The 60,948-nt window shown below is 42.2% G+C and overlaps 1 protein-coding gene across 1 annotated transcript; it reads right to left on the reverse strand.

The window, feature by feature from the left end:
• Window positions 1-16,087: 16,087 nt before the first annotated feature.
• LOC134001360 (complement C3-like) lies at window positions 16,088-60,260 on the reverse strand. The gene is made up of 43 exons (XM_062440934.1): window positions 60,113-60,260; window positions 59,105-59,300; window positions 58,621-58,783; window positions 58,243-58,337; window positions 57,773-57,861; window positions 54,158-54,240; window positions 53,984-54,071; window positions 53,742-53,844; window positions 53,060-53,177; window positions 52,702-52,817; window positions 52,057-52,209; window positions 51,573-51,672; window positions 51,334-51,428; window positions 51,004-51,198; window positions 50,597-50,752; window positions 50,205-50,334; window positions 49,732-49,800; window positions 49,250-49,447; window positions 49,039-49,156; window positions 48,765-48,853; window positions 48,485-48,624; window positions 41,247-41,459; window positions 40,183-40,234; window positions 39,231-39,320; window positions 38,829-39,035; window positions 38,428-38,503; window positions 38,129-38,288; window positions 37,881-37,964; window positions 36,546-36,696; window positions 21,160-21,245; window positions 20,743-20,820; window positions 20,472-20,627; window positions 20,290-20,352; window positions 20,090-20,171; window positions 19,924-19,972; window positions 19,496-19,586; window positions 19,291-19,380; window positions 19,090-19,192; window positions 18,807-18,896; window positions 17,172-17,264; window positions 17,001-17,084; window positions 16,371-16,509; window positions 16,088-16,265 (listed from the first exon to the last, which is right to left on the reverse strand). Exons 1-43 carry the CDS (start codon window positions 60,187-60,189, stop codon window positions 16,121-16,123), a joined length of 4,953 nt encoding a protein of 1,650 aa, XP_062296918.1. The 5' UTR covers window positions 60,190-60,260; the 3' UTR covers window positions 16,088-16,120.
• Window positions 60,261-60,948: the final 688 nt, after the last annotated feature.

Consider the following 60,948-nt stretch of genomic DNA (forward strand, 5'->3'; position numbering starts at 1 on the left):
CCTCCAGGTCTTGGTTTGCCCGCTCCGTCTGGCCGTTGGACTGAGGATGGTACCCGGAAGAGAGGCTAGCTGACGCCCTCAGTGCCCCACAAAACGCCTTCCACACGTGGGAGGAGAACTGGGGACCCCGATCAGAAACGATATCCACCGGGATACCATGGAGGCAGAAGACGTGCAGCACAAGCAGGTTGGCGGTCTCCAGTACTGAAGGGAGTTTGGGTAGGGGAACAAAATGCACAGCCTTGGAGAACCGGTCTAGTATGGTCAGAATAACCGTGTTACCTTCGGAAAGGGGGAGGCCTGTAACAAAATCCACTGCGATGTGGGACCACGGTCGTCGGGGAACGGGTAGCGGGTTGAGCAACCCAGCAGGTGGTTGGTGTGAAGCCTTACTGTGGGCACAGACGGCGCAGGCAGCCACGAACTGGCGTGTGTCACGGGAGATGGAGAGCCACCAGAAACGCTGGCGGAGGAGCTCCAGGGTCCGAGCGGCTCCGGGGTGACACGCCAGACTGGAGGCATGCCCCCACTGCAGCACCTGCGACCTCAGGGGTTCTGGAACACAGACGGTTAGCGGGTCCGTTACCTGGGCCATGATCATCCCGGATAGCCTCCTTAACCAGCTGCTCAATCTCCCACTGGGCAGCTCTGACAAAGCAGGCGGGACGCAGGATGGTCTCCGGCAGGCTGCTGGACGGCTGGGGCTCCGTTTGACGGGAGAGGGCATCAGGCTTAATATTGCGGGAACCGGGTCTGTAAGACAAGGTGAAATCAAAGCGCCCCATGAAGAGGGCCCACCTGGCCTGCCGTGAATTGAGCCGCTTAGCTGTTTGCAGGTAAGCCAGGTTCTTGTGGTCAGTCCAGACAGTTAATAGGATTTCTGCCCCCTGCAGCCAATGCCTCCACTCCGCCAAGGCCAGCACCACTGCGAGTAGCTCACGGTTCCCAACATCATAATTTCGTTCTGCAGGTGACAGACGGTAAGAAAAAAAAAGCACAGGGATGCAACTTATTAGTAGAAAACTGAGATAACAGTGTCAACCCCCGTGTCGGAGGCATCAACCTCCACGACAAACTGTTTGGAGGGGTCAGGGTGAACGAGGAAAACAAGGTCTTCAGTTTGGAAAAAGCCTCATTGGCTTCCGGGGGCCAGGAAAATGGTCGGGAGGTTGATGTGAGCTGGATGAGAGGGGTTACTACCTTGCTGAAGTCCCGAATGAAGCGTCTGTAGAAGTTTGCGAATCCCAGGAACCGCTGGAGCTGCTTGCGGTTTTCTGGGACCGGCCACTCCACCACTGCCTGGACCTTGGCAGGATCAGAGCGGATCTGTCCCCTCTCAATAATGAAACCCAAAAAAGACAGATTGGATGTGGAAGTCACTTCTCAGCCTTCACGAACAGGCTGTTCTGAAGGAGCCTCTGGAGAACCAACCTGACGTGGTTTCGGTGCTCCTCCAGGTCCCGGGAGAAAACCAGGATATCATCCAGGTACACAAAGATGAACCTGTTGAGCATGTTCCGCAGCACATCGTTGACCAGCGCCTGAAACACAGCTGGAGCATTAGTCAAACCAAAAGGCATCACTGAGTATTCAAAATGCCCCAATGGAGTATTGAATGCCGTCTTCCATTCGTCCCCCTCCTGGATGCGGACCAGGTGGTAGGCATTCCGGAGGTCAAGCTTAGTGAACACCGTAGCCTGGTGCAGGGAGGGAAAAGCTGAGTCAAGCAATGGCAGGGGATATTTGTTCTTTACAGTTATGGTGTTTAATCCTCTGTAGTCAATACAGGGCCTCAAGGTTTTGTCCTTTTTATTGACAAAAAAGAACCCTGCACCCACCGGAGAGGACGAGGGGCAGATGAGTCCGGCAGCCAGCGACTCCTGGATGTATCTCTCCATGGCCTCTCTCTCCGGCCGGGAAAGGTTGTAGAGACGGCTGGACGGAAGAGGTGCCCCAGGCAGGAGGTCTATGTCGCAGTCATATGGACAGTGAGGTGGTATGCCCGCTGTTTACTGAATACCACAGCTAGGTCGTGGTAATCCTCTGGAACCTGTAGATATATGCTATAACTTGTCAAATGCTAAAATATCAGATAATGTGATTTAGTACTGTATTGTTTGTTTCAATGGTTAAATGTGGTACAATGTATAACAGTGAAAACATGATGTGTGTCATAAGGATAGGAATACACCCAGGACAGATGAAGATAAGCAGAATATATTGGCAGCTCAAGTACAGCGGTTGACATTACAATTAAAAGACGCTAAGAAAAAGTTAAACGATGCAAAGAAACACTGTTTCGTATGCGGCCAACCAGGGCACTGGAGAAGGGAGTGCACGCTGAGGGAAACCCAAGGGAGACAAACGCACGCAGACACCCGGTTTTCCCAACCAAGCATACCCCAACAAAGAGGGATAACTACATGCCTACGCTTCCCCCGCAGACCCCCTCCACGCAACCCTGCATTATGATAGAGAAAGTAACAAGCTTTAACAACATGCATTTTTATCAAGAGTTAGAAGGAACAAACTGGAGCATTTTCTCGAGCAGTATTCGTGTAAAAAAAAAAAAAAGGGTGTGGCTGCTGTGGTTGAACTTATAAAAATGGAATGGTATGAGCGTTCCTGATTAAAAGGTTAGCAGAGACCAAAACAGCAAGAAATCAGGAAACAGACTTAGACAAGCCATACTATGCTCAACTAATAGCTCTGGTTTAAGTTTTTTTTTTTCAAAACAGATTGGAGCTGTAACCCCCAGAGTCAATGTCCCATCAACCACAGACTGTCCAAGAAGGACTTGAGCACAGATAACACAAGGAGAAGCAAAATGGAGAATTATTAACACATTTTTCTTTTTAGCAGCCTGCGGACAATATTCTGGTAGAAGTGATACCTGTTCAAGGATGAAATGTGAAATGTTTAGTGGTCTCATGTTTTATGAGACCAAAATGGGGAGTTGTAGATATATGCTATAACTTGTCAAATGCTAAAATATCAGATAATGTGATTTAGTACTGTATTGTTTGTTTCAATGGTTAAATGTGGTACAATGTATAACAGTGAAAACATGATGTGTGTCATAAGGATAGGAATACACCCAAGACATGTGAAGAGCATGGGAACCAGTATCACACGGAGGTGTGATTGGAAGGGGGTGACTGTATTAACATAGTCCTGAGCCTCCATCTGTTGATCAGCTGGTAACAACAGGGTCAGAAAACATCTGGATTGTTTGTATGGGTAACTTTTAACCTTTTGTTGGGCAATGGGAACGAACCCTTGAAAGACCCCCCGCAGAATTTCTGGAAATTCTGTAGGGGTCAACACGGGAATCACACCTTACCCCACCTGTAAGGGATTTTCACAGGGAGGTCACAGATCCTGGAGTCAGAAGATGAAGGATGAAGCCAGACCTACGGCCCAGCAGGAGATGGCACAACTCACATTTCAATTTGCATTCTGTTTTTCTATTTAAGAAGGTCAGGGAAAGAGATAGGAGTCAGAAATTTACGAACGCTGACAGAGATGCTGTTGACGTCAGGGAGAGTAAATGGACCCGGAGCTCTGTATATGCTTTATACATTTACTGTTAAATAAATAGCGTGTTGAGACCGAATATTCTTCTCCTATTTTTTCATCAAAACGAACACGTGGACTGAGCTCACACATAGAGAAAGATTTAGCAAGTACAATAGCTCAGACCGCAACAAACCCCAGAGAGATCGGGAGGAACAGGAGGAGAGACCGCAGTAGGCCCTTGGGGAGCGAGAGCAGACAGAAGACAATAGGAATGGCAGGATACACTCCAGCTAGTAACAGTACCTTTGACCCAGTCGATGTGAGGGTTGTGGAGCTTGAGCCATGGGAGTCCAAGAACGAGGGGAGTGTGAGGGGAATAAATGACCAGTAGTTGAATTAGTTCCTGATTGTTACCAGAAATGACAAGGGAGATAGGGACTGTTTGGTGAGTTATGAGAGCTAACTGCCTGCCATCCAATGCGTTAACTCTCCGGGGTTCAGGTAGCGGGAGGACAGAGATGTCGTTCTGGTCCACCAGATGTGATGCGATGAAGCTTCTGTCGGCACCGAAGTCTACCAAAGGTTTCACCGGAATAGAAACCTGGTTCCATAAGAGGACTGCCTCCAACTTCGTTCTCGGGGGGGACAGAGAGCTGGTTATGGCCCACCTGAGTCACCCCTAGCTCAGGCGGGCCTAGGCTTTTGGGAGACTGGGGCAGTTTAGGCGGACATGGCCTGGCAGCCCGCAGTAAAGGCACAGCCTCTCCTGCATCCTCCTCAGACGTTCTGAAGGTGTCAGGCGGGTGCGTCCTAGCTGCATAGGCTCATCGAGAGCCTGTACGGGAGAATGGAAATCCCGGCCGGGGCCACAGTGGTGTAGCTGGAGGGACAAGCGGTCAGAGCAGGCGCAGGAATGGGAGGAAGGGAGACGAGTTCAGCGAGGGACGTCGTCTCGTCCCGGACCGCCAACTCATCCTTAAGGGATTCATTAAGGGACCGCAGAAAAACCCCTGCAGGGCCGGCTGATCCCACCTGCTCTCAGTAGCAAGCGTGAGGAATTCCACGGCATAGTCAGCTACCGACTTGGAGCCTTGGCGTGATGACAGGAGGCGGCTGGCGGCCTCCTTCCCTCGCACAGGATGGTCAAAAAGTCTCTTCATCTCCGCAGTGAAGGTCGGGAGGGAGGAGCAGATCTGGGGGTTGTGCTCCCACATGGCAGCTGCCCACTGTGCTGCTCGGCCGGTGAGGAGGCTGATTATAAATGCCACCTGGGCGCAGTCGGAGGCATACGTGAGGGGCTGCAGTTCAAACACCAGGGAGCACTGGAGCAAAAAACGGCTGCAGGTTCCCAGCTCCCCAGAGTAGCATTCAGGTGTCGGGAGATGGGGCTCCCTGGGTTGGAGAGGGGCAACTGGGACTGCGGCAGGAGGTGGCAGGGAAGCAGCGACAGGGGCCTGGGAGACATGAACAGATACCTGATCCAGCTGGTGGCCGAGGGAAGTGACGCTGGAGTTCAGAGACCTCAAAGCCCCCATAATGTCCTTGAGCGTCTGGGAGTGCTGGTGGATAAGCACATGCGTAGCGGAACTATCTGGAGATGAATGGGATGAAGAACTTTCTTAAATACTGCAGCAGCTTGTTGAGGTGATTGAGGCCAGGTGTGGAGGTCGATGATGATGAGATTGAGGGCAGGTGCGGAGAAGAACAGGCAAGGGAGGAACCAGGAGGCCACTGTCACTATCTGTCATGTTTTTGTTTACCTTTTTGCCTGCCCTCTGGTGGTTCCTTTGTGTACGGCCTGGCCATGTGGTTTTGTCTGGAGCTGCCCATGATTGCTTAATTGTTTGCCACCTGCCCCTGATTGTGCTGGCCTAATTGATTGGCCTACTTAAACTCTGCTCACTCCATGCTCTGTATCAGATTATCCTGTCCTTCTCTCTGTGAGTGCTGTTGGAGCCCTGAACTGTAAGATTGACCTCTTTGTTCACCTTGTTGGATTCTGCTTGTTTTTCTGCCCTGCCAAGCTTCTGTTTTTGCATTTTTGATTACTCCTCGTACAAGTGAAGATTTTGGTTGTGGACTTTTGAACTGCCCTACTGGCTGAAGATTTGTTGATTGACTTTGAAAAATAAAAACTCTGAACTGGAACTGCAATTGGGTCTCCCTGTCTGTACTGTAACAGTACAATCTGACCAAGATGGACCCAGCGGACCAGAACCAGCTGAGGAGTGCTCTGGAACAGCAAGGAATTGTGCTTGGAAGACATTCCACTCAATTGGACTCTGTAGCTGCAAGTGTCCGAGACCTGGCCGCCCAGATTCAGCCCCTGCAGCTAGCACGCTCAGTTTCTGCTTCAACACCTACGGCCGCCTGAGAGGTACTCTGGTGAGCCCGGCACCTGCCGTTCCTTCCTTACTCAGTGCTCACTCATCTTCCAACTTCAACCTGCCACCTTCCCTTCTGACCAAGCTAAAGTGGCCTATGTTCTCACTCAACTGTCTGGGCGAGCAAGAGAATGGGGAACAGCCCTATGGGAGGCAGAGTCACATGTCTGTGAGGACTTCCGTGAGTTCCGTAACGAGATGAGAAGAGTCTTCGACCGCTCTAAACATGGCCATGAGGCTGCACGGGAGCTGCTACACATGCGCCAGGGTCGCCGTTCTGTCTCAGAGTTCGCCATTGATTTCCAAACCCTGGCAACATCCACTTCCTGGAACGCAGGAGCCCTCTTTGACACCTTCTTGAATGGCCTATCAGATGAAATCAAGGACGAGTTGGTGTCACATGATCTCCCATCGACCTGCGAGGAGTTGATTAACCTGGCCATCAGAATTGACTCTAGGCTGCAACAGCGCCCGGGTAAAAGAGCCTTCTCCATTCGCTCCAGATTGGCCAGGGACATGGCTACCACTCTACCGACCACCAGCACTTCTGATCCAGAGCCGAGGAAAGTGGACCACACCCGTCTTACCCCAGCAGAGAGACAGAGGCGGATGACCACTAGATCCTGTCTGTACTGTGGCCAGGCAGGGCACTTCATCGCTTCTTGCCCAGTAAAATCCAGCGCTCGCCAGTAGCTAGAGGGGTACTGGTGAGTGTGACGCCCATAACACCCTCCTCTGTGCAACGTACTCTCCTCCCTGCCACCTTGAGCTTCGGCAGAGTCCAACAACAATTGGTGGCTCTGGTGGATTCGGGGGCTGAGGCGAACTTCATTGACACCTCCCTTTTGACCCAGCTGCAACTACCCACTACTGCTCTTCACAGACCCCTGGTGGCAAATGCATTGGATGGTCGTCGGCTGGCCAACATCACCCACACCAGTCAGCCAGTGAGTCTATGCCTTTCTGGTAATCATCATGAACAGTTGACCTTTTATGTTATTGACTCTCCTCAAGCCCCTATAGTTCTTGGCCACCCCTGGTTAGTGAAGCATAATCCACACATTGACTGGGTCAATAGACTTATTGTGGGCTGGAGCCCTCTCTGCCATTCCCTATGTCTCCTCCAGGCACAGACTCCATCTCCTGTCTCCACTCCAGCAGAGGAATTTCCGGACCTCTCAGCAGTCCCGTCTGAATATCTGGACCTCAAGGCAGTTTTCAGTAAGTCCAGAGCCTCTTCCCTACCTCCACATCGCCCCTATGATTGTGCAATTGATCTGCTCCCTGGCACATCCCCTCCTAGGGGGAGACTGTATTCCCTGTCTCGTCCTGAAACTGAGGCCATGAATAAATATGTGCAAGAATCTCTGGCAGCAGGCATCATCAGACCCTCCTCCTGCGGGTGCTGGTTTTTTTCTTCGTTGGGAAGAAGGATGGCTCACTTCGACCCTGTATTGACTACCGAGGCCTCAATGACATAACTGTCAAGAACAGGTACCCCCTTCCTTTAATGTCCTCTGCCTTTGAGTTACTGCAAGAAGCCACTGTGTTTACGAAACTTGATCTAAGAAATGCCTACCATCTAGTCCGCATTCGAGAGGGAGATGAGTGGAAGACGGCCTTTAATACCACCTCGGGTCACTATGAATATCTGGTAATGCCTTTTGGACTGACCAATGCCCCTGCTGTCTTCCAGTCGCTGGTGAATGATGTGCTAAGAGACATGATCAACCAGTTTGTTTTTGTCTTTTTGGATGACATCTTGATTTTTTCCAGGACTCTCTCTGAACACGCTTCACATGTCCGCAGAGTCCTCCAACGATTACTCGAGAACCAGCTCTTCGTAAAGGCTGAGAAATGTGAATTCCATCGCAACACCGTGGGCTTCCTGGGATACGTGGTCTCAGCTGGAACTCTCAAGATGGACTACCCCAAGATCAAGGCGGTGGTGGAGTGGCCAACACCATCATCTCGCCGTGAACTTCAGCGCTTTCTGGGGTTTGCCAACTTTTATCGGCGCTTCATACGAAGTTACAGCACCCTGGCAGCTCCCCTCACCGCCTTAACCTCATCCAAAATCAGATTCAACTGGTCCCCTGAAGCCGAGACTGCATTCCAGATCCTGAAACAACGTTTCACCTCAGCCCCAGTCCTAGTTCATCCAGACCCTGCTCGGCAGTTCATAGTGGAGGTTGACGCTTCTGACGTCGGTGTGGGAGCTGTACTGTCCCAACGATCTGCCAATGACAACAAGGTTCATCCCTGTGCCTTTTTCTCCCACCGCCTCACCCCCACAGAACAGAACTACAGCATCGGTGACCGGGAGCTGCTAGCCGTAAAGCTGGCCCTTGAGGAATGGAGGCATTGGCTGGAGGGGGCTAATGAACCCTTCCTCGTCTGGACAGACCACAGGAACCTTGAGTATCTCCGCTCGGCAAAGAGACTCAATCCTCGGCAGGCTCGCTGGTCACTGTTCTTCGCAAGGTTTGACTTCTCCCTCTCCTATCACCCTGGCCACAAGAATGTGAAACCTGATGCTCTGTCCCGACTATTCAGTACAGATGAAGACCCAAAGGAGGCCGACACCATCCTGCCCTCACATCGCATTATTTGGGCTCCGCAGCTGGAGATTGAATCTGTGGTCATCGCAGCTCAGGCTAATGAACCAGGCCCCAGCCAGTGTCCCGATAAACATCTCTTTGTTCCTACCTCTGTCCGCTCACAGGTTCTGCAGTGGGGCCACTCGTCACGCTTTTCCTGCCACCCTGGATCCAACCGCACCCTCAGCTTCATCGGCCGGCGCTTCTGGTGGCCCACCCTGAGAGAGGATACCAACGCCTTTGTCGCCTCCTGCCCCATCTGTGCCCAAAACAAGACCTCCACACGCCCACCTGCAGGACTGCTACGGCCCTGGTCCCACATTTCCATCGACTTCATCACAGGTTTGCCCCCGTCTGCTGGTAACACCACCATCCTCACTGTGGTTGATCGCTTTTCCAAAGCAGTACATTTCATTCCCCTTGCTGGCCTACCGTCTGCTAAAGACACAGCCAAAATCATGATACAACATGTATTTAAGTTGCACAGGCTACCCTCTGAGGTGGTTTCTGACAGGGGACCTCAGTTCTCCTCTAGGTTCTGGAGGGCCTTTTGCAAATGGTTGGGTGCTTCTGTCTGTTTGTCCTCTGGTTATCACCCTCAGACAAACGGCCAGACCGAGAGGGCCAATCAGCAATTGGAGACAGTGCTGTGCTGTGTGGCCTCCCAGAACCCTACCACCTGGAGTGAGCAGTTGCCTTGGGCGGAGTACGCCATCAATTCCCACATCTCCTCCTCCACTGGTCGGTCCCCATTTGAATGCTCCATGGGCTACCAACCACCACTCTTCCCACACCAGGAGGGAGAGGTGGGGGTCCCCTCCGCAGAGCTCTTCATCCGCCGCTGCCGGAGGTCATGGAGGCTCACCCGCTCTGCTCTACTCCGTGCATCCTCCAGAATGAAGAGGCAGGCTGACAAGCACCGTTCACAAGCACCCCATTACCGCCAAGGGCAGCGAGTTTGGCTGTCAACCCAAGACCTTCCCCTCAAGACAGAGTCCCGAAAGCTATCCCCTCGCTTTATTGGCCCCTTCCCTATCGACAAGGTCATCAGCCACTCTGCAGTCCGGCTGAAGCTCCCTTTCCCCCTCCGCCGCATCCATCCCAGCTTCCATGTGTCCAAGATTAAGCCTTTCATTACAAGCCCCATGCACCCTTCCCCGAAGCCCCCCCCACCTCCCAGGTTGGTTGATGGCGCTCAGACTTTCACTGTGCGCCGCCTGTTGGATGTCCGACGGAGGGGCCGGGGTCTCCAGTACCTCGTGGACTGGGAGGGCTCCGGCCCTGAGGAGAGGTGCTGGATCCCGGCCCGTGACATCTTGGACCCGTCCCTCATTGCTGACTTCAGGCGGCAGAGACTCACGGCACCTTAGTGACGCCATGGGGCGTCTTTTGGGGGGGAGTACTGTCACTATCTGTCATGTTTTTGTTTACCTTTTTGCCTGCCCTCTGGTGGTTCCTTTGTGTACGGCCTGGCCATGTGGTTTTGTCTGGAGCTACCCATGATTGCTTAATTGTTTGCCACCTGCCCCTGATTGTGCTGGCCTAATTGATTGGCCTACTTAAACTCTGCTCACTCCATGCTCTGTATCAGATTGTCCTGTCCTTCTCTCTGTGAGTGCTGTTGGAGCCCTGAACTGTAAGATTGACCTCTTTGTTCACCTTGTTGGATTCTGCTTGTTTTTCTGCCCTGCCAAGCTTCTGTTTTTGCATTTTTGATTACTCCTCGTACAAGTGAAGATTTTGGTTGTGGACTTTTGAACTGCCCTACTGGCTGAAGATTTGTTGATTGACTTTGAAAAATAAAAACTCTGAACTGGAACTGCAATTGGGTCTCCCTGTCTGTACTGTAACAGCCAGCCACACACACACACACACACAGACAAAACACAAAGGAGAGGGGACAAGACAGACAAGGAAACTCAGGTCACAGCTGGGGCTGTGGCATATAGTCCCTTTCTAATGGGTGGAGTTCTCTCCACACATCGATTAGTCCCATTTCCTGCACTGATGTATTAATAAACTTGGTTAGGAGATTTCTTGCTTCTTTTGGGGCTTGTTGTATCCATGTTATGGTTCATGACCACATTATAATTTCCTCCACATATCAAAATACCTACAGTTTCCATAGCAATAGTGTCAAACAGAGTTTTGAAAAAACATTTAGTACTTTCAGGGGGGGCGTATATATTGATCATTGTCACCATTGTGTTTTCTAGCTAGGGCCGGGACTCGATTAAAAAAATCAATCTAATTAATTAGAGGCTTTGTAATTAATTAATCGAAATTAATCACATTTAATCACATATAAATATTTGACCTGAGAACAGTGAGAAGTAATTTCTTTCACATGGATTTTTAGTATACCATTGAATAATGACTGAATACATAAGCTTACCCCTCCCTGAGCTACTACCTTATCGTGGTGGAGGGGTTTGAGTGTCCCAATGACCCCAGGAGCTCCGTTGTCGGGGGCTTTATGCCCCTGGTAGGGTCACCCAAGGCAAACAGGTCCGGGGGGAGGGACCAGACAAAGCGTAGCTCACAAAAACCCCTTATGATGAGTATTATAAATGGAACCTCGTTTCCCCTGCCCGGACGCGGGTCACCGGGGCCCCCCCTGGAGCCAGGCCTGGGGAGGGGGCTCGATGGCGAGCGCGCGAGGTTGAGAAGTTCCGACTAGATATAGTCGGCCTCACCTCGACGCATAGCAAGGGCTCTGGAACCAGTCTTCTCGAGAGGGGTTGGACTCTCGTCCACTCTGGAGTTGCCATTGGTGAAAGGCGCCGGGCAGGGGTGGCAATACTTATTGCCCCTCGGCTTGGCGCCTGTATGTTGGAGTTTACCCCAGTGGATGAAAGGGTAGCCTCCCTCCGCCTACGGGTGGGGGGACGGATCCTGACTGTTGTTTGTGCCTATGGCCCAAACAGCAGTTCAGAGCATCCACCCTTTCTGGACTCCTTGGAGGGGGTGCTGGAAAGTGCTCCCTCTGGGGATTCCATCATTCTGCTGGGGGACTTCAACGCTCACGTCGGCAGCGACAGTGAGACCTGGAAGGGTGTGATTGGGTTTTGCATTGAGGTGATACTTGAGGCTCGATGTGCTGCGGTGATATGCGAATTCCTTGTTGCATAGCTTGCACACAACCATGCTCTTATCGACACTTCCATCCACGGGGCCAACCAAAGCGGTCTCATCAGCTACTTTGTTCTTGTTCACTGTGGTTTGTTGGTGTCTGAACTACGCTAGTTGGTGCTCCAGTATAATCGGTCCGCCTGAAACTCATCCAGTGAGAAACGTTCCGCGGTGCAAAAATAAGTGTGATTAAAATGCGTACATTTTTTTAACGCGTCAATTATTGTGTAATTAATTAATCTTAATTAACGCGTTAAAGTCCCGGCCCTATTTCTAGCTTTCCTTTAATTAATACAAATCTCCCTTCATTGTCCCTGACTTCTTTAAGACATTCAAATTGAACTGCATTTGTGATAAGGATAGCCACTCCCCTCTTCTGGCTGGGTCTGTAGCTACTATAAAATGTACTCCTAAAACCAAAGCGTTTGAACTTTTCATGTTCTTGTTGGGGCAGGTATGTTTCCTGCAAAAATAATTCTTGAGCCTTTTCTTTTTTCAATTTAGCCAGGACCTTGCTCCTGTGAACTGGATTATTCATCCCATTTACATTTAGTGACACCAGTTTTATATTATGATATGGCATTTAAATGATCCAGTCCTGTGTTACATTCTTTAGCCTCCAGACAACTTAAAACAGCCCAGACCTGAACATCTGGACAATGTGTGCTAACTGAAAAAGACAAAGAAAAAACATTTAACTCCCAAGTTAGGATGATTCTTCGCCACCCTGATTCCCCGTTGGTAGGCAGAGGGGAGATCCTCCTCCAGGAGGGCCCCTCACTAGAGATGAAACCATTTCACACATCCTAGCAGTCCAACGTCAGCCGATAGCATGTATTTTGTATTCCAAATGAAGTCTTTTGCATTAGTCTGACTTATTTTGGCCCCATATACCAGCGTAAAAGAAAAAATATATATAAGTGAAATAATCAAATAATAAATAATAAAGAATGACATGCAGATTCTTTTTTCATTTCCGAGTCCCAGTGAATGCGCATCCTGTCCAGCGGAGTCTGGAAACAAATTCCTTTCTCTTTCAGGAGCCTCTTTATCCCCTTGTATGCCTTGCGCTTCTGAATAACTTTTGTGGCATAATCATGATCAAATGACAGGCGTCGCCCTTCAATCATTATTTTCTTTCCCCAGGCTTTTTTCAATACCGCTTCTTTAGTATTAAACTCCAGAAAATGTACCACTATAGACCTGGGTCGCTGGTTCCGCTCTGGTTTGTGAGCTAAAGCTCTGTGTGCACGGTGAATCTGCAGGCTAATGTCCGCTGTCAGTGCAAGTTCACTTTTCAGAAGTTGCTCCACAAAGTCAGGCAAGGAGTTGCCTTCTTTCCCTTGGGGTACGCCATGAATGCAAATGTTATTCCGCCTAGACCGTCCCTCCATATCTGTCAACTTTTCCTGCATTGTTTTCTGTCTTTCCATGGACTTAATGAGCGCCTCATTCATAGCCATGTTAGCCGACTCGGTCTCACTGATCCCTGCTTCTGCTTCATTCAGCCTGGTTTCATTGGCCTGGATCCGAGCGGAGTTAGCAGAAAGTTTTTGGTAAATTTCCTGTTTGAGATATTTGAGTTAAGTTCTTCTTTGAGCGTGTGTAGATCAACTTTATGCTCAGTCCTGAAGTCGCGTATTTCCTAACTGATACTTTGAAGCACCGAGCACATGTTTTCCGCAGAGTTGTCGTTAGCGGTTACAGGGAGAGGATTTTTATTTTTTATTTATATTTATTGCACTCTTGCCTTGATGACAACATCCAGTCTAAGAATATGAGAAAACTGGTAATTTTTTGTTGGTTTGCCAGTGATTTTATCTTTTACTATTCTAAATAGGAAAAGAAAACAGCTGTTTAATACAGAGATCATCATCATCATTAAGACTTTGCTTTCTTTTATTGAACCAACCAAAACCAGCAAAATGTCGCTGCTGTGTACTTTTAAACAGCACACAGATGTTTAAGGCTGAGCTGCAGTGTTGAGTGGAGGTGTGTGGGGAAGCTAACAGCTAACACAACAGCGTCCTACAGACGCTACCTCTGTAGCTGCTGATTTAGTCCGTGAGCCAGGGCCTCAAAATATGGAAACCGTTACCGAAAAAGTGGCAAAGGCTACCATACCTTTTCTGAAAGCCTGGAATCTCAGCTTTTCAATGATGTATGATGGCCATCTGACAAGAGTAGCTGTTTTGAGTTATCACACATAATGTAAACTAAGGTTGAGAAAAATAATGCGTATAAATCAAGCAGAACACTGACAGCTGAAAATCTATATTGGACATATTGGAATATTTTATTTTGTTATGTTTGGTATCATTTTAAAGGGGAGACTCTGGGCTTTCATTTAAATCCTTTTGTGAACATTTTGGATAAGTACAGCCAACCCTGGAGCTCTTCAAACCTTTAATCACACACATTTTCCTGCCATTTCCGCCTAAGTCATCTTTTGTCTTTTAATCCTGTGGCACCAGGGAGCATCAGAGAAACAAAATCCAAACACTTTAATACTGGCATGACCCTAAGGATTCAGAAAATGTATCATTTACCCATATTATCTGATTTGGAGGGGGTGATTTTCAGTGTTATATCAGACATGGCGTTTGAGAAAATAATGCCTATAAATTAAGCAGAACACAGACGCTTGTGTATTTATTAAATGATATTTTATTCCAACAGTGGTCAAAAAAATATGAAAGAAACCACATTTATTACAGCACCGGAGGTCAGGAGTGGGCAACGCAGAAGAGCAGCGAACGCACCCGTTTACAGCTTTGATCCACAAAAAATCCGAGAGCAGGGCAGAGATCCGCGAGCACAATCTCCGAGCGCGAGAGGAAGAACTCGAGCGTGAGCGCAGGAAATCTGCGCGAGCAGCGTTGTAACTGAGTGCGAGGACACAGTGCGAGCATGCGCAGAGCAAATTTGAGCGAGAGAAAATATCACAAAATCTGTGCATGAAATCAATACATACTGCTCTCAAATCCATTTAATATGCTCTTGAATTAAGATAGGGATTAAACTCCATATCCTCCGTCAAGAACCAGCCAAACCTTTTAGCTTACTCCTTTCTGCCGATCTGCTGTCCACTTGCATCCACACTATTCGCTCTGGATACCACACTTCTCACATAGCATTTTTTGGTTTCCTTAGATGCTCAGAATTCACCTCATCATCATCATCACACTTCGACCCGCACTGTCATGCATGCATCTCAGACTTATCACCATTCTTGGACGACACTATAGTCTTCCACCTGAAGATAACCAAAACCATCCAATTAGGCCATCCTACACCAGTTTTTTATTTTAAAACTCAATGTCCTCTGGATCAATTCGGCATCCTCACTAACTATCTTCTCTACCGAAAATTCAATAGCACGTCACTATCTCACTCCCTCTTCCTGTCCGAATCGTCACCACTAGGTCCTGGTTTCACCAACATTTACACCAAATACTATACTTATTACAAATACTTATTATCCGGTTAATCTCCTACTCACTACTCCGGGCACTTTTTTAGTATCGGAGCCGCCACTTCAGCTTTCCGCAACGGCGTAACTGAACACTTTATTCAAATCATGGGTCGTTGGGCCTCATTAACGTATCACCGCTACATCAGCTCTGACCTCAACGACCTAAGATCTGCACGAGTACATCTCAAATAAATGGAGGTGTTTGGGGGTTAAATAACATTTCAGTCAATCTAGTCTAACCAAGAGATGTCAATTTAGTCTTTTTCTCACATTTCACAAGATTTATGTTATCATTACCAGATGAAGTAGTTACACATGTTGAATGATTAGGAATGCAACTTTGATAAAGGTGCCTGGTCTGATAGTCACAGAAATACATCCAGATATTGAACATGTTCTAATTTGCATATTTATAAAATGGGACCAAATATGCAGTCCTTTTCTTCCTAGCATACTGTTGCTGTCATCAGAGAAAATGTCAAGCTCAACAGAGCAGATCACACCAGACAGGAAATCAGACAGAATCAGCATAAAACTTCTGGTCAACTTAAAAAAATAAAACAACCCGCGCAGCCTCCCGATGGTATTCAGCAACAAACATGACTTGTCTTAAATAATAGTTTTAAAAGCAGCATCAGGTTTATTAATATATATATATATATATATATATATATATATATATATATAGTGGTATGCTTATTGCAGATAGTGGACACGTGCCTGTCAATTTAGAATGATTCTGATTCACAAACAAACGCACAGTGTTGAGAACAAAATTCGCTGGTACGCACGTGTCATGAATCCGGCGGTTATTTTGCGCAGAGAGTAAGAACATTTCTGCGCACATATTAATAAAAGAGGCCCGTTGTTGCTGTCTCGTCATTGTCTCGTCTTAGTCATGGAAAAAACGGTCATTGACTAATATGTTTCGTCTAGTCTTGTCTGACGAAAGATAAAGTTTTACACAAAATAAAAGCTCATTTTAAAAGAACACTTTATTTCCTTCAGTTTTACTTCAGCTGACATCCAAAAAATGTATACTCCTGGGCCATATCCTCGATGCCCAAACAGGTTGGTCTGTGTTCCTGAGTTTGACACTCTGCGCCTGTGGGCCAGTACTCAATCCAGGATCCCTCGCCGAGCACATACTGATACCTGAGGAGAGCATTGTTCATGTAGTCAGCTTCCTGTAGTGCACTGAATTCAACTTTTTTTGATTGAAATATAAACAAGTAAAGTAAAGGTAAAGAACAAACTTACGTTTCATCATATCTGGAAATATCTCTGGATGTACCCATGATAAGGAAGGTTTTGTTAACCTGCAGACCTAAAGCCACTCGGCACCGTGGATAACTGAGAAAGAAACGATCTTTATCCAGAGGACCCACATCAGAAGTTCCTGTAAGTTCAGTGAAGGAGAAGACGAAGAAGATGCTTAAGGAATAAATGGATAACTAAAGGTGCAGTATGAAACATTATTTTTGTATTCCCACATATTCAAATTGGAATTATACTTAAAGCAACAGAAATGTTCACCTTCTCTTCCTGGCAGCTTACACAAGAGGAACAATACCATAATTCTATACAGCATGTATGATGAATATGAAGCTACAGCATCAACCACCAAAGTAAGCTTAGCATAAAGACTGGATCAGTGCAGTGATCAGTGAAACAGCTAGCCAGGCTGTGTACAAAGATAACACAATCTGCCTGCTAGCACCTCTACATTTCTAATTAACATGTTGAATCTCATTTGTTGAATCTGTTCCAAAATTGAAGTGTAAAAGCAATGATTGCTCTCCAAATTTGAAATATATGAGATAGTGGCAAAAAATTATGACACCTTCAACTTCAAATAGTTTTGAAGGTTGTAAGTAGATAAATACCCACCTTCCTTGATGACTTGCACTACCCGCATTGAATAAACGTCGGTGGTACCACTGTCCTTACGTCCCTCCACTCTCACTTTGTATGCTGAGGACAGACGAGTTGATGTTAGCTCATGTGCTCACATACTTATTTAACACAAATAACACAAAACATACCATTTACATTTCTTACCAAAATCAATTTTGCTGACTGGTGTACTCTCACATAACTTAGACTTGCGCTGCTCGTTGGGGATGTCGCCCTTTCTCTGCATACTGCAGTTCTCTGGAAACAGACAAAGAGCACAAAATAAATACACAACTGATGACTTGTTAAGTTGATGGGTGACTGCAGCCGTAATCAAAGTCACAATTAAGTTTTGTTACTGAATGTATTTTAGTTCTGAGTGCAGGTGCTATTGATCACTACAGCACTGTGTAAATATTTTAGGCACTTTATTTAGATTCATATTCATCGTACAGTACCATTTGTGAGGCATCAAATTAGTCCCAAATTCATTCTGCAGCATGACAACAATCCCAAACATACAACCACAGTCATAAAGATCTAAGGGCCTGATTTACTAAGATCCCAAATAGTGTGTACTAAATTGCGTGCACAGTGCAATAGATTGCGCGTTTCGTTTGCATGTGTTTTGCGGGTGATCTACTTAGAATAATTGTGTAAATGAAAACAGGTGCAACAGGGTGGAGACAGCAGTATTTAAATGAGGGTTTTGTGTCTTTATGTAGAGTTTGGACGAGCAGAAAACTGCAAGAACAAAATGAAATGTGATCAGGTTCTAGTGGAAGAGGTGAACTAATATATTGAGTTATAACAAAAACTAATATTACCAGAAAAACCAAAAGTATTAGTGACGAAGTCAATGCTGTTATTAAAACCAAAAATATTCCACTCCAAAATTATTAACACAGGTGGAAAAACTCTGTCCTGTGTGTATTCTGTCATTGTTCCTCTGTCTCCACAGTGACAGAAGTCATCTGTGTGCAGTGAATAGCCGGTTAATACCTGTCCTTCAAAGGTATTATTTATAGACACAGTTAGTGTCAGAAATAATACCTTCAGGTTTGGTAAATCACAATGCTTGTGCTAAATAACATATTTACATTTTCTCCTCCCTGTATTTTGCACACTGGGGTTAAAACGTCTCATATTACATATTCATTATGACAAACGTACTAAATGGACAGCGCGTACTATCTTGCACAGTTGAAAGACACAAACCTCAGTGCGCTGCGTTAGTAGATCAGCTTGCACTTTTTTTGCGAGTGATGTCAAGTTTGCACACGTTTCTACACACGCAAACCTTTAGTAAATCACAGTACCTTTAGTAAACCACCAGGATCATCTAAACTTTGCCAGAGCTAAAGGGGCATTTTATTGTTTTCTTACATATTTACCCATCCACAGTGTACCACTTTGAACATTCTTTATAGTCTTGCTAGCAATGTCTGTCAGTCGGTACACCACTTTGAACCAGCTTGAAATATTGAATGGATTGCCATGAAATTTGGTACAAACATTAATGTTTCCCTCAGAGTGAATTGTAATCACAATTTTGTCTTTAATCCGCAAATATTAGCTAACACTCTAAAGTAAGATAGTGAACATGGTAATCATTACGCCTGAGTAACATCAGCATATCAGCATTTTTATACCGATCATGTAACTTTAGAATCACTCTTGGCCTCAAGTCCCCTATCTTTAATCATGTTCAATATGAAATCGTTTCTAGTTTACAGACAATGCAGAATGATCACACATAAATAACAAATGTATGCTTACTATAGACATCATCCTGCTTACCTTCAGCACATGTGCATTCGGTTCCTCTGCAGAGCACCAAAAGCTCTCCACCTATTCTCTCTGGATGGTAGAATTTCACACAGCGTGTCCCTACAACGAGAAATTAAGATATTTAGAGAATATTTTGTGCTGATTGCAGTATATTATAAAATGTACATAAAATATTTTGAAAATCTAATCTGCTTATCCACCCTATGTATTACTCTGAACATTTAGCAGCAGCAAATAAAAACTATTCAAGCATACAGAGGCAGCATACAGTACAAGTGTCTTTGAGACTCACTGTCATAGTAGTCATAGACAGACACAGCAGCTGGTTGTAAGACGCCCACTTTCAGCTTCTGATGGATCCTAAAAGTGACCTCCTCTTCACGTGTGTGAGAAACCTGTGGAGAGATGAGAAACAAAAGGTGAGACAAAGATAAATACAGAAAGAACAAGGAAGAGTCAAAAGGGGTAGAGGGAGGTAATAATGATGCCTCACTCTGTCCAGGTAGATGATGAGTGAGCCTCTTTCTGACAGGAATGTGTTCATCTCATATTTCGCAATGGTGCGGGCATGTCCTTTGGACAACTACACACACACACACACACACACACACACACACACACACACACCATCAAACAACTTCCTAAACTATACAACGTTTCCTCAATATGGGTATGTGCATATCTGTAAAGGTTCTTACTAAGTCAAGGTCATTTGTGTTAACAGTGAAACCAGTTAGCAAGCCAATATCCAAGATTGACATGGTTGCATTACGCTCCTCGTCTTTATACCTGAACACAGAAAATGGACAGAAAAATTTAAAAAGCAATAAAACAGATGGAGAGAAAGTAATTAAGTGAAAAAAAATCTAATATCAAATCAAATATCCTTAAAGATTACAGATGCTTCAAATAACATTTTAAATTAGGGAAAAGACTCAGATCTTCCTCTTGGGCTTGTATTTTTCTGATGCAAGAGAAGGGAGAGTTGATAACAAAGAATTGAATCAGGCACACGAGGGGCAGCCACACCCCACACCCTGTCTTGCTGTCCTGCGCTTGGATCCCTTAGTCCACCTTAACAATGTTACTGAAACACTAGTCATTATGACTTCTTGATTGTACTTACAAAATCTTTATTGTCAGCTTGTATACCATCTCACCCTCATCCATTTTATCTGGAACAGCAAAACATTAGATGAGCATTACTATTTTAGAGTTTCTCTCATTTAAGAAAAGTAAAAAGCAACAGAGTAATATACGTATGAAGAGGAAGAGACATGTCATCAACTTGCCTTCAATGAGCTGCACAGACAGGTTAAACTTTTGACAGTCACTCTTCTCTTCTTTAGGCAGACGGTAATACAGCGACACCATCTGTCACATTGACACAAGTACATCTTAATATTGAATTCAGTTTGACAAATGAAATAATTTGGAATTCCAAAAGGACACACTAATAAACAACAGATGATCAGAACAAAGATATTTTTACTTTCAGCGTTGCTTCTCCTGTGCCCTTGGCAGTGACTTTTATATCCTGGTTTATATCATTCATCTGTTGGGATTTAAATATGCACACACACGGGTCAGCAGGGAAGGCACACACAGAAAGCAGAGGGCATGATGGTTTAAATGGTGCCCTGTGTGTTTGGGCATAATGATTGTGTGTCTCACTTTAGATGTTCTTGTGGCATAGTGGTTGTCCTTGTTGAAGTGGTACTTGTCAGGGTTTGACTTGGTTGGTAACAGGATGTCCACATTCAGATCATAGTCTGGTTCTTTTGCACGTGTCCAGTAATCAGCTATAGCCTGATACACTATTATGGTAGCCTGGAGAGACAAAGAGTGAGAGGGGGGCGAACTTGAGCCCAGTTGACCTTGAAACTGCAGCACAACGAGTGGTATGTAAATGCACAGTATCAAGGTTGACAGAGAGGTCTGTTACCTGAGTTGATCCAAAGCCTCCACCCACAGACTGCTGTTTGTTGAACCATCTCACAACACGTTCAGCATTCTTAAAGTCCTTAAGAGAAGCGAAGAAAAGGGTTGAAATCTGTGTAACTGTACTGGCGTTTTTTTAATTTGTCAAAACAGAGAGAAGTCTTTCCTGTCACTTTCTAAAGCCTACTATACATTTTTATGTCATCTTGAAGAGACTTGAAACTTGTCTGATACAACAATCACAATAAAACATAATGTCTGCTTTATTTTTACATTTGACATTACCAACAGACATTTCACTGACTTCAGTATCCAGTCAGGGAAATACCTCTCTTTACCAACCGTAACAAATAAAGACTCTGTTGTATGTTTTCTGTAACATGATGCTCTGGTGAAACACACATAATTAGGACATGCTCACCTCAGCCTTGACCAAAGCCAGAAGAGCATAAGCTGTGGCTTCCAGGGTGTAGACATCTCCCTTAGGTACAGGCCAGTGGTTACACTCTGAATCAGACACAGATTAATATGTGAAAAATTAAATAACATGTCTGACTGATAAGGCGATTATGACACTGATATTGTTATTATCATTATTATTATCATTATTACTGTAGGAGTGGAAGTGAGTGTGTTTGGTTATTATTAATAACATTTCATAATTATCATAAATAATTATTAATTATTAAAAGGAAATTAAAGCATAATCAATACTAATTATTAATTTGGGGCACCATCCGGAAAGCGGGAACAATAACAGTTAAATTAACCTCAATCTAGAATAACAATTGGAATTAAAGCCGCAAGCGGCGATGGCGGGCCCTCGCTGACCCATGCCACCGCGGGGCCTGAGGCATGGCGGGGCTGTGGCGTGAAGCAGAAAGTGAGAAAAAACCTGGAAGGAGGCCAAAGATGCAATGTTTCGTTCATCCAGTAGGGGGCAGTCACAGGTAGTTACACATATAGTCTGGTGTGGTCTGGTGTGTTCAGGGCGGCCACTCATCAGTCATGTGAAGTTTGGAGTGAATTGGACAAAGCATGAAGGAGTTATGAGAGGTTGATGGTTCATCCACCAGGGGGCAGTAGAGTGTAACAAAACACAAGCGGTTGCGTTCAGGGTGGGACAGTGACTACACATGTGAAGTTTTGTGGAAATCGCACAATGATGATGTAAAATATGGCACTTCCTGTTTCCACTAGGGGGCGACACGAGTGAGATCGCCTATGAGCGAATGGAGACGTTGAGATCGGCACCCTTGAGCTGTGTACCAATTTTCATGATGATACGAGTTCAATAAAGCCATCAAAAAGCCAAACGTATTTTCATGGCGAGGAATTGATGGTCGCCGCGTCGCCACACGGACGCCATTACTCGTAGCTTCACAGTCTTCATAATGTAGCTTCACCAACTGGTTCTGAATGAAGTTGATGGGGCAAAGTATGTAATTTTAATGAATCTTAGTTCACTTCCTGTTACCACCGGGGGGCGCTATGAGTTACGTGGGAAGTTAATATATCGGGACGTTCAGGGCGGAGCCATCATCATGTCCAGCAAGTTTGAAGCTGATTGGATGAAGTATGTGGGCGTGAGAGCCACTCGTATGTACATGGCGAGCACGCCAAAGTTAGTTGAGCCCTGGCAGACACGCCCTTTGACCTACGGATGCGCAGAGCACAACTTAAGCTCAGCTAGGTCTGGAGATGTTGCGTACCTAATTTGAACTTGATCGGGCGAACGCTGTGGGAGGAGTTAATTTTAGGCGGGAAAAATCAAAACCAAAATGGCCGACTTCCTGTTGGGATGAGGTCAAGAGGCTTTTTTGCATATGTGGGTATAATACATATGTGTACCGAATTTTGTGAGCATAGGACAAAGTTAGCAAAATTCCCTATGGGCATTTTTGGACTTTGTAGGGGGCGCTATTCCGCCATTCTGCGTCGACCATGTGTGACCACCCAAAAATATCGAATTTCGGATGAGGCCGGACGTCCGTGCAAAAGTATAAGCATTTTCGCATTTGGGAAAGGGGCGAAATTGGGGTACGAAATGCCGGAATAATAATAATAATAATAATAATAATAATAATAATAAACATTACAATTTCAATAGGGCTTTCGCCAGGCGACTTGCAGTCGCCGCTCGGGCCCTAATAAACATTACAATTTCAACATAGCATTTTTCCCCGGGGGTCTTCCATACCACATGATTACTTGATTACTTGATTACTTTGGGGTCACTTGCACTTTGGGGTCACTTGCACGTTGGGGCATGAACGAATTTCAATAGGGCTTTCGCCAGGCGACTTGCAGTCGCCGCTCGGGCCCTAATAATAAACATTACAATTTCAATATAGCATTTTTCCCCGGGGGTCTTCCATACCACATGATTACTTGATTACTTGATTACTTTGGGGTCACTTGCACTTTGGGGTCACTTGCACGTTGGGGCATGAACAAATTTCAATAGGGCTTTCGCCAGGCGACCTGCAGTCGCCGCTCGAGCCCTAATAATAAACATTACAATTTCAATATAGCATTTTTCCCCGGGGGTCTTCCATACCACATGATTACTTGATTACTTGATTACTTTGGGGTCACTTGCACTTTGGGGTCACTTGCACGTTAGGGCGTGAACGAATTTCAATAGGGCTTTCGCCAGGCGACTTGCAGTCGCCGGTCGGGCCCTAATAATAATAATAATAATAATTAAAACTGCAAGCAGTGTCGAAGGGCCCTCGCACCCCCCCGTTTACCCCCCCAACTGTAACGCCGTACGTGCACGTCGGAGCGTGCGGCGGTCGCAGGGCTGTCAAAACTGGCATGTAGATGTCTTTGCTCCTGTGCCTTTAATTGAACATTGTGTGCAGCGGTTAATGTCTCCACTAGATGGCAGTCTAAGACCACAAATGAGTCTGAGTGACTTCTAAGCATAAAGGAATGTGGGTGAAGGGCCAAAAAAGCATCAATATTGAGCATTTTTGCCTGGATGGCCGACTTCCTGTTGGACTTAGGATATGGGTCCAAGAGGCTTTTTTGTGCGTCTGGACATGATACATGTGTTTCCCGAATTTTGTTTGTCTACGTCAATCTGAGTGGAGGGGCTTGATTTTTTAAATTTTCTAGGGGGCGCTATTAATCAATTTTTGCGTCGGCCATTTCCGCGCTCCTTAAAATATCAAAGTTTTCTCCGGATCGGACATGATTGCAAGTTTTGGTGAGTTTTGGGGCATGTTTAGGCTGTCAAAAAGGCGTACAACTATAATAATAATAAAAATCATCCAGATTGAAAATTTTAGCCTGGATGGCCGACTTCCTGTTGGACTTAGGGTATGGGTCCAAGAGGCTTTTTTGTGCGTCTGGACATAATACATAGGCCTTGTCGATTTCATTTCTCTATGTCAATGTGGGAGGCGGGGCTTAAACTTTGAAATATTCAAGGGGGCGCTGTGGAGTCATCTTCTCACTTAAAAATCCCAAACTTTGTCAGTAGTCAATCTGTGTGAATGTTGACGTATGTGTTCAATTTGGTGAGTGTAGGAGTTTGTGAAAATGTACAAAATGGATAAAGGCATTAGGGGGCGCTATTGAGCTGTTGTGCCACGCCCAGGGGCAGTTATGGTCTCAAATTAAAGTGCTCCTGAGTGTGAACCTATGTGGGCAATTTGGTGATTCTGTGAAGACGGGAAAGTCCTTTAAACGCTGTTGGAAAAATGGTAAATTGATGCAGGAAATGCACAATAACCGACTTCCTGTTAGAGCAAAAATTTTGAAAAAAATAATTTGAGGGTTTACCCATGAGTGCTATGAGTCCTGTAAATTTCACTAAGATCAGACAAAGTTTGTGGTCATATGACGTGCTGTTAGGGGGCGCTATGGAGACCCTTTGCCACACCCACCCCCAATGATGTTGAAATTGAAACGGCGTCACCAAGTGTGACATTTCACGCACTGCATGTATAAACATCAGACAATGTATGGAGGAGTTATAAGGAGTTGTTTGTTTATACAAACAAACGACTGCCACGCCCACCTGGTATAACGTAGGTAAAATCTGTCATCAAGTTTACATAATCAAGGTCTGAGGATGATATAGTTCCAATCTGAAGTCTGTGGAGTCAAAACTGCAGGAGGAGTTCGTTAAAGTACGAGGGCTGAAAAAATGCACCTGTGGCGGAAAAAATGCACCTGTGATCCAAGATGGCCGACTTCCTGTTGGACTTAGGGTATGGGTCCAAGAGGCTTTTTTGTGCGTCTGGTCATGATATATATGATTCCTAAATTTCGTTCATGTACGTGCATGTAGAAGGCGGGGCTTCAACTTTTAATGTTCTAGGGGGCGCTGTAGAGTCATTTTGGCACTTAAAAAGTTGCGGTTATACCAAAATATAATATTCGTGAGTCTTGACAAGTGTGTCCAATTTGGTGAGTTTTAGAGATTGTCAATACATGCTAGGTGGGAAAAGGCATTAGGGGGCGCTACTGAGCTGTTGGGCCAAAATATTGGGCAAATGTGGTATCAGATGAAAGAGCTCATGATTTGAAACCTACGTGGCAGGTTTCATGATTCTGTGAACATCATAAAGTCCTCAAAGCGTTGTTCGAAAAATGAAAATCGGTGCACGCCACGCCGCGTGGTCAACTTCCTGTTTGGTAAAAAAATTCCACAAAATTAATTTCCCAATGATCCGATGAGAGCTGTAACATATTTAAATTTCATGCCGATCCGAGAGGATTTGTGGTCACATGACCCGACGTTAGGGGGCGCTAGCGAGTCCCCTTACCACGCTTGCGTCCAATCACGTTAAATTAAATAAATTTTCACCAGCTGCGACGTCTGTGCAGAATTTCATGAGTTTTCATTTTTGTTCAAGCCGCCAAAAATGCGATTCATTACACGGCATAAGAGCGTGCTTAATAATAATAATAATTAAAACTGCAAGCAGTGTCGAAGGGCCCTCGCACCCCCCCGGTTTCCCCCCAACTGTAACGCCGTACATGCACGTCGGTGCGTGCGGCAGTCGCAGGGCTGTCAAAACTGGCATGTAGATGTCTTTGCTCCTGTGCCTTTAAGTGAACATTGTGTGATGGGGTTAATGTCTCCACTAGATGGCAAACTAAGACCACAAATGAGTCTGGGTGACTTCTCAGCACAAAGGAATGTGGGTGAAGGGTCAAAAAAGCATCAAAATTGAGCATTTTGCCTGGATGGCCGACTTCCTGTTGGACTTAGGCTATGGGTCCAAGAGGCTTTTTTGTGCATCTGGACATAATACATAGGCCTTGTCGATTTCATTTTTCTATGTCAATGTGGAAGGCGGGGCTTAAACTTTTAAATTTTCCAGGGGGCGCTGTGGAGTCATCTTCTCACTTAAAAATCCCAAACTTTGTCAGTAGTCAATATGTGTGACTGTTGACGTATGTGTACAATTTGGTGAGTGTAGGAGTTTGTGAAAATGTACAAAATGGATAAAGGCATTAGGGGGCGCTATTGAGCTGTTGTGCCACGCCCAGGGGCAGTTATGGTCTCAAATTAAAGTGCGCCTGAGTGTGAACCTATGTGGGCAATTTGGTGATTCTGTGAAGACGGGAAAGTCCTCTAAACGCAGAGGGAAAATTGGAAAATTGACGCAGGAAATGCACAATAACTCACTTCCTGTTAGAGCGAAAATTTTGAAAAAAATAATTTGTGGGTTTACCCATGAGTGCTATGAGTCCTGTAAATTTCACGAAGATCAGACAAAGTTTGTGGTCACATGACCTGCTGTTAGGGGGCGCTATGGAGACCCCTTGCCACACCCACCCCCAATGATGTTGAAATTGAAATGGCGTTACCAGGTGTGACATTTTACGCAGTGCATGTATTAACATCTGACAATGTATGGAGGAGTTATAAGGAGTTGTTTGTTTATACAAACAAACGACTGCCACGCCCACCTGGTATAACGTAGGAAAAATCTGTCGTCAAGTTTACATCATCAAGGTCTGAGGATGATACAGTTCCAATCTGAAGTCTGTGGAGTCAAAACTGCAGGAGGAGTTCGTTAAAGTACGAGGCCTGGAAATGGGGAAAATGGTGACAAAAATGCACCTGTGATCCAAGATGGCCGACTTCCTGTTGGACTTAGGGTATGGGTCCAAGAGGCTTTTTTGTGCGTCTGGTCATGATATATATGAATCCTAAATTTAGTTCATGTACGTGCATGTAGAAGGCGGGGCTTCAACTTTTAATGTTCTAGGGGGCGCTGTAGAGTCATTTTGGCACTTAAAAGGTTGCGGTCATACCAAAAAATAATATTCGTGAGTCTTGATGAGTGTGTCCAATTTGGTGAGTTTTAGAGTTTGTCAGTACATCTTAAGTGGGAAAACGCATTAGGGGGCGCTACTGAGCTGTTGGGGCAAAATATTGGGCAAATGTGGTATCAGATGAAAGAGCTCATGATTTGAAACCTACGTGGCAGGTTTCATGATTCTGTGAACATCATAAAGTCCTCAAAGCGGTGTTCGAAAAATGAAAATCGGTGCACGCCACGCCGCGTGGTCAACTTCCTGTTTGGTAAAAAAATTCCAAAAAATTAATTTCCCATTGATCCGATGAGAGCTGTAACATATTTAAATTTCATGGCGATCCGAGAAGATTTGTGGTCACATGACCCGACGTTAGGGGGCGCTAGCGAGTCCCCTTACCACGCTTGCGTCCAATCACGTTAAATTAAATAAATTTTCACCAGCTGCGACGTATGTGCAGAATTTCATGAGTTTTCATGTGTGTTCAGGCTGCCAAAAATGCGATTCATTTGGCGGCATAAGAACGTGAAAAATAATAATAAGAATCTTGGCAATAGCAATAGGTCCCTCACTGACTTGTCAGTGCTCGGGCCCTAATAAGAATCTTGGCAAAAACAATAGGTCCCTCACTGACTTGTCAGTGCTCGGGCCCTAATAAACATTACAATTTCAATAAAGCATTTTTCCCCGGGGGTCTTCCATACCACATGATTACTTGATTACTTGATTACATTGGGGTCACTTGCACTTTGGGGTCACTTGCACGTTGGGGCATGAACGAATTTCAATAGGGTTTTCGCCAGGCAAACACTAAACCACAGTTGTGTATGAGTAAATCTGTACAAACAGGCAGGTGTGTATGTGTGTGTGTGTGTGAAAGAGAAACAGGAGGGGCGATGGATACGGGGTCGTTTCTGCTAGACAAAAATGGCGAGATGGCGCCAACTCATGGTCAATGCTCCCAAACACAGCATGTGAGGATGAGGTCCCTTAGAATGTAGCTTAGCTTTATCCTGCGTTACCTCACCAACAACTATACGGGATGTGAATGGGTGTACGTGTGTATGTGGTTAGTAATGGCGGCTTTGTCCACAAACAACGTGCGGCACAACGTGAGGCTGTGTGCGCGTTGTCTGATCTCTTAACTGACAAAGCAGCTCACTCTCACTCGCAATGGCGTTACAATAAATATTCCCTTCTAAACCCACAAGCATCGTAACTGATTTAGAGGTAGAGTCGCGATCATGAAGCAAACTAAAGATCGAGTTATGCTTCTGCGTCGGAACAACGCTGTGGCTACGCCGTCGGCCCGACGCCATCGTTGACCTTTTGAAGTTCTGCGTCGAGGGAACACGTTGCTCTGCAATTCACCGCCATGGTAGGGGGTGTGTGTGGTTTCAGAGTCGTCATATCCGTATCCTTGTTTATCTTCCGGTCACAGTAGCATGTTTTTTTTTGTTGTTTGTTGGTCACAGTAGCATGTAGCATTGCGCTATGTGCGTTATGTGCGCTAATAACAGAAAACACATACCATTTCTTCATTATTAATAATAATGGCGGTGTTGCAGGAAGAAAGACCAGAAAAAGCAACTACCGGAGGAACTGATGTTTTGAGCGGACCAATCACAGCCCTTGCGGTCCGCGTTGCCGTTACGCGTAGTTAGGATTTTTTGGAGGTGCACGTCAGGTTACGGCGTAGGGGTCCGCGTTGACGCAGAGAGCTCTGCGTAGCTACGCCGTCATTCCGACGCAGAAGCATAAATCAGGCTTTAGCAGCTGCTCAGACCACAGGGATTTGCGAGGCACAATGGGGTTTGTGACTATGCTATCTGACATGTTAAATTGACAGAGCGACTTGCTTCCTTGCCCTAGTAGGGTACAGAAACACAGGCATGAAAACGGGTCATGGGTGAAAAAGGTGAGAAGGATACGAGCCCTCTAGGGGGTCTGGGGGCATGCTCGCCCGGAAGAAAATTTTGAGAGGAATTTCAAGCAGAACTAAAAGACGGTATGAGTGTATAATAAATGATCTATACATGGTCACATTATGCTTAGAAGAAATGAGACTGACAACTGAGAATGACAACAAATTTAATAATGCAATTATTATTAGGGCCGGGACTCGATTAAAAAAATGTATCTAATTAATTAGAGGCTTTGTAATTAATTAATCGAAATTAATCGCATTTTAATCGCATTTAAATATTTGACCTGAGAACAGTGAGAAGTAATTTCTTTCACATGGATTTTTAGTATACGATTGAATAATGACTGAATACATAAGCTTAAGCAACAAAAATATTGTTTATTTTTGTTCAAGTCCAACAGACCAGTGCAATTTTTGCCATTAAGTGTAGCAATAGCATATTTAGAAAATATAGTATTTCAGAAATTAGCTAGCTACCCCACTAGCGTCCATGCTAGCTGCTATATGTTTTGCATTGAGGTGATACTTGAGGATCGATGTGCTGCGGTGATATGCGAATTCCTTGTTGCATAGCTTGCACACAACCATGCTCTTATCGACACTTCCATCCACGGGGCCAACCAAAGCGGTCTCATCAGCTACTTTGTTCATGTTCACTGTGGTTTGTTGTTGTCTGAACTACGCTAGTTGGTGCTCCAGTATAATCGGTCCGCCTGAAACTCATCCAGTGAGAAGCGTTCCGCGGTGCAAAAATAAGTGTGATTAAAATGTGTCCATTTTTTAACGCATTAATTATTGTGTAATTAATTAATCTTAATTAACGCGTTAAAGTCCCAGCCCTAATTATTATAATTATTTATTTTTTCTTCTTGGCCTGGACCAGTGTCTCCAAGGCACGCCTGCGTTGTTTTGCTGCATGTCTCAGCCTTGCCCTCTTCTCTTCTTCAGCCGTCTGCATTTTGGTCTGCTGAGCACTGCCAGTTACTTTGGAGCCATACTTGCTCTGCTGCTGCTGCTTCTCTTCCTGATGTATCTTCTGCTGGCGTTTGTATGTGGCTGCTGCAAAGTTAATGTTCTTGCAGAGTGTTCGGTCCACCTCGCCAAACTTCACATCCTCCCTTCTGAAGAACGGCACAGCTGTTTTCTCCCTGGACTTAAGGGTGTACTTGACCGTCTGGATTGCATTAAATGTTGATACATTCATGTTGCCACTCCTTTTGTCAATTACATCATTCATCAAACTAAAAGAAGACTCTACTCTTGGTCTGTGAAAGATGGAGAGGCAGCATTTAACCATCGCATTCAGGGAGGGGTACTTGTCTGGCTTGTCAAAGACATGACCACACCACTCCACCATGCTCTCTCCCTCCTTGAAACTGGGGAGGGTCAGGTCAACACTGAACCGCACAAGTTCTCTGTGGATATCCTGGTCTGCTGGCAAGAGGTGCTTTAGCATAACACTCAGCCTGCCAAAAAATAGATGAGAACTTAAAGTCAGTGTAAGGACATGAGGTAACAAAAATCCCAAATTACCTGGTTATATGGCAAAAAACTTTCAATTTTTTTCTTACCTCTTTAGATGGATGGTTGCCTGCGAGTGGCCTCTCAGAAGAGGGTCCAGAGCAGCAAGGGGTGTCAAAGTTGGACTGGCCAATGGGAGTTTCTTCAGGAGGTACACTGCAGTGGTGATGTAGGCTTTCCTGACGTCAGCCAGGAATGGCACCAACAGCTGAAACAAAACACCAGAAACTGATCATTACTTTAAAGGGGCCTATGAGGAATTTAGGAGCCATTTTAGCTATATTTTGGTGTTTCTACGTGGCAGGTTTTATTGTGGTAACCTCCGGTGACACCGAAAATGGCGTCACGCACTTCGGGTCACAGGGGTGATTTAAACCGAGGACAATCAGCGTCAGGTGTTGCTGGTCCAAGGCAAACAGTTTGTGTCGGTTTGTGTCCTGCCTGCCACTACGAGGTATTTTGTTGTTAATAAACATTGTGTGATTTTTCCATTGGAACCTCATTTTGGGCACTCTTTTGTTTAACCAAACCTGCACGTGTCCGAACACCGAAGACCAACTTTCACGTTTTGCCAGAATGAAGACAGCATTTCCCATGACGCATATTGTCATAAAAATGCTTATCTGGGCTCCCGAATAAGTTTTTTGTGAGCAGTTTTAGGCAAATTACTTTGGAAATGTATTATTGTGATGTGGTAGATTCATCCACATGAGACTCTTTTATAACCACAAGCAAACTCCTTCAGATCTCAGATCTTCAGTCTCAAAAAAAATCATGCAGGTTATGCAGGGTACTTACAGCATGATTTGGTTTCTGGCTCCTGAATGTCCCACGTAAACCTCCCTGGATGGCAGCAGCATGGCATCCTCCAGCACCATCTCTCTGAGAGCCCTGAGAGACAGCTGTGTAATGGAAGTAATTAATGACAATAATAATTTTAGTGCCTTTCAAAAGACCCAAGGTTGCTTTACAAAAACAGGAAACAATCAACTTTTAGTATAGACAACAGAAAAGTAGAAATAAGGATAAAACAATAAAACTAATGTAGACAGAGTGGGTGTAAGGAGGAGTTAATTACCTGAGTAAAGTGTTCGGCCTTCACGAAGCAAGCCAGGAAGGCCAGGAACAACTCAAGCTGCCGGTCATGGAGTTTGTGAACCAAGGTCTGGCTACCCTGTGTATGTAAAACAAATTCTTATGAAATTGATTGCCAACATTGGATGTGCATGCAGGTGCAATCAACAGTTGCAGTAATTCCAAACACAAATAACGCCCACCTGGAAAACCATGACATACTCCTTGAGAATAGCCAGAACACCCATGTAGATGCTGAGCTGTAGAACTGTTGTCGTCTCCTCATGCCACAGCTTCTGACAGACCCTCTTTTTTCTCTCACGGCCTTGCGGAGTCATGCCTGTGAAAGATGAATTACTATAAGTGTAACAGTAAATGTTTCTCCTCATTAATAACTTCATCACAAATAAAAGTGCTAATTATTTTAAGGGATTGTAACATCAAGTCTCATCACCTTTGCGGTTGAGTTCCTCCTGAACCACCTTGATTCTGGCTCTTGCCACCTGATTAACATTGTACTTGGTGTACATCAGTTCCAAATGCTCTCTATATAGCTCCTTATCCGCAGTGGAGAGGTAGCCATAGTAGAGCACTTTGTATGCAGGAATCATGGCATGGGTTGCCATGCAAGCATCATATGCAGACAGCCATCGATGAGGAACGAAGCCCCTCTGGGGGCTAGAGGCGGGGAGATTGAGAATCAGAGATATCTCCTTAAGGTACATCACCTGACAAAAGACAGAAAGGTTTTGAAAGACACATACAGACATTCAACACATTCCATAGTTTTAACACAGTATGGCACAGATGATCCATGATCTAGACTAGAGCTGACAAATTCAGGTTATACCAAATTCACAAGGGTGGAGTGTGCTACTGTGAGTGCTTAAGAGGGCACCAAATTGCTGTACTCTCAAATGTGCTTGGCATTTGTTTACCTGGTCTGGACACCACTGGTGGTCAACCTGGAGATCACTGAACAGCTTCTCCAGGTAGCTGTCAAAGGGGTTTGAAAACTTCTTTGCCGCGTTGTGAATATGATGACAGGGGTCCCCATCAATATCAAGCAGTGTTGGACAGTATTGGTGAATCCTGGTCTCAACACCGGTCTTGCTGCCCCTCATCACAGCACACGAATCCATCAGCATACTGACAAGGTTTTTCCATGGGATGTTGTCAAAGTTGTCAAAGAACTCGCACAGCACCTTCTCCAGAGAAGCAGCATTCACCTTCACGACCTCCAAGGACCCCAAATGCTCCACCATCACCTTCCTCAAGTCCGCATGATAATAGAAAACGAGCATGGAGAGGACCTTCAAAATCAAAAGGTTTAATTGTCATGCAACATTTTACAGGGCACACACTGAAGCAAAAACACAAGGACTTTGATGGCTATAATAAAATATGAGACCAACCTTTTTGTTATTGTTTGATGTGCTCTCGTCCAAATTTAAAGAAAAGGGAAATCTTCTCATGTTTGAAAAGGTTCTCTCAGAGTAGGTCCGCCCTGCACAAAGTCAGACAGATTTGTGTTGTCACATGCATAATGTAATTGGTACACTATAAATTATACAACAGGTAATTCTAGCAACATAGCTGTATATATAGCAACATGATAGTTTTAGGAACCATTTTTGTGTGTGCAGTTAAAGTTAGGGTTGGTAATCCTGTTCAGAAACACGTTTTGTTATACTGGGTGAAATGGTCCTTCTACCTTCAGAGTAATCAATACATTATACATTACATTATTATTCAGAAGAAGGAATGAAAATAATCAGACCTCTGTGGCAGCTGCAGGACTGACAAAACTCTGACCAATCCATGCTTTTCGCACCGAGAGCAAAAAATCAGATGCCTTCATGTCTAGTTCTGCTCAATCAAGCTGCCGTCTCTCTCCCCCTTCACCCAGGTCCCAGAAGGCGTGGCTTCAGGAGCAGTCTGAGTAAAGGGGCTGGGACTTTTGATTTGTGTATTTTCAAAATGTAGCCTGCTAGAACCATTTTTCCAGGATCGCCAACCCTAGCTTTAACTAAAATGGACATTGAAACACTGAAATAATAGGTAAGAAAAAATATATATAAATACCTAAACCGTGGATCATTTTACATGATGCTGCAGTTCTTGACAGCTCTATTCCCTGCAAAGCCACTTTGTCCAGGGCAAGGGTCTGGGCGAGCTCCACAATTACTGGAGCTATAGCAAATGGGACAGAATGCTCTGCCATCATTCCAAGGACCATTGCCTAGAACAAAAAATATGTAATTAATGTAAAGCTAGTGTATTCCATGTTTAGGTGGTGATGATGCTGCCAGTGGCCTGCGCTGGTAGTTTTTTCAATGCCTATGCTGCCTGTGCTGACTAACAGACCTACACCTACCTCTGCATTTGCTATACAGTGCACAATTGGTACAGGGATCTTTGCCTGGCACTGCTGCCTGATTATTTCTGGTCCGCGGCATGCAGGACCCTGGCTTGTTGATGCTGTCTCTCTGCTTGGAAGAAAGGTGCTGACTACACTGTGTGTTGATGCTATGACCTGCACCTTCTTCTTGTGGACTTCTGTTTGACAGTGTGCCTGCAGTGCATGGCTGCCCTTGTTTGCATAGTTTATGTCTTTCTGACACAGAATGCAGCGTGCAAATCCCTGCTTACTGATCTTCCTGAACACATCTTCCAGATTAAATGAGACCTCTTCTCCTTTCACTATGATTTTGCCCTTAAGTTTCAGCCAAGACCAGTTCCAGCTGCACTATATCCCTGAATCCAGTTGTTTGACACTGGCAGAATCCTTCTCTCCTAACACACTCATCCTGGAAAAAACATTGTTAATGTTAGGGTTAACTTCTAGTTTAGCCCAATTGATAAAACAGTGGTTGTTCACACTTTGCTCTTACGTTAACATTACATACTTCCCTTCCAATAACATCAGCTATTCATCATTCTATGAGGGTTTTTTCCTTCAAGTGCACAATATATATATATATAAAAATAAGTTAGCTTAGCTCGACATGGTGGCTGACAGAGATAATTGACGGTGAAAAAAAAAAAACGCTTAAACTATCCGGACAGCCCTACTAATCAGGCTCGAAAAGCTAGCTAGCACGAAAAGCTAATGTCGTAAGCTTGCACCAACTTTAACTTACCTTCAGTCCCCTCACAATCAGGTGCTCTCGCGCTCGTAGGTTAAGATGACCAGATTTCTGAAATGAAAATTGGGGACATTTTCAATGCGGCGGTGAAAAATCATAAAATATTATCATTATGAAATAAAAAATGGGGACAAGTACTTTTTCATGTATTTTAACCAGCTTTTATTACACAAAAGGACCAGGTTAATAAATCAAAATATCAGCACCCACAAATATCATGTATCAGTAGCGCGCAGCAGTGTCAAAAACACAAATGCAATACATGAGAAAAAACATCTCACTTCCAAAGTTAAGTGTCATGTGCAAAGACAGCTGCCAGACCAGTAGCTAGTAAATATCATCAATATGTTATTAATAATAATTACCAAGTCAAAACATATGAGTATATTAATATTATACATGACTCAGGGCATCAGCTAATCAGATGGTCTGCATTTATAACTACTACAGTCATTAGTTACCCACACAGCCCGACACAAAATACAGAAGTTAGCCTAACACACACAACTATCAACCATTGATTATTATTATTTTTAACAGAGTCTCATGTCCCTATGCCTACAAGAAAATCATATGCTACCAAAGCAGTCTTCCACCTCCCCCTCTTCCAAAACAGAGCCACATACAATGTCATCACCTGGCAATCTCATGCTAACGTTAACGTTACAGCGTCACTAATGACAGATATGAAAACATTGTCATAATGTTTAACGTTCACTGACTTTTATAACGTTACGTTAGGTCTTCAGTTCAGATAAACAATCATACTTACTTTAACATTACATCACTTCACACACACACACAGCCAAGTCTACTGCCAATTCACACAAAATAAATAAGTTCATACACAACATACCTTTTATGACCGCTGGTCTTTTCTTTACTTTTTGCCGCCTCTAGATTGTTGTTGTTGATGCTGCTGCGTCTGGTCGTACGTCCTGATAACGTTCGACGTCATACGACGTCTTCTCTCGCGATGTGTTAAATGGGTACCGTAATAACTGGTGTTTGGGTCTGCGCACATTTTTCAAAATCGTGGACATTTTTCGGGGACAGCTTTGTCCGGGGACAGGTCACCCAAAACGGGGACTGTCGTATACCTCCAAATCACAATCACTTGACCCCCCCCAACCCCCTCCCTTTTGAAGATTTGCATGACGTCAGCAGACTGGAAGTGACATTGGGTGTTTCACAGCCAATGAGGGGCGAGAATCAAAGTGGTTCATGGGGGGTGGAGTTCAGGGTGATTTGACCCTAGTCCTGGGGGGAAAGGTCTGAGGGGGCCCTTCTGGCGCCCTTTCCTTTTGTTTGAGGGGCAAAGGAAAACTCAAATCAGGCTTCCCTGATTCCATTTGGTGCCTTTCAGCAGACAAAGGAGCCCATGTGCTCCTAAGTCAGCCCCAAAATTATTATTATTATTAATAATAATAAACATATAATTATATGATTATGATGCTGCACTATTACTACTACTACCAACCCAAAGTATATAAAATTGGTTCAACATTGATGAATCAAACTACAACATTAAAATATCCTTACATGTACTTAGTAATAAAAACAATGTAAAATACTATCATCATATTACACTCTAGAAGAAGCCAGTCTATAGTATATTTAGCTGATAATATTTCTGTACTTTTACTTAAATAACAGTTTAATTAATACTATTACTTGTAGTAGTATTATTATAGTTTGGAGTATTTTATTTGGAGTATTCTTAGACAACAGCATTTCTTGGATCTGAATACTTGTGTCTAATGTGTTCACTGATATTCCTGTATCTGCCATAACATTAAATCTATAGATGCTGTTTCTGAATATGTTTAACATGATGTTATGTGACACCACCTGGGGAAGCAAACTTGAAGAGTATCTCCTGGTTCAGTTTGTTTTCATTGGCCAGGGCATATGATGTCATGGCAACAGCATATGGGTTGGTGAGACTAGGCAGACGATTTTCCAGGTAGGCAACAGCTTTGGCTATACTGTCTGGCATACTCTGTAAAGTAGGGGAAGGTGAGGGAAGGAGGTAGAAGAACAGGCAGACAGAAGAAATGTGAACACAAAATACTTTAAAATAGGGGAGAAGACAGCAACTCATTCATTTTCAGTATCCAGTCTATATGTTAGAGCAGTATTGGAACCTGGGATAAGTCTGGATTGTTAACTTTCTTACCATCTTCTTTGCCTTAAGATCCCTACTGAGCCTAGTTACTAAGTTACTGAGTAGGTTAATGTTGAGGTGTGGGTTAGTAATGGTACACATGAACACAAGAGAAAAAGAATGAAGCCTGTCCGTATCTGCTGTATGGTAACATGTGATTGTTTGCATGTCTGTCTAACTAGATTTCTAACTACAGTGGCAGCAGATATGCAAAAGAGCTAATAATTAATAAGCCAAACCTAGAAACTTGATTTTAGACAGCCTGTCCTGCTCTTTATTGGATTTCTTGAAGCTTACACTACAGAAAACACCCAGAAAATCGTACAGAACAAACACATCACTCACTGGGCATCTAGAAATGAGTTTTCCTAGTGCTACATTGAGTACTGTAAACTAATTTTGTGCCATGCAAGAATGGAAAGCCTCACAGGCTTAGCAACAGTAACTAAGGGGGCTATTTGTCAATGGTTTAATAGTGATTCAGTGACTACAGAAAGCTTGTTTTAGCTCATTATACATTTGGATTTGTTAGGGAATCTCTTTTGTCTCTCCCCTCCCCTCTGTGTTTGTTTGTCTCTGTGTGTGTGTGTTGGGCGTGGCCTCCCTGGTTCCTCCCTTGCCTGTTTGTCTCCGCACCTGGTTTCAATCACCTCAACCACTCAACATGCTGCTGCAGTATTTAAGACCGGTTCTTCATCCCATTCATCACCAGATCGTCCGTTTATCCATGTGATCCACCTTATCTGCCCGGTCGCTCTCCTGCTACACCCAACCAGCCATCAAACCCTCAAGCTCTGGAGCAAGCTGTTCAGTTTCCTGGTCCCATTCTCCAACATCCACTCCGCCCAAATCAGAATCTAAGCTCGAACCCAAATTCTCAATAAACTCTGTTCAACCGAGTTGGCTTATCTGTGGCTGTGTTCTGCTTAGTTGGTCCAAAGAGCTAAACCGTAACAGGAGTCAGTGAATGAAAAAATAAACCTGCTGAGGGAAAAAGATGTTAATGGTGAGGTACTCACATAAACTGTGGTAACACATAGCGTGCGTGACTCCTGCATAGCAATGAGGCAGAAAGCTGTCATGGAGGCATCTGAATCTGCACCCTGAACATCACCCTACACATACACACAGTTGTTGGAACATCATTATCATCAATATCAGCAGAATAAACATCTATTTGTTCATGTAATGCAAGATCATAGTGATGTGATTAGCAAATGTTTTAGCATCAATTGAAGACTGATCGAACTGAAATTAGTGCACGTACAGTCATCTGTCCATGGTACACTCGTCCAACTTCTCTAAACCTGCCATCAGGTAGCTGTGCACGGAGAATCAGAAACTTGACAGCGTCACAGATCACGTGACTTCCTATTCCCGCCATACTGTGAGCTATGGCAAACACCTTGGCAACATATGCTGTCAGCCTTAGAGAGGAGAGGAGAGGGTGTAAAAGTGTACTTTAATTTATTGTCACATAAAATAGATCCTCACAAAGTCAAAATCTCAGTAAAAGGAGGATGAGCAAACATTTGCATATGCGTTCATGAATGTTTGATGCCTCACCAGGTGGTACTAGCTGCATCGGGCCACACAGCAAAAGAACCATCTTCCTTACGGTAGTTAAGCTGGTTATCGTAGCCTGGACACAACCAAAATACACAACCTTTTCTCTGATGGCCATTCAGTTCATTTTATCCAATGGATCTCAATATGAGGAGCCTCGTTAAATCATTTACATTCATGTTTTCTTTTCTGCAATTATGGCACTTTTCAAATATTGTTGATTGTCCCAGTGAAAACTGCTGTAGTCTATGTGTTGCATTTAACCCATATTCTGAGTGTTCCTGTCCCAGATCTGTGGGGCAGGGGCAGCATGCATTTTTGATTCAAGCCCTGCCAAAATCAGAAATATAAAATCCAACTCAGAGATTTAAGTGTTATTTGTTGTATCTATGATTGCCCACCAGTTTTGATGTGTTGAAGAGCTTCATTACGCTTAGTAAAGCCCACAGCTTCCCACTTGTTGGTTTTGTCCAAATACGTGGTCGCGATGACAGGCAGGGTCATTTTGGCCAAATTCTGCTCTCCACAGCCTGAGGGCTGGACGATCAGACTACCCATTGACTTCCCACCAATGGCATTCTCCACCAGTGCACCTACTTGCTCTCTCCCTGCATGCACACACACACACACACACACACACAGAAACCAAACCATTACAGATCCACTAGAAGAAACAAACATGTAAAGGTCCTGCACAACTAGTGAAGTCATTGTCAGTGATACACATACAACAGTAACAGTTTACACAGTTTTTTGTTGAGGCACTGTATCATATGGCATGCCCAAACAACATTATATCTCACCTGTCACAGAGATCAATGTGCGAGTAGGTGTGTTTGGAATCATTTCTGTTTTTGTAATTCCACTGTTGAGAGTTTCTTTTTGTTCACCACCTAAAGGGACACACCATGATCAAGTTGGAGGATTAATTAACAAGTGATGAAAACATATTACTAAATGACTTTGTTGTCAGTGGTGTAGTGGGGATTTTTTGAGTGGGGGGGCGCTGTTTTTATGAGTTGCCAGATATGAAAACTATAGCTAATCAGTTATAAAAATCAACATCACCTACAACATTTATAGTGTTTCCTGTACTGCTGCTTTCTCATAACCACACACACAAACACACACACACACACACACACACACACACACACACACACACACACACACACACACACACACACACACACACAAGTCGTACCAATTGACAATAATACAGGCCTAAACTCACACACACGCAAGTCACACCAAATGCATTTTCTACATAAACACAAGTTTGTGTGACAAATCCAAAATAATCACAGCAGACGGCGCTACCATAGAAAAACACCAGAGTATTGCTGCATTGCCACGTTCTCATAACCACAAATCATAGGCCTACATTCACACACACAAGTCACACATGCATTGTATGGCCTATGCACAATGTTAACTCTGAAGTGGGTTAAGTCTTACAATGAGCAGACGGTGCTGCCATAATAAAAAACACCAGAGTAATTTACGTTTGATGTTTTGCTTTTCATTAGGCTACTACTCCTAAAACAGTTAAATGAATCGCCACAGAGGGTCAGAATGGTTATTGCGGGAATTGGTTGCAGGTCTCTTTCTCCTGCTACTTATTATTACTATCTTTTTATTTTTTAATCATGCTGATAGAAATGGTCGGACAGCGTTCCCCCGTGTCCCCGCCCACTACAGTCCTGGTTGTGCCCATACTGTAGCAATTTAATGGTTACAAATTATCACACAAACCTTTAGGGTTCAGAGTTATAATTTTAAAAGGTTCAGCCAGTTCCCCTTCAGGCTGAAAAACAAAGTTTAGTTGTTATTTCTGTTTTTCTTATTTCCAGTTGCATTTAAAAAGACTGATACACAGCAATAGTCTTCTTAACATGGATCAAAATTAAGCCCCAAAAGATGAGTATTTCCCTTTACTGACAATGACTAATAAGTAGGGGTGTGACGATACACTCAGCTCACGAGACGAGACGTGATTTTAACTTTTTTTTTTAAGAAAACTTCAATGAGGAAGTACATGACTGTTCTTTTATTTAAAATTCACAAAATGGAAATTGAATTGAAATGTTTTAACTAATCATCTTGTAATGAATTACTTGTTTCTACTTTCTAAATATATAATTATCATATGCAGTATGCAGCACTGTAAAAGGTTTCCCTATATAGATATTTTATAGATGGATCATTTTGGTATTTATGGAAATAACAACCATAAATACAAAAGTTAGATACAATCACAAATACCAAATATATAAATATATACATATAAATTAAATAAAGAATCCAATTATCACAAATTATAACATATTGCTAATAAAAAAACACAGAAATAAAAGTAAATTGCACAAATCCTGTATCACATGAATACACAAGTAGAACAACATATAAAATGTGTTATAATTTGGTAGTGTGACTCATTTTACTTTTGTCATCATTAGGCTTCCATAGATGCACTAGATTCCCTGCTCCTCCTACTTCAGGCTCTCAGTGTAGAGACCTGAGGTCAACTTATCACTACTCCTCTCCTACTACTGACTGAGATCTTCTCAACAGGTAGAAGCTGCAACAAGGTTAATGATCCACACGTGACATTATAAAGAGAAGACATGACGTGTGAATGAGTGGGTTTTTTCCCTTAATTATAGCTTCGCGAGACAAAATTCACTTCAACGAGAAATATTGCGCGTTTTCGTCTCGCGAGATCTCGTCACACCCCTACTAATATGACATTGATCTAAATGAAGTGGCTACATGGGGCAACAGTACTGATTGTATGCAAATCACTGAAAGCCTCTTACCACCACCAGCAGTGACTTCATGATTCCGTCGCTGACAAATGCGTTTTTAACAGCTGCTTTGACCTCTATTTGGTATTTTCCTTCCTTCATAGGAATAATAATAAAGGGTACAGATCGTGTTGTTTCTTGGCCAATTTCAACCTCTTGACGATACCTTCCTTTCTTAGATGCTGAACTGCACACATGCTCTTTCTCAATCAGATCCAAACGCACCTTGAAAACAAAGCAAAGATGGGGAAAGAAAATGAGGTACACACTGCAAAAAAATGCCAGCTAAAATATAGGAAAAAATACTTAATTCCAGCAGAAACTGACTCAGTGCAAGTGAAATCATCTGTCCATGCAGCAAGATCATTTTACTTGACAAAATATCCTAAAATAAGCAAGCTCTGGTAAGTTTCCAAGGGTTTGAAATCAGTACAAAAATACTGAATTTTTGTTAAACTTTCTTGATCAGATTGCCACATCACAGTAACAAGTGAGATACACTAAACATGTGTAAATTATTCTTGTGTGGTTACTTTAAACAAGATGGCTCATATTAATACAGGTGACTGTTTATATGGAAATCACATACAGTGTTACTGTAGGCAAAGCTGAGAGCGTACATTGAGGACCAATCCCGGGCTCCAGATGGGCCAAGTAAATTCAACGTGAAGTGATCAACCAGTATAAGTCCATGTGACTTTCTTGACTGACCAAACATCTCACAAGAAGCTGGTTCAGTAAGAAAAGTTGTTAAACTGTTACGTTTCTTTGAGTGACCAGCACAGGAATTACAATTACCAACAAAAACTAAGCAGACACATTAAACAACATAAATCATAGAGTAACATTTGAATTTGAGAAAAACGGCAAACTTAACAGCACATTTTAATACTACTCTATTCACTGCAATGCATAATAGGAATGCGGAAGCATGAAAGTAAGCTATGTACCCAGCAGCTTAGACATATATACGTCTATGCCCAGCAGTAGTGCCAGTGCTGAACAGAGTTTGAGCCGTCTGTGCCTCATTAAAACATATTTACACTCGTGCATGGATGACGCCAGATTGTCTAATTTCATTTTGCTGCGTGTGGAGCGGGACGTAAATACTGACAAGAATAAAGTGGTTGGCAGGTTTGCCACCATGAAAGAGAGGAGGATGAAGTTTTAAAAAGGGACCATGATTGGGGTGATTGACCTATGGCGAGATGTTCACCCATCAGAACGAGACTACACTCATTATTCTAACCCACATGATGTATACTCGAGAATTGATTACTTTGTTATTTATAAGAGGGACCGCCATAGAGTACAGCAGTGTGAACATGGAAATATTGACTTATCAGATCATGCCCCTATCCTGTTAACAATTCAAATAAACAACAGCCCAAGAAATACATTATGGAAACTAAACTCCAGTATCCTTAATGATCAGCAATTCAAAAGACAAATAAAAAGAGAAATAGAACAGTTTTTACAAGAAAACAACAATAATGAAGTTACCTCAGAAATAGTATGGGATACACTTAAAGCTGTCTTCAGGGGGAAAATAATCTCATATTGTGCAAAAAAAAAGAAAGAAAGACAAGAAAGTCTAGCAAAATTAACTAGAGAACTGGAAGAGCTTGAAACAAAACACAAAAGGACTTAAATCGGAACATTGAGTTGCAACTAAAAGAAACCAGGAAGGCGATAAACACCTGGTACACCCAAGAAACGCAAAAAAAAAAGTTCTTCACAAAACAAAAATACTATGAGACGGGCTCAAAGTTCGCAAAACTGTTAGCAAGAAAACTACAAAAACAGAAAGCAGACAGCACTATTCACAAAATCAGGGATCCAATTACAAAGGATCTGGTATATAAAAGAGAAGAAATACAATCAGCCTTTCAAAAATATTACAAAGAACTATACTCCCAATCACGATTAGAGGAAGAACAAAATACTAGAACATTTTTAAACTCTCTTAACCTACCTATCTTAAACGAAGAGCAAAATAAAGAATTAACTGAAGAAATAACAGAACAAGAATTAGACAAAGCCATATCAAGGCTAAAAACCAACAAGTCACCTGGACCAGACGGATTCTCGTCCGAATGGTACAAAGCCTTCAGGACCGAACTAAAACCATATCTCCTTCACATATTCAATAAAGCTTTAAAAGAAGGAAAAATCCCACCAACATGGAAGGAGGCCACTATAACAGTCATACCCAAAGAGGGAAAAGATAGATTAGAATGCGGCTCGTTCAGACTAATCTCAATTCTCAATATCGATTACAAACTATACACATCGATTCTCGCAAGACGAGTTGAAAAAGTTCTACCCCAGCTCATCCATACAGATCAGACCGGATTTGTTCCACAGAGACAGACACACGACAATATAAGACGATCACTACATGTATTAAGCCATATTCAAGAACAGAAATTATAGGCTTTACTCGTTAGTTTGGACGCAGAGAAGGCCTTCGACTCAGTGAGCTGGGGGTTCTTATACCTGGTCCTTGAGAAATTCGGCTTTCACAAGAGTTTTGTTAATGCAATTAATTCATTATATAACAACCCTACTGCCAGAGTTAAAATAAATGGGCACCTATCAAAGACCATTAAACTAGAACGAGGTACAAGACAAGGTTGTGGGATGTCACCTCTTCTTTTTGCTCTCTTCATAGAGCCATTAGCCCAATGGATCAGGCAGACAGACAACATCAAAGGAATTAACATAAGTAATGACAAACACAAGGTGGCGCTGTACGCAGACGACATCTTGGTGTACCTAACTGAACCATCTAAATCTCTCCCCAAATTATTTAAATTACTAGAACAGTATGGTAAATATGCAGGATACAAGCTAAATATCCAAAAGACACAAATTTTAAAACTTAATTACAACCCACCTATAGAGCTCCAAAAGAGATTCCATATGAAATGGGACCAAGAAGCAATAAAATATCTTGGAATATTATTGCCAAAAGATATAACCACAACTAAAAAAATAAACTATGACCCACTTATAAACAAATTAAAAGCAGATATTGCAAGATGGAACTCAAATCCATTTATGAGTTTAACACAAAGAATAGAATCAATTAAAATGAACATCCTTCCTAGGATTTTATATCTGTTTCAGGCTCTCCCCCTCGAAATTAAATCCCAACAATTTAATGAGTGGGACAAAATTCTTTCAAGATTCATCTGGCAAGGGAAAAAACCAAGAGTAAGATTTAAAATGTTGCAACTCCCCAAAAAAGAGGGTGGAATGGCAGTCCCACATTTAAGAAATTACTTTTACTCAACTCAGATCAAGCCATTATTAAATGTATGTAATCAGGAATATAACGCAAGATGGAAGGATATAGAAAAGACCTTAATTAGGGATTCCCCAATTCAAGCAGTGTTAGGTAATAAGGAAATGAAACAAACAATAAGTAAACTAAAAAACCCATGGCTGAAGTTCCAACTTAAAATCTGGAACACAATCAAAACAGAATATAAATTACTGGATACATTATGGTTCATCAGATGGATTGCATATGATCCTGACTTCAAACCAAACCAATTAGACCTCAGATTCAAAACCTGGACAAGCAAAGGGATCTCAACATTCTACTCACTTACAAATAAAGGAATACTAAAAGACTTCCAAACGCTAAGAAGAGAATTCTCCTTAGAACAGCAGGACTTTTACAGATTCTTGCAACTTCGTAATTATTTTGATAAATGCAACAAATCACTTCCCGTAGACCTAGAGGATGCAATATTAAAAGAATTCTTGAGGTCATACTCAATTGAATCAATTAAAGGCGCCATCTCAAGGTTGTACAAAGGCCTCCTAACAAAAAAACCATACACCACAGAATATATCAAAAATAAATGGGAAAAAGAAGGACAACTTGACATAACCAAAGAAGAATGGCTTAACTACCTTAAAATTCTGTGGAGATGCACAAGTGCACACACATGGAGGGAATTTGCGTGGAAGTGTTTGATAAGATTTTTCACTACTCCAAAGATGAAAATTCATAACACAGGGGAAGACCCCATATGCTGGAGAGGATGTGGAGGTCGAGATGCAAATCATTGGCATATATTTTGGAAATGCCCAGGGTTGCAGAATTTTTGGTCAGATGTTCATAAAACAATGGAGGATATATTTCATATACAGATACCCAACCAATTTGAAACCTTTATCTTCGGCAAATCAGATTTTATTATTGGAAACACTAATAGATATCTTTTTATAATTATGGTAACTGCTAAGAAAAATATCACTAGACACTGGCTTCACCCCGAACCTCCTACAGTGAGTGAATGGATGGACACGGTTGACGACATATATCGAATGGAAAAAGTTACACACTCACTTAATCTACAGATGGACAGATTTAATAAAATATGGTCAAAGTGGATCTCCTTTGTTGAAAAAAGACGACCTAACTGAAGGGACACGACAGAATGATCCTTATTAAACAACAAAACATTGGGGTCTTTCCTTATCTGAACACACAAAAAGAATATAGGCTACTACTGCTAGTTCAACCTCCCATATGTGTTGATATTCTCTAATCAACCTGTGTTTTTCTAATATACATCCCAGTTCTTATGTTTCTTCTGTTCTATTGAAGTTAACTAAAAAAAAAAATATTTTTTTTTTTCATTGCTGGTATTGTGCCATATCTTAACTAAATATTTTATTGTTTTGGGGGTAAAAAAAAAAAAAAAAAAAAAGAAGCACTACAGAGTTAATAATACAGTATTAAACATGTGACTACCAAATGTCAACTATTTAAAAAAAAAAAAAAAAAAAATCATATTTGTAAGATTTTGGTCGTCTTTTATTTTCATTTATTTATTATTCATTTTTAATTTTCTCATTGTTGGTATTACGCTATATCTTAGCAAAATATTATTATTATTTTTTTTTTTTATTTTTTTTTTAGGGGTTTTTTAAAAAGTGCCTAGATTAGAAAAGTGACTACCAAATGTCTACTGAATCTTTGGTTTTGTTTTTTTTTGGTTTAAGAAAAAAAGAGGGGGGGGGGGGACAAAAACAAAAAACAACTGGTTTATACCTGTGCAACACAGGTGTGTTCATCGTAGTACCTAATATGTTGTACACGCTCTTCAGTAAGGCTGAGGTTTATGTGGAGCAGTAAAATCGTCCTCTACTTTCGAAAGTGATAAATTGTTCTGTGTGGTTTTGAAAATACTCAGTACGCCACTGTTAGACTTTGTTCTTTACATTTACTTCCTTTAACAAGTGTAATGGATGTTTCATATGTGTACTGTACCTTGCATTGAATAAAAATTGTAAATTAAAAAAAAAGAAAAAAAAAAGGGACCATTATTTGTATTATGGAGGATCAAAATGGACTGAACTAAACCAGCAGACAGAGCAGGCTCTGTTCAGCAACAAACAACTGTTAAGTAAAATAGTTTAATAATTTACAATTTGGTTGTGAAGAAGTCAGTCAGAATGTTAGATTATTCTGTTGTTTTCCTCCATGTGTACTCCATCTTAGCACTCTGTGTCACTGCCTGCAGAGTTGTAGACCGACTGTATGTTAAAACATGCCTGATATAGTGCTGTAGACTGTCGTGTCTATTACGTTTATGTTAGGAAAGTGTTTTCGTGCCAATAAAAGATTAACTTTGTGATATAATTGCACATAGGAATGGCCCTGGGTAGAAATGTATCATGAGTTCTGATTGAAGTCAAAGACCTCTTCCATACTGTATATTTTACATTATTTTGTAAAAGCCAGTTACATGTTGGTTTTGTTTTTGCAGCTTGTTCCATTGCCCTGGTCGCCAAAGAGTGGTAACAGTCCTTACAATTTGATTACTTTATCCTTGTAATTTCAATTGTGAAATGGTGATACAGTTCATGTCAGGTGTCAGGCTGATCAAATTTGATAAAATATGACTACCAGTCTACCAATTTAAGCTTTAAGCTTCTTGCTTTTCCAGTGACATTATTTGTATGAAGCTGGGTTCACCTGTGTTTCAGCAGTGAAAATCAAAGTGTCCATTCAAGTTGAAGCATGGTTGGGCAATTACCTTTGAATAAAATGGTTTGTTTTTTTGTAAATATGTCTATCTGTCATTCTTAAATCAAGCAATTGAACTTGAGTGTGTGTCACTGATCTTGAAACAAGTGTTTGTCTAGTGAAAAAAATTGATTCTGGATGTGTTTCAACTTTTTTTTACCAATAAATAATTAAGTGTAAGCTTTCCTGACTAATTAAGACAAATAAGAAATATTCATGCTAAATTTAAGAATATACAGACTCAAAAGTAGAAACTAGTAAATAACAAGACAAATAATCTCATATTTCCTGATTTAAGGTTTTAAATCTTGTCAAGACGAGAAGAATTTACAGTGCATGTAGTTGATCAAGGATAAAGATCCCATCCCACAGTAGCAGATGATGGTCAAGTATGTTTAGCATCTACAGATAATTTCATGTCACGTTTGACAATTATCTATAGAATAACAACATTATGTCTGTCTCAAAGGACAATGTGTATCATTTAGGTGCATCTAGTAGTGAGGTTACAGAATCTGACAGAAAACACCCTCCACCTACCAAGTGTGTAGGAGAACCTATGGAGACTGAAACTCACAAAAACAGGCTCTCTCTCTCGAGCCAGTGTTTGGTTTGCTGGTTCTGGGCTACTGTAGAAACATGGCGGTGCAACATGGTGGCCTCAATTCAAGAGGACCCACTCCCTATGTAGATATAAAGTGCTCATTCTAAGGTTACAAAAACAAGTTCTTATTTTCAGGTGATTATACAAAAATTAAAACACACCTATTAATAAAATATTCTGTTTCTACTAAGTATGTTCCGCTACTTGCCACTAGATTCTATACACTGCACCTTTAAATAGGGACTTGCATCATTATATGTAATAATAATGATCAATATTAGTTAAAGTCCTTTAACAATGCAGTCCCCATTTGAAGAAAATGTAATGCTTTAAACTGTTTCCCTGAGGATCAATTTGATCTTGAATGGAAAGGTAACAGTGAATATTGCAGTGAGATATCATAATTATCAAAGACGGGAGAAAATCTTTCTTGCATTACTTTCATTTATAATTTCCCTTTTTGCCACATTGTATGTCGGTCCAATATTTAGTATTGTTTTTGCCCTTCTGTTGGCAAACTCTCCATTAAAATATAATTATTAAATGTCATGGCTGAAAGACACAAAACACCAGAGCAGAGTAGCATAGACTTACTGTGATAGAGTCTGGGCTGTAGTTGTGGAGTATTGCCTTAATTTCTATCTGCTCTCCACGGACAGCAGAGTAAGGCAGCCTGAGATCAATGAAGAATTGTTTCTGTACAATTACCTCTAACGGCTCGCCAACACAGATTCCTTAAAGATGGGAGTGATATTTAAAAAACAACAGAAGAAAAAAAAGTGGGGGATAGAGAGACAGTAAAATAGAAGGCTTTTAGTTTTAATGAGGCACACAAATTAAAACACAAGACAGATTTTAGTCACTGAATCCTCACCATGAGTTCTTGAAAGACTAATGCCAGTGAACTGCCAGGTTGTGATGGAGTCTTGCAGAGGATAATTTTCCTCAAAAGATGTGGTAGCACTGAAACATAGAACAGTGTAATCAGGTTGACAGGTAAAAGGTGAGTGTCATGAAATTAGTTATCAGTGTATTTGTGTGTGCTTACAGATGTCAGTTGACTCACCAATTAAGGCAATTGGGCAGTTTGTTATCTGAAATTTTAGCTGTGGCATGATTTTAAAGTTTGTATATTTCTGTTGCCTCACCAGTTAGGATTTCTTTGATGGCAAGCAGGCAGTTTAATATCTAGCCAGTTCCAACTTTCTGGGAACTTGGTGCGGGAAACAATGTCATTGCTGTCCAAGTAACTGTCATCTTCCTCACCTGATGCAGAGATTTAAAAAAGGTTTTCACTGAGAGACAGTGATTATTTTCTAACTACCTCTATGACCATGGATAGCAAGAATTGTCTCTTACTGCGAGCCAATACAAGGCTGTCATGCCTCCTCTCATCTCGCTGACTTTCCAGCTCCTTGCAGCAGTGAAGGAAGGCCTCGACACAGACTATACCGTCAGTGATGTACTCGCTGCGCACCTCACAGGTGTATGAGAGGGGGGTGTCCTTCATGCCATCCAAACAACAGTCACGTTGTAGTCCTTTTTTATACTGACTCGCTGGAAAAAAGGAAGATTGCAGAAGGAAAGAGGCGGAGGTGAAAAGGTATGGAGAGCAAGAAGATGGTGATGGACAACTGCACAGTTATTCAAAATATAAACATGTTTGTAAAATGAAAATACATTTACAGAACAAAAACAGAAACATGAATTGTGCTTCAATCTTTCCACTGATACACAGAATTGCAAAGACAAATATTGTTTGTAATTACAAACATTTCGGAGAGCTGTGTCGCAGAGGGGGACTGAATATTTGATTGGTTAATTTGAGCTATGGTTCTTACCTAAGCTGGTTATAACTTCTGTTATAGTAATGGCTCGTTTCCTCCTGCTGGGGGCCGGACATTTCAATTCTGGAAACGAAACACATACCAGATCTTTGAAAGAACTCAACAATGTTAAATTTAGGCTTGAGTACTGCATGGTGTCTGTGATGTGGTGCTGATGAAGATAGATTCAGTGAGGTCATTTAGCCATTGCATATATTATTTGTTGGATTGTTATCAAATATAATGTAATTAGGGTGAAACAACCATGGGAAGAGTAGCCCCTGAAAATTGTGGCTTTGCTGACCTCTAGTGGTTAAACTTTCTCTCTTGCTGCAGAGATGCACAGGTGTTTTCAGTGACACAGTGACATCACCTTTAGCTTAGTTAGTATGACTAAAGGTGCACATGTGTGATCACACCAAAGCTGGGTTGGGTTGGGAATGTGATAAGAAGGAAAAACAATGAGACTACAGAATAAGTAGTGTCACCTAGTCTGTGTGCGGTCCCAGAAGCAGTGCTAGACTCAAATAACAGCCCAGCATCATAGAACACACTCATGCTGTCTTTCCCTCCACCTGGTGTGCAGCCTGTGTCGTACTTCTCTACCATGTCCCACACCTGAGCAGCAAAATGCAAACACACAAGGGTTAAGTAAGATGGATGTATCAGTAAACACATGACAAACTGCAGGCCAAAAATCTGCTGCATGACAATATCCTATCCTGTGTAAAAGTGACTAACACACTTGTACACTGTGTACCAATTTGTTCTTTAGAAATACAGAAAAGTGAACACATGTATAAGTTATTTATCTTTGTCTTACACTTAGATTTGAAATGAATTCCCTTTAAATAGCTTAGAAAATACAGATAGAAATTGCCTTTTTCTGGGTGAGACGGTGCTTGTTGTTGAGGACGTAGACGCCTTTGTCAACTGCCACCAGTCCTACTGTGGCCCCTGGGTCTCCTGTTATCCTCAGACCAAACATCTTACGAGGCTCATAGGATGCAACAGAGCTTTTTGATTCCAGCGTCAGCTAAATGTGAAGTGAAGGGCAATGAAGGGAAAAATATCAAAAAGTGTGTGGTAGATGTGCACGTTGCAGAAAAAAAAAAAAGAAACTTTAACCAGGTGCTGGACCAAAGAAAGGACAGTGAAGGAAACATGCAGATTAGTATTTGTTAAAGCAGTTACAACACTATATCACAGAACTTCATCATCTTGAGTGTGGGTGGGTTTTTTTGTCCACCCTTATTAGTTTAACTACTTCAGTGTTGTGTGCCTCACCGAGCCCATACAGGTGTCCTTGACATCCACCCAAACAGAGTCTGACACCACTTCATTTTCATTTGTATGGTAGTAGGCTATGATGCGGAATGATGGCAGCATGTCTTTTTGGATGGGAAATGGGGGCAGGGAAATCACTATGTTTCCATCCATCTTGTAATGGCCATGTTTCACCAGCTGACCTCTGCTCAGGATCTGATGGGAACAGATTTAAACATCAGCACTTATCTAAAATGCATGCATATAATACACAAGTTGTGTGAAGCCAAACAAATACATGTGCATGTGCACAATGCACAAAAACATGCACAGGAGCAAAGCATCTCTCACCAGGTATGTGATGTCTGGATTATGGTTTTGCTGCCCGTTGAAGTTGAGGTTGATTTTCATGTTATCTCCTAATTTAAGCTCAGCTGTATCCACCTCTGCAGAAATTACACTTTGTGATTATTGTGATTATATTATAGACACTTAAAAGATATTGTGCTTTGCATTAAGGCAGCACTGTCACTGTCATTCACACCATCGTTTTACTACATTATTTGATGTTGTTTCAGGAGGACCCTTACCGATGTGGATGTAATTGTTGCTTTTAGTTTTATATGGGACAGCAATCATGGTGGCTGTTGCTTGCCTTTCAAGTGAAATACCACTATCATTGGTCTTTGCCTGCAATTAAAACATAGAAATAAGCATACACACACAAACACAGTTAAATAAAGAAATCCTTTCCTATCCAATACTTCACTAGTGTAGCTCAGACTAGAAAAAGTAAAATCAATTGAAGAAATGACAAAACAACATATAGCCAGATGAACATCAGTTGAGAGAACGTCAACATGCTTGTATTACTGGCTTACAAGTTTGTAATGATCTAGTCATTTTTCCAGCAGAAACAGAACCACATTAACCTTCATTTAGAGTTAAGTTTCTGGCCACCTGATGAGTGTGAATTAAGGTTCACTCTCCTTTTAGCTCAAAAACTGTTTTAATTTGCCAAACCTGACTGTAATGCCAAAGGGTTGAGACTTTAAAAACATTTTGGAGACTTACGATGATGTTCAGATTGTCTTTTCCTGCCACTGTATTGATGGTAAGTTTAGTTATGCCGTTGGCTGCAGTGATGCCCTGCACCTCACGATAACCTTCCCTTACAACCACCCTAACACGATTTGCTGGAGTCTTATCAGGATTCAGAACTTCAACCTACCATCCAAGACACAAACAGCTGAACAGTCAGAAAAACACTGAAGTACCTCATTAAAAGACATTTTATCAATGGTAACATAATGCTACCAGTATTAGGACTTCATGGTTCAACAGTCATCATGTTAAGTAAAATCCTATGTCGGGCTAGTAAATCCAGCAACTTACTTGTCTGAATGGGCAAGTGGTAAAAAAAAAAAGGGATTAAAAGAAATATGTTTTCATCATTTTTTATGCTTTCATTCTCTGGTAAACAGCATAGCCCCGTTGCATCACAGAATATTGGCATGCAATCAAGAACAAACAAACATCCCTCAGGATTATGTGAGCATTGTCAAATAGACAGATCAGTGAAGTGTGTCATTTTTTACAGATTGAGGAATTGCACTAGTCATTTGCTCAAACAGTGACTGTGTTTCAGTTGTGAAATGTTTCATGTTCAAGAAAATTAACCTTGGTTTCATTTTGCACAGATGTAAATGTGTACTTTACCGCCATATTAAATGTCATTCCTGGTTTGAAATATTTGGGTGTTTTCTTGAAGGTGATGGTGTAAGGTGAAGTGACAATCTTGATACCTCTCAACTCTGCCGCCACCATTTCACTACCTGTGAAACAGAGAAACACAAACACACAAACACACACACACATTACTGAAGAATTGTTTGTTTTATTCATGCCTAATTGACACAGAAAAGCTGTAAATCCATTCAATTTCTGACTTACTTTTTGTCACATGACACATGACTTTCACTCATTTAAGATTAATTTGAAAACTGTTGTGCTGATAAATCATATGATTCACACATGATCATACATACTGAACAGATAGAAACAGTGTCTTTCTCACCACTCTCCGTCAGCACACTGACAGCTACATACAAAGGATTCCCCACCAGCTCAGTGATATTAAAGGTCTCTTCGATGTGCTGTCTCTTCAGTTTGACCCGTCCAGCACCGTGCCTGATCTAAATGGTGAAAGGTAAATAGACTATACTTATATAGCAATTTTCTAGTCTTTTCGACTAGTCAAAGCACTTTTACACTACATGTCACATTCACACACATTCATACACTGATGGCAGGAGCTACCACACAGGGTGCCAACCTGCTCATCAGGAGGGAGACTAACCATTCACACACTGTCTTTTCGGGAGCAATTTGGGGTTAAGTATCTTGCCCAAGGACATCATCGAACGGCCAGTCTTCCGATTGGTGGACCACCGCTCTACCTCCTGAGCCACAGCCACCCCATAACACCAGATATCTAACTATTGCTGTATTATCTAACACTATATAATGTAGGATAGAAATGTAGGTTAGTAGTAGGTCAGTAGATACTTTGTTTGGCGTGTAAATTCTTATGTCACTCTGGTTTAATTCTGAACATGAATACCTCCCTCTGAATGTAACAGTTATAACTGTAGACATATGGACAACAGTAAAATCCCAGAATGTTTTCATGTTTTGCAGATTTTGTAGCACTTTGGGTTTATGCTTGTGATGTAACAAAAGTGTTAGTATTTGCTCACCGGCACCCTCTGAAGAGAGCTGGGGAAGCTCCTCTTTTCACGCTCCATCACAACCCCGAATACCACATAGGCTGTCCCATCCACCTCTTTACCAAACAGATACCTAAAACCACAAGAGAAGACATTGTAAGCCCACAATCAAATAAAAACAGGACAGAGTTACAATAGGAATAGTCAAAACACCCTTAACGTTCTCTATCAAGCCCATTTTCTATATCCACAAAACAAAAACCTGCACATACGTAGCTTTAATTTCGACGGTAAAGTCATTGCTGTCCACATAGAAGAAGGCGAACTCAGGTATCAGTTTGACCTCAAAACTGGGCAACACTGAAACATTGGAAACATTTTATTGAATGTCTAATTGGGTCAAAAGTAAGTCAATTTAAATAACAGTTTGAGTAAGAGGGACTTACCATATTCTTTGACCTCAAACTCTGAAGAGTAACTCTGCTGTGGGTTGCTGTTGAACTTGGCAACCACTTTCCAAAGTCCACGACTACACACGCGCACACACACACACACACACACACACACACACACACACACAGTAAAAGGTTAGCATATTCGTAACACAGGAGTCCACACCTCAGACTGAAGTTATTTATGTCTTCTACAAGTTGAGATATAAATAAATAAGATGCTAACAGTCATTTTTAGTGCCCTACATTTATGTTGGCTGACTAAACAATAGTTAGAAAAGTTGCAGTACCTTCTACTATGATTCATTTACAATTAACAATGAAATTTCGTCATTTTAGGGGCAAGGCCACTTGGCCTTTTGTGTTGTCAATTTTTTGAGGGCAGAAAGGCCATAAAATAAAACAATGATTTTAAGTCCACGTCCATAATGAATTTAATTTAAGGACTAATGACGCTTCTGAAGAAGATTGGAGTCTCATTTGAAACTGTCAAGCAGGTAAAGAAACATCTCCTACACTTTTTAACCACAAGAGGGTGGGGGGTGCCTTTGATGAAGTCTCCTGGTCGGCCGGTGATAGATTGGTGTCAAACTGTCATTATAACCCGTCCGAGCGGTTCAAGCCTGAAATTCAGTTTTCAAAATAGGGGGGATTCCCTCTTTAAATGCTTCGTATAGGGGGGATTTTAATTTGTTGGGGGGGACTGTAGGCCGCACCGTGTCCTATTCTTACCACAGATTGTATTCTGTCACTTTCCTTCAATTTAAGTTATTCTCTGAACTATATTATATAGTAATTAGTTATTTAGTATACACTTTAGTAGTTTTATTCTCTGAACTACAGTCACCTGCAATTTCATTAGGAACACATGTGCAATATAATTCAATCCAATACAACAGCTCTGCTATAAATTCTGCTTTTTTTAAAGTTTATACATTTTCAGTTTTTGTTGACATTGTCAAAAAAGTGATAATTCTACTTTGTTTATTACTGAGGTTGTACTAAGTGGTGGTTGTGTACTTGGGTGCATTACATTGAATGGTGTTCTTAATATTTTGCCCTCCTCACCTATGTTAATGGAGTGGACAAAATATTAGGAACACCTTTCAATATAATGCATCCTAATGCGCCACAATCACTCAATAATGAACATTAAGCAGAATTTTCACCTTCTTGTCAAAAAATGTATAAGCCTCATAAATGTAGAATTTATAGCAGAGCTGCTGTATTGGATTAAATTAGATTGCACAGGTTAGGCCAGTGAGTCTATTTTATATAGTTAACTTATTCTCTGAACTATATTTTATAGTAATTACAAGTTATATAGTATTATACAGTTAAGTAGTGATAGTCAGTTTCAGTAGCATCACGTTTTTGTTGAATCTGCCTCACTCTCTCTTCTGTTGAATGAGAAACATCTGAGTGACTTAATATTGGCGTTTTGTAACATCAGCTGATAAAACGCGCAGCACCGCAGCATTTTACACAGTGCACCGTTAATATCACCTGTTTAGTTGGAGCCGTTCATATACTCTGAGCCGGTTAGCCTGAAACTTGTTACTATGGCAACGTCAGTTACCTGTCTGAGGATTAACGTTGTTAATGTTGACATCACATGGCGCTGTTTTCATTAGTTTTTCGGACTCCGCTGTTTTTTGGTGAGCAGGTTCTGCCTCAGATGATGTAGATTTATGTTTTAACCAGCGGTCTGTGTGTGTTTCCTTAAACTTAATATCACTGTTAGCTTGTCTGTGTTTGTTTCCTTAAACTTAATATCACTGTTAGCTTGTCTGTGTTTGTTTCCTTAAACTTCAATGTTAGCTTGTCTGTGTTATGCTAGCGGGAGGTACAGAGAGAGCTACAGGTGTGTTCAGGGTCGAAGTCAGACAGTCGGACACAGCAGTTCCGTCCAAGAGGCAGACTAGAAAACCGCAAAATCAACTGGGGCAGTGCGGGCGGTGGCATCAAGGCCACTGTGGCCTCAGGGCAGATGTGGCCCTCGTGAAATTCCTACCCTATCTGTACATAAAATAAAATTGGAGCCAGCAGCTAGTTAGCTTAGCTTAAAAGACTGGCAACAGAGGAAAACAACTAGCATGGCTCAGTCTGTAGGAAACAAAATTACAACAATTATAACTATTATTTATGTATTTATCTTCTTCTGGCCCTTCCCCTACCTTTGTAGATATTCTGATGTAATGCAACTACGTGGGTGTGTGTATTATTATATTTCCTGTGTTTATGTATGTACTGTATGATACAGTACATTCATAACATATCCACAGATATGTTATGTGCGGGGGGGGGGGGGGGGGGGGGGGGGGGGGGGTTTGACATCATATACTATAAGCAAGATATGATAATCACTTTATCTAAACTGACTATTTATTAATAACTGTTATTCATTTAATTGAAATATTGCTTATCGAAGTAATAGTTTAACTCCCTGGCTGATGACATCCTCTGGCATAATTCATGCTCAGTCATTTTTGTTTTTATTTCTGTGACGGCGCAACAGCTGAGACAGCGTTCACAGCACGGGTCATTTTTCCTCATTCTTTGTCTTTCTCAGGACCTTTAATTCCACTAACACTAAATAATAATGTGTTTCTGTTGATCTATTTCTGAGAGCGGGACCTCAGTCTGAGAGCTCGTAAAGTTCTTATTCTTAGTCTTTAGTGCCATTTTCATGAATGGAGCTTCTCCACAACCTGCCGGTCGTCTGACCTTATATGGTATTTTGGGGGCGTCATTCATGTTAATTTACTATTCTCGGGAACGCGCGTTCATTTAGAACAGGTGGGATTCATCATGTTTACGAAGGTCATTTACGACTGTTTCCTGGTGATACGAGTGTTTGGTGAATCCGACGTGGCTCACTCGTAAATTCCACCTCACGAATAAAGTACGACAGATTTAAGAAGAAAAATACGAACATTTTCTTGCATCTGGCCCATTGTGTCTCATTTGCGGGCGTCAGGGAGCCGCTATCAACATGCGGGGAGACTCCCGGAACATCCGGGAGAGTTGGGATGTCTGTTTGTATTTCCAACACAGGAACATATTCTTCTGCGCCTCTGACATGTTGCTGAGTCTGACTGAATGGCACATGACCAGAGACAGCCAATCAGAAGCGTCAGTATCCAAATTGCAGCTTTGGAAAGAGGATGTTCATATGAAAAAACTATTTGATAAATCCGAGCTTTTACGGCGATTTTTCAAATGTAACTAAAATTGTAATCATGGAAATTTCCAAAAGCAACTGTAATTTATTTACACATTTTCTCCCAGTAACGTAACGGATTACAATTATGTACATTTTGTAATTAAATTATGTAACGTCGTTACGTGCAATTCGTTACTCCCCAACACTGTACATGACCCCCAGCTACATGGAGACGTGTGTATTATGTCTCAATCAGAAAAAAGAAAACTTCCTGGAATCTGTGTTGGTTGCCTGGCAACTGCTAACTTGTGACATTCATGTTTAACATTGTAACATTTCCAGTCCGAAATGTTACGTTAAAAATACATAAATCCTCACTAACACCTGCCAACCAAAACAGACTGTGCAGAATGTGTGTAATTAAAGTAAAATAAAATACACACCTGACAATTTCACCCAATGGGAAATCTCCAGAGTGGATGCCTGATTTCAGAGTGACTGGCTCAAGTGGTAAAATGATGCCTTCAGGAGTCTAAAAATGCATAATTGAACAATCATTAAAAGTGAGCATTGCCATTTAACATTTATTGAATTATGTCAATATTTTAACAAGTGTGTACTATTCATAAGTCTGATCCCTTGGACACTGTAAACGTTTTTGTATGTTCTTGTCTACCTTGTCTAGAGGCTACAACTCAACCACTAGAGGGAGACATATACATTTTACAGTGAGAGGTGGGATTGACATCAGATGAGATGAAATGAAAGAAACAATGTACATTTAGGTATTTAAGAGGAATGCAGGGAGACAAGTTGGAAAGTATGGAAATTATCTAGCCTACAGTCGAACAGTGATAGATGAATTCAATATTACATTGAATTATGTGCCTATCAAAGACAAAGAATACATTACCACAAACTCAATGGAAATAGAAGCATCAGTTTGGGTGGCCTCATCAGTCTCTACAGGCTCCATACCGGGCGTCAAACCAAAGATCCTGTAACGAACTGAGACAGAGACGTTCTGAGTTTTGACTTTACTTTTCCAATTATGTGAAAATAAGCCTTATTTTTTCTGTAGTAGTAATGCAGTCACTCATTTCGAAAAATTTAAATTGTTGAAGTCAAACTTTGATCCTCAGAGAGGATTGAGTTTTTAAGAAGGGAATATGAGGAGGAGCATTTACTCATTGGTGTTTGTAATCTCTAATACTTCTCAAATTTAGATTTTTCTCTTCTCATTGTTTAATAATGTATATCTCTCACTTAAAAGACTTCATTAAAAATGCACCTGTGCTGTCGGGGGTGTAGAGGGTCTTGTCAGTCTGGATGAAGATGTAACCGGACTGGAAGGAAACTAAGACAACTTTCTCTAGCACCTGGCCAGGGAAGTGAGCTTGCAGGTTCACATACTGCTTCACCTTGGGATCCTTACTGAAGTCCCCGACAGGTATCTGAAACCAGACATTTGTGGAGGAGCACAATCAGATATGCCATGAGCAAATATAAAGCTTATATATTTGTTTGTGGCCTTGATAGAAAACACATTGATTAGGTGATTAAAGCTGCAGTCTGTAGTTTTGAGAAAATAGTGGACTTAGCCAGAAAATTTGAACGAGTAGCCTACAGCCTCCAGGTCCCTCCTCCTTCTTCTATAATGACAATTTTAGCAAATATAAAACAAAAATAGTTACAGACTGAAGCTTTAATGCAAGCAAAACAGTAATTTATTATTTATAGTATACGGAACATATGTACAAAGAGTTGTTTTTTACTGTAATTTTCCCAAAGTTCTGGAAGTTGTTTTCTTTATTAAGGAGCACAGTTTGGTCTGCCAGCTTTGTGATTTTGGTTGGATGATTCATGACCCTGATTTTGACGTGGATATCACCTTCGGAGCAATCTTGACATTCCACAAATATGTTTTCTGCTGTTCCTACCCGCAACAAGTTGGGGGCAGACATCACTTCCCTGCAGTGCAGAAGGGAGAGAGAGAAGGACTACTGCACTGAATCACATTGCAGCTCAGGATGAACGTACAGACAAACGTGGTCTTTTTTATTGTAAGATAATAAGCAACACAAATGCTAATTATAATGGTCACTGTTTAAACACAGATTTACTGCTGTAATCTGCTGTGGGTGTTTTCTTTTTTTTCTTTTTGTTCCACTTAAAGGACTTTTGTGGAGCTACAGAGGTTGAAATATCCATATATGTTCTATTTAAAAATGTCCTTATGCCCCTTAAGGTTCAATTTAGAACCACTGTTGTTTAGCCTGTGTGTTCAAAGTTTGATTAACCCAAATCTGCCCACCCAACTAGTATGGACCTCACACACCATGAGTAATCTATTTATTATCTGGACTAAAATCCAGCACTGGATCAATACTATTTGCTTGTCTCTGGTGTAATGCATCACTTTGCAAACTCAGAACAAATGTGGGCCAACTTGCTGGCATCATTTGAAAGACCACATTACCTTGACTTATGAGACTGCAAACTGATCTGCTGACTATTATGTAAGACACAAGCAAAATCAGTAGTGCGTATGTATTTTAAACAAATACTTGCACAATACTTTTGTTTGTATCCATACACTTGTTAAATGAATTATAAATGCAGACAATCACTGAACTAGTTGTGCTCATTACAGTTTCTTAGCTACTTTTTGAATATGAGGAAGCTGAGCGAACAAACTGTAGTCTATATTTTGTATTTTTATGTTTTCTCTGCATTAATTCAATCTCAGGAAGAGGGTATTAAGGTAAGTTAGGTCTACTTACACTGGAGCTCCATCAGCTGGAGAAGACAGGGATGCAAAGGCCAGAGAGGCCAGCAGCCACAGTGGAGTTCTGCACATCCTCCCACCTGATCCTGCTCTGCTGTCAATGAAGACTCAATCTCTACAGTACTCTTCTTTTATTCTCCCCCACCTCTACCTGTCCTCAACACTGTCTCATCCATCCCCCTCCTGTTTGTGCAATTGCTGTATACATGTAAACACATAACAGACTTTCAGATGATTTCCCAGCAACAGTTGAGAAACTGCTCACTTCTGATAAATGATAAAGGTAAACAGTGAAAAATCAATGAGGGCTTATCACATTCTCTCTGGGGTTCGTTGTCACATGTTGGCATATACACACATGGACAAAATTGTTGGTACCCCTCTGTTAATGAAAGAAAAACCCACAATGGTCACTGAACTAACTTGAAACTGATAAAAGTAATAATAAATAAAAATGTACTGAAAATTAACCAATGAAAATCAGACATTGCTTTTGAATTGTGGTTCAACAGAATAATTTTAAAAAACAAACTAATTAAACAGGCCTGGACAAAAATGATGGTACCCTTAACTTAATATTTTGTTGCACAACCTTTTGAGGCAATCACTGCAATCGAACGATTTCTGTAACTGTCAAAGAGACTTCTGCACATGTCAACAGGTATTTTGTCCCACTCCTCATGAGCAAACTGCTACAGTTGTCTCAGGTTTGAAGGGTGCCTTCTCCAGACGGCATGTTTCGGCTTCTTCCACCGATGTTCAATAGGATTTAGATCCGGGCTCATAGAAGGCCACTTCAGAATAGTCCAATGTCTTGCTCTTAGCCATTCT

Source organism: Scomber scombrus, chromosome 19 (genome assembly GCF_963691925.1).
Source record: "Scomber scombrus chromosome 19, fScoSco1.1, whole genome shotgun sequence".
Classification (NCBI taxonomy): Eukaryota; Metazoa; Chordata; class Actinopteri; order Scombriformes; family Scombridae; genus Scomber; species Scomber scombrus.

Excerpts from the sequence above, each read along its gene's own strand:
- LOC134001360 (XM_062440934.1), bottom strand. The coding sequence starts at position 60,189 with ATGTGCAGAACTCCACTGTGGCTGCTGGCCTCTCTGGCCTTTGCATCC. Across the intron at positions 58,338-58,620 it reads CTACACCCCCGACAGCACAG|TTCGTTACAGGATCTTTGGT; the intron begins GTGCATTTTTAA and ends TCTCTGTCTCAG. Across the intron at positions 20,821-21,159 it reads TGGCTTTGGTCAAGGCTGAG|GACTTTAAGAATGCTGAACG; the intron begins GTGAGCATGTCC and ends GCTTCTCTTAAG.